Source organism: Neltuma alba, unplaced genomic scaffold (genome assembly GCF_004799145.2).
Source record: "Neltuma alba isolate B1F8T4 unplaced genomic scaffold, ASM479914v2 tig00012081_pilon, whole genome shotgun sequence".
Lineage (NCBI taxonomy): Eukaryota > Viridiplantae > Streptophyta > Magnoliopsida > Fabales > Fabaceae > Neltuma > Neltuma alba.
Genome location: NW_021636640.1, coordinates 398,148 through 466,626, shown reverse-complemented (window position 1 = coordinate 466,626; position 68,479 = coordinate 398,148). Strand labels below are relative to the sequence as shown.

General features: G+C 34.1%; 9 protein-coding genes across 20 annotated transcripts; 3 read left to right on the top strand and 6 right to left on the bottom strand.

Moving 5' to 3' along the window:
• Window positions 1-9,937: 9,937 nt before the first annotated feature.
• Window positions 9,938-13,441, bottom strand: LOC114721988 (zinc finger BED domain-containing protein RICESLEEPER 1-like). Of its 5 annotated transcripts, none has more exons than XM_028907895.1 (4): window positions 13,133-13,249; window positions 10,521-12,518; window positions 10,352-10,423; window positions 9,938-10,260 (listed from the first exon to the last, which is right to left on the bottom strand). In XM_028907895.1, the coding sequence occupies exons 1-3, from the start codon at window positions 13,164-13,166 to the stop codon at window positions 10,362-10,364; spliced, it is 2,094 nt and encodes a 697-aa protein (XP_028763728.1). In that variant the 5' UTR covers window positions 13,167-13,249; the 3' UTR covers window positions 9,938-10,260; window positions 10,352-10,361. The 5 variants fall into 5 exon arrangements, with proteins under 5 accessions (XP_028763728.1, XP_028763727.1, XP_028763730.1 ...); XM_028907894.1 differs by having other exon boundaries at window positions 9,938-10,210; XM_028907897.1 differs by lacking the exon at window positions 13,133-13,249 and adding an exon at window positions 13,326-13,441 and having other exon boundaries at window positions 9,938-10,423.
• Window positions 13,442-16,386: 2,945 nt separating this feature from the next.
• Window positions 16,387-19,393, top strand: LOC114721991 (NADH kinase-like). 2 transcript variants are annotated; one of them, XM_028907899.1, is made up of 5 exons: window positions 16,387-16,504; window positions 17,611-17,856; window positions 18,012-18,092; window positions 18,391-18,542; window positions 18,676-19,393. In XM_028907899.1, the coding sequence occupies exons 1-5, from the start codon at window positions 16,430-16,432 to the stop codon at window positions 19,046-19,048; spliced, it is 927 nt and encodes a 308-aa protein (XP_028763732.1). In that variant the 5' UTR covers window positions 16,387-16,429; the 3' UTR covers window positions 19,049-19,393. The 2 variants fall into 2 exon arrangements, with proteins under 2 accessions (XP_028763732.1, XP_028763733.1); XM_028907900.1 differs by lacking the exon at window positions 16,387-16,504 and adding an exon at window positions 17,471-17,534.
• Window positions 19,394-23,929: 4,536 nt separating this feature from the next.
• LOC114721992 (B-box zinc finger protein 22-like) lies at window positions 23,930-26,252 on the top strand. Its single transcript, XM_028907901.1, has 3 exons — window positions 23,930-24,112; window positions 24,925-25,353; window positions 25,568-26,252. Exons 1-3 carry the CDS (start codon window positions 23,930-23,932, stop codon window positions 25,862-25,864), a joined length of 909 nt encoding a protein of 302 aa, XP_028763734.1. The 3' UTR covers window positions 25,865-26,252.
• Window positions 26,253-31,161: 4,909 nt separating this feature from the next.
• On the bottom strand, window positions 31,162-35,976 carry LOC114721993 (protein VTE6, chloroplastic). Of its 4 annotated transcripts, none has more exons than XM_028907902.1 (5): window positions 35,514-35,976; window positions 35,113-35,366; window positions 34,472-34,595; window positions 32,202-32,306; window positions 31,162-31,554 (listed from the first exon to the last, which is right to left on the bottom strand). In XM_028907902.1, the coding sequence occupies exons 1-5, from the start codon at window positions 35,751-35,753 to the stop codon at window positions 31,462-31,464; spliced, it is 816 nt and encodes a 271-aa protein (XP_028763735.1). In that variant the 5' UTR covers window positions 35,754-35,976; the 3' UTR covers window positions 31,162-31,461. The 4 variants fall into 4 exon arrangements, with proteins under 4 accessions (XP_028763735.1, XP_028763736.1, XP_028763737.1 ...); XM_028907903.1 differs by having other exon boundaries at window positions 31,467-31,574; XM_028907904.1 differs by lacking the exons at window positions 31,162-31,554; window positions 32,202-32,306 and adding an exon at window positions 33,370-33,482.
• Window positions 35,977-36,737: 761 nt separating this feature from the next.
• LOC114721996 (50S ribosomal protein L13, chloroplastic-like) lies at window positions 36,738-39,142 on the top strand. The gene is made up of 4 exons (XM_028907906.1): window positions 36,738-37,018; window positions 37,632-37,817; window positions 38,290-38,460; window positions 38,958-39,142. The coding sequence occupies exons 1-4, from the start codon at window positions 36,773-36,775 to the stop codon at window positions 39,072-39,074; spliced, it is 720 nt and encodes a 239-aa protein (XP_028763739.1). The 5' UTR covers window positions 36,738-36,772; the 3' UTR covers window positions 39,075-39,142.
• Window positions 39,143-39,715: 573 nt separating this feature from the next.
• Window positions 39,716-41,523, bottom strand: LOC114721990 (protein trichome birefringence-like 42). Its single transcript, XM_028907898.1, has 5 exons — window positions 41,149-41,523; window positions 40,828-41,002; window positions 40,537-40,715; window positions 40,287-40,445; window positions 39,716-39,990 (listed from the first exon to the last, which is right to left on the bottom strand). Exons 1-5 carry the CDS (start codon window positions 41,430-41,432, stop codon window positions 39,723-39,725), a joined length of 1,065 nt encoding a protein of 354 aa, XP_028763731.1. The 5' UTR covers window positions 41,433-41,523; the 3' UTR covers window positions 39,716-39,722.
• A 1,329-nt stretch (window positions 41,524-42,852) lies between these two features.
• LOC114722110 (protein trichome birefringence-like 41) lies at window positions 42,853-46,388 on the bottom strand. Its single transcript, XM_028908044.1, has 5 exons — window positions 46,097-46,388; window positions 45,380-45,551; window positions 44,036-44,211; window positions 43,779-43,937; window positions 42,853-43,153 (listed from the first exon to the last, which is right to left on the bottom strand). Exons 1-5 carry the CDS (start codon window positions 46,354-46,356, stop codon window positions 42,859-42,861), a joined length of 1,062 nt encoding a protein of 353 aa, XP_028763877.1. The 5' UTR covers window positions 46,357-46,388; the 3' UTR covers window positions 42,853-42,858.
• Window positions 46,389-48,390: 2,002 nt separating this feature from the next.
• LOC114721983 (probable leucine-rich repeat receptor-like serine/threonine-protein kinase At3g14840) lies at window positions 48,391-61,539 on the bottom strand. 4 transcript variants are annotated; one of them, XM_028907887.1, is made up of 25 exons: window positions 61,470-61,539; window positions 61,197-61,332; window positions 60,093-60,164; window positions 59,930-59,998; window positions 59,761-59,832; window positions 59,603-59,674; window positions 59,442-59,513; window positions 59,286-59,357; window positions 59,129-59,200; window positions 58,960-59,031; window positions 58,783-58,857; window positions 57,942-58,013; window positions 57,436-57,501; window positions 56,091-56,156; window positions 55,959-55,994; window positions 54,584-54,618; window positions 51,843-52,237; window positions 51,469-51,661; window positions 51,226-51,366; window positions 50,818-50,930; window positions 50,484-50,694; window positions 50,150-50,387; window positions 49,775-49,925; window positions 49,119-49,457; window positions 48,391-48,819 (listed from the first exon to the last, which is right to left on the bottom strand). In XM_028907887.1, exons 1-24 carry the CDS (start codon window positions 61,534-61,536, stop codon window positions 49,119-49,121), a joined length of 2,907 nt encoding a protein of 968 aa, XP_028763720.1. In that variant the 5' UTR covers window positions 61,537-61,539; the 3' UTR covers window positions 48,391-48,819. The 4 variants fall into 4 exon arrangements, with proteins under 4 accessions (XP_028763720.1, XP_028763717.1, XP_028763718.1 ...); XM_028907884.1 differs by having other exon boundaries at window positions 51,226-51,661; XM_028907885.1 differs by having other exon boundaries at window positions 50,818-50,927; window positions 51,226-51,661.
• A 1,426-nt stretch (window positions 61,540-62,965) lies between these two features.
• On the bottom strand, window positions 62,966-68,230 carry LOC114722006 (probable leucine-rich repeat receptor-like serine/threonine-protein kinase At3g14840). The gene is made up of 13 exons (XM_028907915.1): window positions 68,130-68,230; window positions 67,555-67,617; window positions 66,833-66,898; window positions 66,717-66,752; window positions 66,247-66,287; window positions 65,650-66,026; window positions 65,128-65,323; window positions 64,885-65,031; window positions 64,531-64,649; window positions 64,231-64,441; window positions 63,879-64,113; window positions 63,612-63,750; window positions 62,966-63,419 (listed from the first exon to the last, which is right to left on the bottom strand). The coding sequence occupies exons 1-13, from the start codon at window positions 68,228-68,230 to the stop codon at window positions 63,063-63,065; spliced, it is 2,088 nt and encodes a 695-aa protein (XP_028763748.1). The 3' UTR covers window positions 62,966-63,062.
• Between the last annotated feature and the right edge of the window lie 249 nt (window positions 68,231-68,479).

Genomic DNA, 68,479 nt, shown 5'->3' with positions numbered 1-68,479 from the left:
TATATTTGTAACATTATTATTCTTGACGTGAGACCCCTCTCATGAGGGAGAGGACCACCAACGAAAGCTGCTGAAAAATAAGCATTTACAGAGGGACACTGCTCGTGATATCTAAATTCCACTATCCTCTTCATCACCTGACAATTAATATAAAATTGGATAAAGCTTTCATACATACTACTATTTGAAATGTGGACGAAAACGAATCGTACTTTTTTAATTTATCAATTAATATATAATGTACATTAAGAATGATCCAAATTTCATTATAATTCTCCTTTATATATATATATATTAAGAATGATCGAGAGAGGTCTTAGAATAACAAAGATAAGAGGGAGTATTTAATAATTTTACGGCCTGCTTTTCCTGGCAATGGGATTACTTTTTAGGGGGGAAATCTGTGTGTAGTGTGGTCGCACTTAAACCTTTCACAAGTGAAAAGGCCAATAGGCAACAATAAAGTGGAAGGCTTTGTGGAAAGGAAGACGACTGAGAAAGAAAGCAACAGAGCGCACTATTTTGTAATTTGTTAATTCTTTTAGCGGCCGAGAAACGGAGAATAAAAGCGCCAGCAAAAAGGATCCACACATCCAAAGTGAACAAAAGCACCAGCAGCAAAAGTTTTAGGTCAAGCCGTCTTCCCCAGCAGTTAATTTAATACTAATCTGAAAAACAAACATTTTTTTACATCACACTATTTTATACTACCTCTGTTATTTAATACTCTTCCGATCCTAAATATAAGACCCTTATATTAGTGTATATAAGAGTCTTATATTAGGATTGGAGGAATATTCTATTTAACTAATTTGATTACATTAAAAAATTTAGATAAGTTAGTTAGTTATAAGAAATATGACATGTTTTTCCTAAAACACCATAATCATCTTTCTTAATAGCATCTCTTTCTCTTCTATTTGATTATGGTTGAGAAAGATCTATAAAGATAATTTAGAAAAAATTAATAAATATAATAAATAGATTTTATATTTAGAACCAAAATCAATTCAATAATTAGGTTATATATTAAGGACCGGAAGAGTATAAGAGTTTGACATTCAACCTAAAATAAGTTAGTCTAAGACTTTAATATATTTTGTTTCTAATATTTATTTATTTTGTCCTCAAGTAATACATTTTTAATGGATATTCAAACACATCTGATTAATAAGGATATTTTAGAAAAAAACAATATTTATTTACTACAAAGGACTAACTTAATTAATTTTTTTAATTTTTTAAATTAATTAACTAAGTTTTATATTAAGAAGTGAAAGTAATAATAATGTTTCTATTAAAAAGAATACTTACATCAAATTTCTTATTATCGCGAACATGTATTGCATCGGAAGAAATGTGGCGCGAAACATTCTATTCTATTAGACGCTAAGACCAGGATGTGGGTACCTATATGGTTTTTCTGGGCGATTGTATTTTTCACCAAAATATATTTCTATTTCCTGCTCTACTTTATTTGCTGGGTGATTATATTTTTCACCATACAGTTTTTTTTAACAAAAAAAGATAATTAATATACTCTGTCAATAACATTATCTAATTTGCCTCATATGCCAAAAGTGCTGCTTTATAATTATTATACGAGTCTATTAATACCTGTATCTTTGATCCATAAACATAGACACCCGACGCTAAATAGTTAAATTAATTACTTATAAACAATGTATTGATTTTTTAAAATATTCATTTCCTTTAATTAAAAAAATTCTTAAGATATATCATCGTGCGGAAGAGGTAATTATATATCAATTTTAAAGAAATCACTTTTTGACATTTAGAATTGAAGGCAATATTGTACCACTAGGACCGGAGGTAGTATATAGTATAGGTCATATTGAGAAACTCCGTTGTTGATAATAATTTTGCAATGCGGGAGATATTTTATTACAGTAATATTTCCTTGAATTAAATAGACATTTTTTAATTAATAAATAATGACAGCTATGGGGGAAATATAGAGATATTTTCGTATTATCATAATTTTTTTTATTTTCCAGGTGATTATTTTTAACCTTACATAGTTCTTTTTTTGTGACGATATAGCTTTTTAAAAAAATAAATATAAGAGTTAACAAGAAATTATATTTAATCTAAATATTAGATTTTAATCTATCTTGTCTTTCAAATTTATAACTTTTTTAAAAATATTTTTATTAATTTTAAGAAGTTTCTATTAAAAGATAGTATTAAAGAGGATAGATTAGGAAAATAAATATACATTTAATTTGTATTCAGAATAATATACAATTTTATATATAAGTTTTGTCCGGATAAAGAAGAGTACGAGGATTATTACCCGTTGAAATGAAACGCCTCCGGTTTTTTTTTTTTTTTTTACTTTTTTAATTGCACTTATTGCGGTTGGGTAAGAGGGAATTGATGTTGAAAGCGACAATATGATAGGAAGATTCCGTTTCTCCATGTTGCATGCACGTACCGATCCTGTAATTAGATTCTGTGACGTAGCATGCAATCTGATGTGGAGATTTACCATATTCTCCCTATCTTTCCCCGTCTTTCTCCCATGTTCGTGCCATCTCTTCGTCTTTTCCCCCATGCCATGCCCGACCGCTCAATTTCCTACCTGATCCTATGCTCTACTTTCTCACTGTACTCTCTCACTTACTAGATCTCTCCTCGTATCTCCCCTTGCCTTGTCCTTCCATTTCTCTCTCTGTTTGTTTTTTCAAAGTTGTTTAAAAAAATTTAAGTAATTAAAAAAAAAAGTTATGCACTTACTTATAAATTATTCTCAATATATTTAATCAAAAACAAAATTTTTTTTAGCATTGTTAATTTTATCTTAAAGTTCAATAATTTTTAACCTTTACCTTTATTTAATATATACATTTTGCAGAAAAATAATAACTTACATAAATAAAGAGTAAAATAGTATACTTATATTAAAAATTTAATAATATAACTTATAAATAGAATAAAAAAACGTTTTCTTCTTACTTTATAAATAGAATTAGCACAGTTTTGCTCAAAATATGTGTGTGAATTATTTATTATTTATTTTCAATTCTGGCCTTTGTACAATAATTCGATGAGCAGAGGGTTTAAGGTTTGTGACTATCTAACTGGTGTTTGAAAAGATGAAAAAAAAAATTAGTTAATTAACTTAGCCAACTGTAAAGTTGGTCTCAAACTTCCTTAAAATCTAATAGGTGCTCTAGCTGTTTCTTAGGTTTGGCCAAAACTGTGCAATTATTCGCCTCTTTCTTCATATGTTGGCTCAATATTGGTTTTTTATCCGGAAAAATTTGTTTTTGCCCCGTTTTTGCAATCAATAATTGGAGTAGTACTACTATTAAATATTAGCTGGGCAATAATTATTTTAAAAAAGAAAAAACCATTTTAGAAGTACCACACTTTCTCTTGATTTTTAATCTGGTACCTATATGTTTTTTTCTCTTAATTAAATCTTGAATCTTGCTCTATTAAGGCCATTAACCTTTGCATAGATACTAAAAATACTAATAGAAAAAAGCTATGAGAGCCATTGTTGCTAAAAAAATAAAATTAAATGATTTAATTAAGAGAAAAATATGTGGGTATCAAATTAAAAATTAAGAAAAAGTATAAGTACCTCCAATATGTTTTTCCCTTCAGAAAATATAACTGCTCCATCAATTCCTAAATCTTACGAGGAGTATCTTGGAAAACATAAATTAAATTTTCACGTAAAGGTTTAATATTGCTTATATAATCTGCATCACTTTGATTTAATTACTTTGAAATTAGAATAATTTAAAATTAAAAGGAAATAACGTATAAAAGTTATACTGTAATTTTTCATTATTAATCCCTACTTCTATATCTATTTCTATTTTATCTTGAAGATAATTTTCTTTCCGGCAAACCATCCGTATTATCCTATCGATTAATTGAAATACAAGTTGAATTGGACATTGCGAGAGAGAGAGAGAGACACACACACACACATATGAGAATTTTTGCTTGAGTGAATTACTGGGCATTTGAAATTATATTGAAAGCTTCAAGTCATTTATCAATCAACCAAATTATCTATGATCTGTTTAATATAAGGCAGATAAAGATGAGGAAAGGAAAGAAAAAAAATTAATAAGTTTGATTTTAAAAAATTAAAAAATAAAAATTTGTAATTAATTTTTCTTATTTGTTGGCCAGAACATTCTTCTTGCTCTTTTAACATACATTTTTAATTAAATTTTTTTTAATTTTTTTAAAATAAAAAATATTAATTTTTTGGCCCTCCATTTTTCTTATGCGGAACAGAGAGTTACTTATACTCTTTCTCCTCACGCCCACTTCGACTGGTCTTTCTATGTAAAAAGAAAATGTATTAGATCAAATGGGCTGTGACGATGAGCTAATGCCAAGGCCCCATGACCCATGATATAAAATGATAATATACTACTAATTTCTCAAAATATAACTTAAAATAAGTTCAATTAAAAAATACTCCTCCGGTCCTTATTATAAGACCCAATTTGACTTTTTATTTGGTCCTAATTATAAGACCCAATCCATTTTCTCTCATATATTTATGTATTTTTTTCCAAGATAATCCTTCTAATAATGATAGTTTTAGCCAATATACTTAATTAGCAAGGATATTTTAGGAATAACAACACTTATTTATTATAAATAACCAACTTAACTTACTTTCTTAATTCCTCAAATAAGTCAATTGGGTCTTATAATTAGGACCGGAGGAGTAATAACTAACAAGAATTGAACTTGACATTAATTTTACTCTCCATAAATAATACCCTCTGTCCATTCATTTTAGTAACATGTTTGATCTGAAACAAAATGTTGACTACTTTAACTTAAGAAAAAGGTTCGACAATAATAATAATAATAACAACTGTTACACATCTGTGTCAATAGTGCGTTGAACATGGCACTTAAGGTTCTCAAGTGTTGTTGGCACTGAATGTTGTAGGGTGATTTTGTGGAATCTTGGTGGGGGAATCAAACATCGATTTGTGGAAACGTGAAGGGTAGGGTAAATCAGATTAGCCCTTGGAAGAAACTTAGAAAAGATGATTTGACCAAAGGCAAAAAGAAGGAGAAGAAGAAGAAAGAGAAGGCAATATCGAATTTGGTGTTTAATTACTAACTATTCAATACAAGGTGCGATAAACAGGAAATGGGGACAAGTTCAAACATGTTTGGTGGGAAAAAGCAAATTTAATGAAGCTGTTTGAAGGGAAAAGCATGATGAAATGTTTGGTGTGAAAGCGATACTCCTCAGCATACGGCATCATTAGCCAAGCATGAAAAGAATCACAAACTCCCAAAAAAAAAAATCAGAATTGAATCTCACTCACAGCATGATGTAGGCGCCAACCAACCAACCCTTTTTGCCTGCATCCAATATAATCCCACGTATTAGTGCATTGCTTCTCTGCCCAAATGCCACTCACTAGTCATCAATTTCAGCCACACCACACATATATACTCACCACTTTTTTTTTTTTTTTTTACCTTGGAGATTTAATTAATGCATTTATTATTAAAAGGACAGACTCATTTGATAGATTTAATTAATGCATTTATTATTAAAAGGACATACTCATTTAATTTGATACTTTCCCATTTGATAAAGGAAAATGGAAATATATGAGGTTTTTTTTCCTATGTAAGCATAAAAATTAAGTAGGGCCCAATAATATTTTAATAAAGATATTGAGGACAGGTGGCAGATTCTTTCTAACTAAGTTTCTTTGAATTTCTAACAACTCTTTTTATCGACAAGAACCATTACCATTAACATCAACTTGAATTTGTTGAAATAGAGATTACTTTGTTTTTGAAAATTAGAACTCGTGTGTTTCTTGAGAATTATGTCCCGTTAATAGCAAAAATTCTTTCTCTCAAGATACTAAGAACAAAAAGTATGTAGATCTCCTCTAAGTTAATTATGACATACCACTTTCAATTCTTAAACAATAAGATTAACTATATCACACACGCCAATAATAATAAAGATTATCTTCTCTAAGATACCATGTTGGGTAGGACAGATGACAAGTTCTCTCTAACTAAGTTTTTTTGAATTCCTAACAATTCACTTTAACGACAAGAATCATTACCACTAATGTCAACTTGAGTCTGTTGAATTAGAAACTATTTTGTCTTTGAAAATTAGATCTTACATGTTTTTCGGGAATCAGGTCCCGCGAACAGTAGAAACTATTTCTCTTGGGATACTGAGAGCACAAAAAGGTATATTCCTTCTAAGTCATAACATATCACTCTCAATTAAATTGCTACATATACATAAAAGGTTGGGATTCAAAACCAACCACTTTCTTAGATAATAATAACAACTTAAAATGAATTGAAATGCAATAGTAGATGTAGATCGGTTTGCATGCGTTTGAAAATTAGGAATTGCGTGTATCTTGGGAATTAGGCGTTGAATTGAGAGGATACTTTTTGGCTATTTGTTGGGATGGCAATTAATAATGAAGGTAATTAGGAGTGTCGTGTTGGTGCTGCCTCCAATGAAGGAAGCCGTGCTTGAAGTTCGGCCATCCCACCCCTACCAACTAGCCAACATTGTCCCTTCTTCACGTGCTTTTGTTTTCTTAATAATTAGCAATTCAAATCCTCTCTTTTCTCTTTTCTAATAATTCCATGCTCGTCCCCCACATTTTTATCCTTTATGCTGGAAGAAAAAAGAGAAAGCATATCCGGAATATGTTTTTTTTCAAATCAATTAATTAAAAAAATGTTAAATTTAGTTGATGTTCTTGATCTTATAAAAGTGTCATAATCACATTTCACGATGACCATTTATTAATAAATTGCTCAAAAATTCTCCATTGGAACATTTATCACCTAAACGTACATGAAATTTATTTAAGGACCCAAATGCAACATATCTTTTTTGGCCAAAAAAAAAATGCAACATTTCTTTAACGAGTGTAATTCTTCTTTTGTTGCTTTTAAGATAAGTTGTATTTGCTCAGTTCAAGTCTTTTTTAAACCAAAAAGAAAAACTTCTTAAAAGGAGGACTTTTTAACAATTTTTCCAATCAGTCTACATTTCCTTTTTTAATATATATAGAGGCTCGTTGTGTCTATTTCTCTTCAATTGTTGCTAGCAAAGAGAATATCTAAGTTGCCATTTTTAAATTTATTCTCTGCCATTCTTCTTCTTCTGGTATATGTCACTAATCTTTACTTTCTGCTTTACTTCGTGATATGGATCCGGATCTTATGGTTTCTCAGTTCACATTCCAGAATTTACCCATTCCTTTTTCTTTCTTCTACCAGCTTCTTCAAGCAGTTCACAAAGCAACAATATCTCATCTAGTCACTGTCACTGGATTTAAATGATAAACTAATAAAAAGCAAGTTTTGATTAGATATCAATTCATACTACACGCATACTTTTGAAGAATCTTTCTCAATACGCATAATGATAGCGATGATTTAGGAAAAAAATTATAAATTTAAAAAACAAAATAGACTGAGATATTATATTTAAAACTAAAACGAGAAAATAGTATTGGAGGCGGCTTTGAAATCATGGGAAAAGATTCTAGTTTGTTAGATGTGGATAAGGATTAAGGTTGAAAATATGAACGAAGGTGTTGATGAGTATGAAAAGAGGAGGTGGATAGAACAAGAGAAAAAGGTAAGAAAAATAAAAATAAATAAATAAATAAGTGAAAGGAATAAGAGTCAAATTCATAAAAGTCACACACATGGTTGTGGTTTGGAGATTGTCTTGGTTTAAATTCAAGGGCTCTCTAACTTTGGAGATCGATATGATTTCTATATGTTCAGAATTCCCTAGACAAATGGGGTCCCTATTATTATTATTCTTTCTTTCTTTCTTTTGTTTTCTTGGTGCATATAATGGATTTACGTTTTGATTACTACCAATTTCTGGTAATTTTATTTTTCAATCGTCTCTTCCTATTTTGATGTTTGGTAGCTCTCATTTCAATTTGGCGGTGCTTCCCAAAGTCAAGGGACATGTTGATTATAATCTTAATACAACCAAACGGTTTCTCTTTTTTATAAGTCACTTTTTTTTTGAATTAAAAAGATAGATATTAACGGTGTGAGATTATAATTAGGATCAAATTTGTAGATCATCTCTAGCTCATAAGAGATCATTTACGTCACTAGACTACAAATCTTTTTGCCCATCGGTCACTTCTTCTACTTAATTCAAATTAACTACTCCCTCTTATTATAAATATAAGACTTTTTCAACCAAATCTCGTGAATTGAGGGGGAAAAAATTGTTAACAACACTAATATTTTCAACATCCATATTCCTTTTACAAATATACGCCTGTTCAGTTTTATTGGAAAAAGTGAGATAATAGGAATTTCTTTGGTCCTATTTATAAAGCATTTCCAGCATGTTTTATACAGATCAAAGAAAACTTTGAACTTTATTAACTCTCATTTAAAATTTAATGACTTTTGAACTCTATCTCTATTTAATATACATTATACCTCATATAAATAAAGTCAACACAATAATAAATAAGAGATAAAATTGTACATCCATACAAAAAATTTCTCTTAGTACCCTATGTATATGACCAAAAAATACTTTCTCTCTCTGCTTTGTAAATAGGACCAGAGGAGTATAACCTATTTCCTTACCTATTTTCACATGAATAGGGCTATATTTGGTAATTTCTAATAAATATTGCATTGTAAGAAGAAAAATGAAAGACCGAAGGGAGTAATAAAATTAGCAGATCATATTAAAATTAACTCATCTTTTAAAAAATCGTTAATTAAATGTAAATATTATTGATCATCTTCATCATTACTTCTCTCCACCATAGTTGTTCAACAGTGTTCAATCCCACAAGCTATCACTTGTAATAATCCACCAAAAACAAAAAAGTTCAATCCGTCCTATGACTATAAGGGCCCTGCTCTGCTCATGGTCTGGTACATACTTGTGCCCATTATTTGTTGTCTTTAATATACCTTCACATGGTTCCAACGTCATGATGTTCTTTTTTTTTATTTTTCTTTGTTGGAACTTGAGAGAATCTTGAGGTATTCAGGACCGGATGAGAAAACCGTATTCCCATGAGGACATATACCTTTTTTCGGAAAAAAAAATGGAAGAGAAGGTTTTTTGGTTCATCGACTATTCATACCTTCAAATCTTCAGTGACTGGGAAGTCCATCGATTTTGACGAAAGATGGACGAAATCAAATAATGGAAACACAATATTGGAGATTTCACAAAAAGTATCATATGTTGATCTTGCTTATCGTTGTAAGTCTCGGTAAAAACCAATTTTGAATTAGCTTTTTAAAAGTAATTTTATAGAATATAAAATAAGTACTTGAGAAAGGGTTTTAAGTGCTTATGAGTGTTTCCAAACACCAAATCAATACTTGTCTTGGTTTCTTTTTTTTTTTTTTTGGGGTACTGGTTAGTATGGTTGGATTGATTTGGCGATGCCTTAGTCTTGACTGTTTATTTCTTAGCCTGGATTGAATTTGGTTAGTCTTGATGACTAGATGGCGTCCCATATTTCGTAGATTTGGGTCGGTGAATACCCTAAACGAACCCTCTCATAGCCGCTGGTGTTTTAAACCTTTAATCAACTTAACCCTGTTTCGGGACGGTTTTTTCGGTTTGGAAATATGGTTTTACCATTTATCCATAAAAGAACTTAATTGTTCCAGTTGGCTGAATGAACAAAGTTACACAAAAAATTTCAAGGGACATATCAGCCAGATAAGATAAAACATAATTGTACGAGAAGAGATGTTTTTTTTTGGGAAGGGGGAATGTGCATGGTTATTAAAAAAACAATTATTCACATGACCTGATTTTACATGATAAGCTAATAGAAAAACCCAAGTTCGTTCTATATATGCAGGTAAACCCGCCACCCTAGCGTGAGAAGATGTGTAAGAGGAACTGTGTAACAGAAATTTCCATATTTAAGGGCATGCAACCCTCTGTACAAACTCGAGAGTCGACCTCTTCTAGTCAGCAATTTAGAGAGAAAAGTTTCCTGTGAGTATCATTTACACAAGCATCGCTGTCCTAAGAATGTACATTGCCTCATGATAAGGTACTTGCAAGCTCGGTTTATTGACTACCTCTCAGCGACATTATGAACAGGATGAAGAAACAAAAAGGCTTACTTGAAAACCCACATGCAGCTTCTTTAAGACCTGACATTGTCTGTAAACCACAAGAGATGTCTTGTGAGCCACAACGACAGATCAATCAACCTTGCAACATGACTCATAATTCAGTTAAGTAAAATTTACAACTGCATGTGGATGGTTTTCTAGTATGAGATATCAATTACGGAATCATGACCTGGAAAATGTTAACTTGATTCAATGAGAAGGGGTAGAGGAACGGCAGAAGCACTTGCGGATGTGTTGACATCTGAGATTAGCAAAACAAAAGAATAAATCAGAAATAAGCAAAACATATGGGGATTCCTATAAGGAAAAATGAAAAGGAATAAAAAATGGGAACATACCTCCTGATTCATTCCGGAGCCAATCTTGAGTGCATATTAAAGCTTGTCGTACATCAGGGTTTAGTGAACTACGACTGGGATCTAGCATTCTCCCCCCAGCACTAAATGCCAATTCTGGAGCCACTGTTGACATGGGAGTCGCAAGAATGTCACGGGCCATCATTGACAAGATCGGGTATCTTGGCGTGTGAACTTTCCACCAATTCAATATGTTGAAATCAGAGTTACGAGGAAAGATTGGTTCCTCTAGATACTTGTCCAAGTCTGATGTAAGGCTCTGGCTCTGAGAAGTCTCATGAAGAAATTTGTCAAAACCTTTTAGTCTATCCCTAGTTTCATTATTTGTACTAGGTAAGCTGCTGCCTGGCAAAGCTGAGCCTTGATCAACCATCGTTGAACAGATAGAGTACGCATTGAAAAGTTCTTTGATCCCATCAGAAACTTCCTTGATACGATCCAAAGCAGTGCTGCCATAAATCTGGGAGTAGTAATATTCAACTAACTTCATTTTAAACCGGGGATCTAAAATAGCTGCTACTGCTAGAGCCAAACTGCACTTGCTCCAGTATTTATCAAATCTAGCTTTCATCTTTGAAGCGATGGAACTAAGAAAACTATCCGAACTTCTGCACCAGTCAATTAATTGGATATGTATGTCACAAATCTCAGGGAAGTAAATATTTGCAGTCGGGTTTTTGTTGCTTGAAATGATACCAGTGACTTCAACTAAAAGTTTCAAATAACCAGTGACAGAATTCGTCCATTGCCACTCTTCATCAGTAAGAGCTGATGAATAAGAGGGATCATGCTCTTGGAAGGGAGAAAATGCAGGCTTGTATTCCAGTGCATTTTCAAGCATGTGATATGTTGTGTTCCAAAGGCCAGGACAATCAAGAACTAAAGCCTTCTCAGAGTTAATTCCAGCATGCTGAGCAATCTCATTAAATTTTCCCTGTATATCTTGTGAACTTCTGATATATCTAATGCTTTCTCGGATCTTTTTTATTACTCCACGCAATGCGTCCATGGCATCATGAACAATGGAATTTAATACATGTGCTGCAGAGCGAATGTCAAGTAATTGACGAGTACTTAGAAAAGGCCTTTTCTCAGAAATTTGCTCTTTGATTCTCAAAGTGATGTCATCATCAATAGAACAGTCATCTAGCGTTATAGCAAACAGCTTACAGTCAATATCCCATTCATTAAGACATTTGATAATCACTTCTGGAAGCATGTCATCAGTATGAGAAGAATCAAGTGTGATAAAGTTCAGGATCTTCTTCTGTAATGTCCATTCCTCATCAATATAATGTGCAACTGAACACAAATATGAAGAATTTTCCATTGAAGACCACTGTTCAACAGACAAATTGATTCTTCCATGTAACTTGTTTATCAAGTCAAAAACTTTCTCTTTCTCTCTTCTGTAGATATCCATGCAGGAAATCTCTACACCACTATTGGACACAAATTCAAACATAGGTTGGAGGTTTTTCACAAAGACCTTGAACCCTATATGTTCAGCCATACCTAAGGGGTACCCATGCAATATAATCATGCGTGCAAGATCAAGTCGACTTCTCTCCTGATCAAACTTACTACTCCAGAAATTAGTGATTTCATCTTTCTTGTGTTCTTGTTCAAACTTGATGATTGCTGTTGGCTTCAGATACTCTTCTTTCCTCTGATCTTCATCAAAACTAATATTTGCGAGGCTGACGGTATTATCTTTTTTCCTTCTCTTTGCTGCAAGTAGTTGAGAAACATCGAAATTTGATCTTTTAAGACATCGCATCAAGTGATTTCTCAAATGAGTAGTACCACTGTTACTCGATCCACTAAGCTTCTTGTTACAATGCACACAAACGGCATAACAAATGTCAGCCTTCCTGACCCTTTCAAAGTGATTCCACACAACAGATGTCAGTCTCTTTGGTTTCTTAGAGCCTGAATCATTTGGTATTTCCATCACATAGGATTGCGACTGCCAAAAATCTGCTCATCATGTGGAAAATAAATTAACCTAAGAACTTGGAGTAAAATTGATAAAGCTCAATTATGAATCCAGCCAATAATACAAATAGAAAAAATCGTATTATCTCAAGAAATATAAAGCACCAAAGCATTGGAAGCAATGCAATGATATAAAACCATTGTCAGTTGTCGCCCACCCGTTAAAAATAAAAAGAGAGAGTGAAAAAGGAATGTTGAGAGGATAATAAATTTCACCAAATTGACTCAATAACACCCGTGCCTGGTCTCAACAATAAAAGCCTTCAGTACCAGGAAAATCGGGGAATGAGGGAATCTACAGAGCAGTCGGTTTGTCCCCATCACAGGAGCAATAAGTAACAGAAAACAGCCATAGCCAAATGTTCAGCAACCAACATAGAAATCTAGAAAAAAGGGCATATGCTTAAATTGGAGAAAAGACCAAACTAATATGAGGTTTATTTTGCATTGATATGGAACGCATCTCTTTCAGTAGCAAAAATTACAATCAGAAAGCAAACTGATCTAGAAGTTCTACAAACTAAGACAGACCCACGTCAAGATTTTGCAATTAGATACTTAGAACAAATTCACCCATCAAAGGATGAAATTTCCACCCATGAAGGAATCTGCAACTCCATAATCAAGCATGGGGGACACATCACTATCTAGTATACGACTAATCCATTTATCACTATGATTTTCTCAGAAAGCAATAATGTAACACAGAGTAAAAGCACGAAATGAAGGTGCTCAAGGTTACATTTTGAGGGAAAACAAAACAAAAACAGGAACTGAATGGCTTCTTACATAATACGAGCTTGTGGCGTTGGAAATTGCAGAGAGTCCGATCGGATGGTCCGGCAGAATTAGGGTTGGATTGTAAGGTATGAAAAGGAAGAAAACCCGATGCGGATAGGGGGGAATCTGGGTTAGATCCGATAGAGCTATGCGAGAACTGATTGGTGCACAAGGCTTATTGTGGGGAGGCCGGATTGCACGGGTGGGTCAACCCGGATGTAATTATGGGTTCCGGTTTGGGCGGATGGTTAGTTGGGTTGCGATAAGTAATGATGAATTGGACCCAGTAAAGTTGGGTCAAAAATATAACTGCCTCCCTCACTGACTCTTTTGTTTTGATTGCTTTCTTTCGGCTCCCATCTCATTATTATGTCTGATATATTTTTTTTGTGGAATAAATTTATTACTCTCCTCTAGTTTTAAATATAAAAAATAATTAAAAAATTGGTTTTGATTTTAAATATAAGATTTTAACTAATTTCATCTTTAATATTTATTATTTTTTAAAATTAATTTATATAATTTATAAACTAATATATAATATAATGTTACGTTGAGTTATTTTGAAAAGATTAAGTTATATTTGTTATAATTAATTAATTAATTTATATTTTTTTAAATTATGCAAATTAGTTAAGTAAGAGATCTGAGCAACAATTCTTTTCTTTGATACGACATTAATTAATAATATCAAAAATCAAATAATAAAATTTAACAAAACCATCACCGGGGATGGTTTTTTCTTTTTTTTTTACTGCATGAATATGCTATTGTTGGACTTTCAACGGATCTATAATATTCTTGCTGCTAATTTTCCACCGTTCGTATTCCCCTTCATAATTTGTCGTTATGGTTTTTTTTTTTCCTTTGACCATTTTTTTTTGCAAATAAAGCTGGAAAAATCATTAAAAAATGTGAAAATTACAAAAAAGATATTTTGTTAAAAAATTTGTTGTCATTTGCCATTTAATTATTGTCAAAACCTATATAAGTCTGGTAATAAGTTTTGATTTAAAATTTTATAATTTTCACGATCGGTTTTTTGTGATTTTCCCAACAAAAGTTTAAAACTTTGAAAGCTATTCTTCAATAATTTTAAGCATATAACCAGGGGCTAATGCGACGGCAAAAGAAAAGGAACACTATGGGCTAGCCGTTTGGAAGGGGAATAAAAAAATATTAGATCAGAAACTGGTATTCTAAGTGCCCGTTTGGATCAGCGATTGGAAAAGCAGCTTATAGAAAAAGCAGCTTATGGAAAAGTGAAGTTGGTAAAAGTTAAATTTGATAAGCTGAATTGTGTTTGGATTGGAGTTCAGAAAAATCAGTTTGTAAAAGTGAGATTGATAAAAGCTTGTTTGGATTATAGTTGAGTAAAAGTAAGTTTGGTTGAAAAATTACCAAAATGGGTATGAGTTTTAATAAATAATAAAACATGATAAAAAATTAATTTCAAATAATACAATAAAATTAAAATAAATTAATATGAAGAAATCAAATTTAATGAGTGGATTAAATTTTAAAATTTTAAAGAAATCATAAAAAATATTTTAAATATACAGTGAAACATGGAGAAAAAAAACAAAACTGAGATAATATAATAAAGAAGTGAAATTTAATGAGTGGGTTAAAATTGAAAACTTTAGAGAAATCATAAAAAATATTTTAAATGGAGAAAAAATATTTTAAAATATTTTAAATTAAAAAATATTTTTTTCCGGAACTTTGAGAAAAAATCATAAAAACTTTAGGGAGGCACGAAAGAAAGACTGGAAAAGGAGGAAGGTCACGGGCAGAGAAAAGGCAGAAAAAGAAACGAATAAAAAAATGGAGAGAGAACTGACAAAAAATATAACGGTTCAGAGAGCCTTGTGATCGGGCGTTGCAATTTCAAAAAGCTTCTCCACAGAGCTTAACAGATCGGGCGGTGCAATCTGATTTTTGGTGGATAAGCTGGATGGCCCAAACGCTGAACCAAACTGCCTTCAATATACAATCGGGCTTATTATAGCTTTTCATCAGCGTTTGGCCCATAAAACGCTCTCCCAAACAGGCTCTAAATAAAATTTGAGATGGGTGACATTATTTATGGTTTACAAATATAATAGTAGTATTACTTCTTATAAGTCATAAATTTTACATTAGTCTCTATTATATGTGGAGTTTCTATCCATGTCATTTTCCTTTGCCCGCAGTCATCTGTGTTATAAACGGGACCAAAGACATATATGTGGTTCAGCTGCGGAAAACTGGCCACATCAGGCACACAGCATATATTTATTTAGTATGGTCAGAGATGGAAAGAGGCCGCAAATTCCAATACTTTTATATTCATATCTTTTTTTTTTGGTAATATAAAAATTTGAATATATACTTAAAATAAAAAGGTTACATCTAATGGGAGGACTGGTTTATCACATTTCACAACCTAACAAATTAATATTCAAATTTTGATTGAAGAGTTATAACTTTATTTTATTTGTTCATAAAGAGCTAATAGTGAATTAAAATATTTAATTAAAAAAACCAAAATAAATTACGAGATACCAAATTTTATTATACTACCTCTGGTCCTAGAATTTTTTTTGGTTAATATAATTTTTGTTTTTTAAGCTTGTTTTTATTTTAGTTTTGGTTCTTTAAGTTTTAAATCATAGGTTTTGATTTTTAAGTTTTATTTAATTTAAAATATTAACCCGTATAATCTAATAAAAACTTGGACTACTTTATCTATTAAGAGATCAAAATCTATGATTTAAAACTTGATAGATGAAAATTAAAATGAAAAAAAATTTAAAAGATAAAAAATTATATTAATTTTTTTTTTCACCAAAAGTTCTAGATCTTATATTTAGAAAGTGTTTGGATGGCATAAAAAATGCTTTTAAAAAATATTTTTTCATAAATCGAGATAAATTCCTTTACATCTTTATATAAATCTGGGACAGGTAGTATTTTGTATAAATCATAAGGCAAATGAAAATGGTTTGCCGGCATCAACGAGCTGAGGCTGGCATGCCTAATCCCAGAATAAAAGCAGCAATTGGTTACGTCTTCCGCATTTCTCAACACCGTGCCGTTTGAGAGGGAAAGGCATAAAGCGAAAGAGAGAGATGGCGATGAGGAAATTATTGATTCTGCTAAAACCGTTCGATGTTTATGCTCCTCCCCACGGCGCCAGCCCCCAGGTAATGAATGTTCTTCCTTCTCTTCTGTTCCGAATTATTCACCAGTCTTTTGCTTTCTGACCCGCCTAGCACGCTGGGTTATTTTAGACCCAAGAGTGTTGTGTTGCGGTGTTTTCTAGGAGTTCATGGTTCTATGCTTGACTTGACATTTGCGGTGGGCACTCAAATTGCTTGATTAAATGTCTGGTTCGTATGTTAAACTGAAACGCTGAACTCCTATGCCTTTGTTGTTTGTTGGAAATAGGAGGCTTTCATTGCTTCTCCGTTAATATGAATCATGAGAATAAGAAACGGTTGGTCGTTATTTGTTCCCCCTTGATGACTCTAGTAAATCGACTCTTGTAGGAACCCCACATTGTAAGGTAAGGTTCGAGGGTTTTTAGGTAAATTCATTTGTTGAATTTTATGTTTTTTACTGTTTAGATCCCGTTGTTAGGTTCTTCTTTAGCGTTAATGCAATGAATTGGTCTGACTTGTAAATAAGATGTTCAAGTCATGATGCCAATGACAAAGCAAGTATCTTGGAACATTGTTTTATCGAAATTGATAAAATTAGATACTCAGAAACTTCTGAAAATAATACGCAAACACAAGGTCACTTTTCTTTTTTTTCTTTTTTTTTTTGGGTTAAAAAAAACTCAAGGGGAAAAGGCTTTGGCTTGATTTTTACCAAGAAGGCATTTCTGTATTTCCGTTCATTTGTTGTTTAGTATTGTAAATGACAAAAAACAACTGTCCTAGAAGTTCTCTATTTTAGCGGGCTAGTCTTCAAGATAAGTTTTTCTTGCCTCCTGACAAAGTATCAACATTTCCTGCTCTCATTCACGTTTCATAATGCCATCCTCTTACCTGGTAGGATTTCAATGGATAATGATTCTCAACCCCTGCAATGCAGACGTGATTGTCAATGATGTTCCTGTAAATTGAACACGTGAACCCTGTTTAACACTTATTCTATTTCTCTTGCTGCCTGGAGAGTGGATTCAATTTACGATTGAGTGTTTGCAAATTTTCTCATGTCCTTATGCAGGTTTATCTGCTATGTCTCCTATGTTACCGGTTGCTTATTACACTCTGGTCACTGTATTTTTATTGTGGAATTGCAGATTTTACATCACTTGGATAGCAGGCGTAAGGTGCACCTTGATACCATCAAATTCTGTCAGACAATTCTACAGAAGAAGCCTGTTGAATGGAAAGCTATAGAGCGTAATGATTTATCACAGCCCATCAATGATGTGGATCTGGTTGTCACAGTTGGTGGGGATGGAACACTTTTGCAAGCTAGCCATTTCATGGATGACAGGATTCCAATTCTTGGAGTGAATTCTGATCCAACAAGAAATGATGAGGTTCAAATTCCTTATGGTCTTGGTTGTTAGATTGATACATTTGTTTTAAACATTTTATTTGATTGTTTCTTGGAATATGCCAAATTCAATTTTCTATGGCACAGAAGAACCAACCTAACCGGAGGACTTTGCTACTCATATTTTATTTGCAATAGGTGGAGCGGTTCAGGAATGAGTTTGATGCTACAAGAAGCACTGGCCATCTTTGTGCCGCAACAGTTGAAAACTTTGAACAGGTAAGATGAGTTAACTGTTGGGTGGAGGAAATTCTAAACGACAATCATTATTCTTTCATTATTGTGATGCCTTAATTTTGTATCAGTAAGGAATATTGAACATCATTGCATCAAAGCATTAACTAAGTTCTTTCGTCGTTATTGTCAAAGACTATCTGTCCTCAGATATCCATCCTTCTTTTGGTCCTTGAACTACTGTAAATTTGATCTTTGTAGTGGCTTTCAACATCTCTTTCTATAACTAAGTTCTTTGTGAACCAACTACATGGCTGAGTTTGTGATGAGCATTTTCTTTCAGGTGTTAAACGGCATACTTGAGAGTCAAACTGTTCCTTCCAAGTTAAAAAGGATATCAATATCTGTTAACACGCGTCAGCTACCAACTTATGCTCTGAATGATATCTTAGTTGCAAATCCATGTCCTGCCGCACTTTCTGCGTTCTCCTTCAGGTAATTGCAACCTCAGAAGACCCACACTCTTTGGTTCATTTATTTTTCTCGAGTTTCATTTTTGAGAGAGGGGGGGTGTTTGGATAACAATGCAACGCAGAAAAGGTGGTTAATTAAGCCTAAAACTTCACAGGATCAGAAAGGATGATCAGCCCTGTTCACCACTAGCTATCTGCAGATCAAGTGGTTTGAGAGTTTCAACTGCTGCTGGTTCCACAGCTGCAATGCACTCAGCAGGTGGATTTCTGATGCCCATTTTATCGCAGGATCTCCAGTATATGGTAAGAGAGCCTATTTCACCTGGGCCACTCTTAAACCTTATGCGTGGGGTAATCAAACATGACCAAGCAATGGACATTACATGGTCTTGTAGAGAAGGCGTAATATATATTGATGGTTATCACGTCAAATATACCATTCAAGATGGGGATAAAATTGAGATTTCTTGCAGAGCGCCGATCTTGAAAGTTTTCTTGCCTAATCATTTATTAACCTCTGCTCTGTGATCTGTCTGTGACTTAATATTGCTTCTGGGATGCATTTGAACAAACTGGAGGGAAGTTTTGCATGCATATAGTCGTCAGAATGATACCCAATTTTGTCAGAGGATTTATGAAATGGAAGAGTTTGTTCACGAGCTGACATGACATTAAGTTTGTAATGCCTGATTCCTTTTGCAGGGGCTGAGCGTCTAGTCATGTACATAAACAACTTGACGATCATACACATTTTTTTTTTTTTGGTATGTACATACAAGTTCCGTTTGTAATCATTTCCGCAGCATGAAGTTGCGGTTTTCTTGATAACCATGACATTTTGCAAATGAAGTGTTAATATTTGTCCTTGCTCCATTTGGAGGTTCAGGAGTTTGGTTATCCCACTTATGTTAAGGTTGAGGCAAAAAGCATAAGCCTTCAAAGCAGAACATCTGCTTTTTACCCCCTTTTTTTTCTTTTCTTTGTTTTGGGTTTACAAGAGAGAAAATAACAAAACACAACAGACTAGATCTCATTGCCAATTTGCTATGAACATCGGGTATTTCGACGAGGTAGGTGAAAATTGGACCCCATATTTAACCCATTAGATGCTCCGAGTTTTGAAGCACAAAGCTTTATTTATTTATTTATGCTGTCTGAACCATAAAGCTTTAAGTGAAAGGAACAAGTAACTGATGTGTTATTAATGCTTTGTGTAGCAGAGTAATTATAGGTGTTGGCTGGAAAGAAGAGGAGAGTAATTACGGGAACGTATGCTTGAAACGATAGGACTGTTGATAAAGCTGTACAAAACCTTTGGGGCTTGGTTCTGGACTTTGATCTTTCTTTTGGGTGAACTTCTATTTACGTAAATGCACCATCTAAAGTCTTCACAGAAACTTGATGAGTAGAAAATAATTGCTATGTATTAATCAAAGTTTTTTTTAAGAAATAAATGATCTGATCTGACAAGTTAATAACAAAACGGGTTGGTGTTGGGTCTGTGACGACTAATTAAATTAGATTGTAGACATGGTATTTTTAAAATTTTTCTTGTGGAGTTTGAATCACAAGGGGTTTCATGACTAAAATTGTGGTCCATGACCCCTAGTGTGGTACTTTCATTAAATATAGTAGGTGGAAGAATCAAAATAGAAATTCCCAAGTTGGATCTGATACAACATATCTCTTTATAACGGCTCATCTATATCAGATTTACTCCAATTTTAATTGGTTTTAATAATTTTTTAAAGCATAAAGAATACGAAATAATCTTTTATTATCACCAATTGATAAAATACATAATATTTTACCTTAGAAAAATAATATTGTCTTCCAGATAAGATTTGGACCCGGTGTAAAAGAAATGTACATGGATATACAGTAATCTTTGATAATTATTTCAGTTGGGAATTGCAATATATAACAATAAAAATTCTCCATTCTTCCGATGTCATGGTTTTAAGCAAGTGCATCTATCAGTTACAGTTCTTGTGTTTCTAAGAATCGGCTGTTCACTGAGCACGAGAATTTGAAAGGAAAAAATGTTAATGTTGAAAAGAAATGAGAAGAAATTATTCACCTTTTAAAAATACACAGCATCTCCATCGCACTCATCACTCAAATTTAGATATTATACAGCATAAAAATATCTCCAGTCTTCATTCGAGGGTAGAAAATTGAATTTTCTTAATCAGCACATGAAAAACATCTCAATCCATGGGCACATCGAATTAGATCCCAGTCTTAACCCGCTATGGCATTTTTTTTTATTTAAAAAAAAGCAGCTCATGTGTGGATTTGTGTATGTGTTTATCTTTTTAGATAAATAAAGTAAGATAAAAAAAATAATACTCTTTCGGTTCTTAATATAGGATCTAATTATTAAGTTGATTTTGGTCCTAAATATAAGACCTATTTTTTATATTTATTTTTTTCTAAATTACCTTTATTGATACTCTCTCAAGCATAATTAAGTAAAAGAAGAATGGAGGAAATTAAGGAAGATAATTATGGTATTTTAGGAAAAACATGTCATATTTTTTATAATTAACTAATTTACCTAACTTTGTTAATTTAATCAAATTAGTTAAATATGTCTTATATTAAGGACTGGAGAAGTATGTTATTTTTAAATCTAATTAAATTAGGCCTTTAATTTGATCAACAAATAAGAATGATTATTACTTTTAATTTATCGAGATGCAGTATGAGATTATAAGTAGGATCAAATCTATAACATAACATCTGATCTTGCAAGGAAAAAACCTTCATGTCACTAAGTCATAAGTACAATATTAACCATGATACAAAGTGAGTTATATATGAATGATTACGCCAATCATCATCTTTTGTAGGACAAAACGACAGGACACAAGTTAATAGGTCATCGTGGTATTTTCTTTATCTTGAAAAGGAAAAAGGGAGGGGGGGGGGGCGAATAATGTGCATTTGTTTTATGAAACATGCGAGTGAAGGTATCGTGATCAGTGTGATGAAGCAAGTCGATGGAAAGTCAACATCTCCTCCCAACAAACTATTTATATCCATCGTCAACACCCACTTTAATTTGATGGGAATCCAAAAGAAAATAAGGACTGAATCAACTAATAAAGTGCATACAGCACATTGGTGAAAAAAGTGTAAAAATATCAGTGCAATTGTAATCCTCATCAGGCTCCATATAACGTACCAAGCCCAGAGTCTATGATTACATGACTCACTTCTGCTGACTGCTTCTGATTTTTAATGCAAGGGCTAGATTTACAAATATTAAGAAATCAATTAATGTGTATTTGTTTTCTTAAAATATTCTCTGTACACTATCAGAACGCTTTTAACATGTGCAATTAAAAAGAATACTTCTGAACAATAATTATAAATTTAAAAGATAAAATAGATTAGAACATAAACCTCTTGTCTAATTCTTATGTTTAAGATCAGACATGCTAGTTTCTTTTACAGTGTCCTTACTTCATATAGCTCACTAACCTACAAAATACTAATTTTGATTCTTAATATAAGAGTTATTTGACATTCAATTTGATTCTAAATATAAAACTTTAATCTACTTTGTCTTTTATATTTATCTATTTTTTTCCAAAGTAATCTTTGTAATCATTGCATATGTTAAAAATTTCATTAAATAATAGTTCTAGCTAATAATATATACGATTAGTAAGGGTATTTTAAGGAAAAAAATTATATTTATTATAAATAACTAATTTAACTAATTTTTTTAATTTATTTAATTTAGTTAACTAGCTTTATATTGTGAACAAGGAGTGAAACTGCCTCAGGAACTAATTATAAATACAAACAAGATCTTGTAAATAGGATGGGAGGTAGTACTATAACAAAGATCTCCTTTTTCAATCACTAATGCCATCGAGCATTGGCGCCTACGTGAAATGATGAGTCGAGTACTCGAGCTGGACATCTTGTGTAAATACCTAGAACGTAACGAACACACAGTTTTAAGCAATCTCTCACCTATGTACCATCATACTATAACAGAGATTAAAAAATATCGTACACATGATCAGGAAGATTCACACACACACACACATATATGTCTACATATGAGAAAGCCAAGTTTACGTACGTACGTGCCCTTCGCCCAAGATGCTTTGGTGATTCTTCGTATGTAGTTTCTTCTCGCTATTTTGGTTTATCTCCCTCCATCTGCGGCCTCTCGTTTTCTGTTACTTATCAAAATATATGCAAATTTTGTACTGTATGTGTTTTTAAATCTTGGTCCCTCTTGTATCTAAATAGTGAATGTTGGTCACGTCCCTGTTTTACCTTAGAAAACAGTCTTTCACATCTCTATGCGCCTGTTCTTCATGCTACAACCAAAAAAAGAAAGAATTTATCATGTATAATTGCTAATTCTATCTATCTAATGAAAGTATATGCTGTGAGTACGAACTGATGATACATAGGATTTGCAAAAAATAAAATCTCAATTTAATCCCGAAATTTTGACAGCAGTAGTTGTCGATTAAGGTATTCACTGCATGTCGTCCGTCCCCACCATTTCAAGCCTGTGCATGATACTTATCTATCCTTTTTTATTTTTTGATTGGTGAATGAGATTATGGATAGATGGTTTCAGAAATGCTTTTACGGATTACGAATATGTGATATTTTGCAAAATGCTTGAAACCACGGTTTGAGCCCAAACAATCCTATGTATCTTTTGAATTCAAAATTTATTGCCCGACACCAGGAATTTGATGGAATTCCCTTGCCGCAGGGCACCCCTTGCAAATATATTTGAGAGCAGGTCAGATTTTTGTTTTTATTGATATTAAATTTTCGTACAGAAGAGGCAGAGCACACATAATGTCACTTGTCCCCACCAATTTCAACCTACACAGAAATAATTGTCCATTTTCTGAATTCAAAAGTTCCCGACACCGGAGATTTCATGAAAATTCCTATACCACCGAGCAACCTTGCTTACTAATAATATTTGAGAACAAGTTAGATTTTTTGTTTTGTTGATGTTAGTATTTTATTTGCTTACAGAGGCAGAGCGCCACCACCACCATGTCCAGATGACCAAGCCAGCAAAGGCGGTCTCCTCTTCCACGACACTACCCGTTTCTTGCCACGTGGACATTCTCCTTCTTCCGCGCAAAAAATATCCTTCCCTTTTTCTTCCTCATCGCCCACTTCTTAAACCCTCTCTTTCTCTCCCATTTTATATTGCATCTTCTGGTTCTGATTGTAACTTGGCAAACTTGTAGAGTGTTATTTAAGACGTCAGAGATGATAAAGTTTGGAACTTTTTGAATTGGGTTTGGAGGGAAGGAGAGGGAGTTCTTGAAAGCCAACAACTTTTTGGTTTTTTTTTTTTTGGTTGTTTGTGGGACTCATCAGTAACACGAGAGAAAGGGCTCAAGGATGAAGATTCAGTGCAGTGTGTGTGAAGCTTCGGAGGCGAAGGTTTTGTGTTGCGCCGACGACGCGGCGCTGTGTTGGGAATGTGACGAGAAGGTCCATGCCGCTAACAAGCTTGCCGGCAAGCACGAGAGAGTACCTCTTTCTTCCTCTGCCTCTCACATGCCCAAATGTGATATTTGTCAGGTATCTTCCATCTTCTTTGAAACAGTTTTCGTTTATATTATATACAGTTCCCTGAAAGAAATATGTTTTGAGGTGGAATGTTGTGTTCCGATTGTGGAATCCGTTGATAGTTTGTAATATTGTATTGGTTTTTGAATCACCTTGCTGTACTATCCTTTGAAGAACACTTGGGGTAGGATCAAAAGACAGCATGGTGCATTGTGGGATCTTTGTAGTGTTATTTTCACTTATTCTGTTAAATTTGTATTCATTGTTATGTAAAACACTTAAACTAATGCTTACTAGTAGCTGTAGCTGTTTTGGAAGCTTTCTCGTATGCTTGTATCCAAATTTGATGTGCCAAATGCGATCCTTATGTCCCTACTTGAGGGGAAAAAAGCAATAAAAATGATTAAAATATTGAATAGAAATAAGAGCATAATAGACGCTGTATCCTCTTCTTTTTGTCATTTTATTTCCTGTTACTTTTAGTCCTTCTAGGTTTCAAACAAATGTGTTCTTTAATTTAAACCACTTTGTTTTTGTAATAGATAGAGCTATCTGAAGGAAAATCAATTATATAAAGGAATTTAGTGTATTAATTCCTCCACAACTGCTATCATGGTGCACGTTGCTGGCGCTAAGTCCTTTGAGAAAGACCATGCGGTAGGATCAGAAGACATCACGTTGTCAGTGTTCATTTATCTATAATTACTTCTTTTTCTCCTTCTAGCTCTTACATTTAATGTTGGCAAGCTTGATGTGATTGGCATTCCTAATTTTTTAATTATTAAGGTTCTAGTTGTGATGGTAGACTCTGCTACTCCTAGCAGGAATCCTTTGGCTATTTCTTCTGTCTAGAGGACAGGGCTTTATTCTGCAGAAAATGTGATGTGGCAATACACACAGCAAATTCCTATGTCTCTGCTCATCAGAGGTTTCTGCTGGCTGGTATAAGAGTTGGACTTGAAGCTACTGAGCCTGGTGCTTCCTCGTCTTCTGCCAAGTCACAGTCTGAGGAGAAGATGTCAGATACAAAATCCTCTTCTGCCTGTAGAAGGGTTTCCTCAGTACCTGAGTCATCTGAACACAACGAAGTTGTACCTTGCCAAGGGGGAGGAGATGGGCAGTTTCCACCTTCTAAGGTGTCTTATGGTGGTGGCTCAACTCCTGGAAACATATCAAATTGGTCCATGGATGAATTTTTTGGTTTAAATGAATTCAGTCAGAATTACAATTGCATGAACAATGAACCATCCAAGGTATGTTCATAGTTGTAAAATGAATCCTCTTGAACTGTTTCATTTATGCTACACCAGGTTCAAGAGTTATCTACTTCAGCAATTTCAGTTAAAATAGTTTTCCAATGAGCTTTGAGGGAATTTGGGGTTTAGGCCTTATTGTTTTAGCTCTACAGATGATAAAGTTACATGATTTTTTTCCTTTAACATCTTCTTTATTGATGAGTTTTTGCAGGCTGGCAGTGGTAAGCCTGGGGATTGTGATTCTCCTGGTTTTAAATCTGGCGAAGAGGAAATGGACGAGGACGACGACGATAATGACTGTTTGGGGCGATTTTCGGATTCATCTTGGATTGTTCCTCAGATTCCTTCCCCTCCTACAGCTTCAGGATTATATTGGCCTAAAGATACTCAATATACACCTGATAATGCTATGTTAGATCATGTTCCAGACTTGTGTTTTTCTGACTCACAACAATTCATTAGAGCTCAGAATCGTCGTATTTTATCAAGGCGACGGAGGCAACCATAAATCTCTCCACACCTCACTAAGTCACTATATGATAATAAACATGTCAGGCTTTATGATTTTTTCTTTCTTTCTTTCTTTTTTGGGTTGTCTGTGTAATGTGTAACCTGGTGATGTGAGCCTTTGAAGCATGATATGTCCTTCTTTTCAGGTATTCAAGTTGATTAGCTTCATGTTTGTTTTCAATTCATCGCTGTGTCATTTTTCTTATTGGAGCTATTCTAGCTCATCATTATCTTCATGAAGTTCATGGCTGTGCCAATTAAGATTGGTTTTGGGGCATTCTTACTTAAGTTCAAGAATCCATTATTGCAGATGCATAAGGATGGGGCTATGTCAGTGTATTTTTCACACCAAAACTCAGAAGGCATTAATATATTTGATTTGATTTCATGATTGTTTTCATGGCAAGCCTATTATCTCTCCTTTCTGTCTGAACTATGAAGCACAGTGCTTGCACCAAGAAGCCTAGTAAACTTCAATATTCATTTATTGGTTTAAATTTATAATACTACCTCTGGTTCTTTATGTAAAAGCTATTTAAGTAATTTGAGTAGATTAAAAAAATTAGTTAAGTTAGTGATCAGTAATAAATAGGTGGAGTTGTATTTTCTAAAATATCTTTACTAATCAAATGTATTAGCCAGAACTATCATTATTACCAGGACTATTGTGGAAAAAAAATGGATAAATATGATAAACAAAGTGAATTTGAGTAATATATTTAGGATAAAAATAAAAGTTAAACAAACTCTTATAGTAAAGACCAAAAGTAGTATATTAAATGAGGGTCTTCCATATAAGTAGACAACAGAAAGGGTTTTCACTTGGAAAAACAATTACATAATGATTGAGTTCGTCTAGTGAATGGAACTCAAGAAATTTGCAGAAGGCTCTGAGTAAAAGGAAAAAAGAGGAAAATTGATCATAAAAGCTTGTTTGATACAATGAGAATGAAAAAGCTTGCTCCCCTATATGTTTTTAAAGATTTCTATCAACCAAGAACAGAAATATAGTTTTCTCTCAAATATTTCATTTTATAAAACTTTTTTCCATGTAAATAACACAGCCTCAATATATAGGTTGAGAATTTCTTTGTTTTTGAAAGTAAACTTGAAAATATCTCAGAAAGATGAAATCTATGCCATATTCTATATCCGCCGACATTCAAAGTGCAGGTTCCTTTATCTGCTGTGTGCGTGTGTGTGTGTGTTTTTGGCCAAAGAAAACTCATTTCATAAAATAAAAATAAAAAGTAAAATAGGTGCTAGCCAGCTATATATAGCAGACCATTGACTTTTTGTTTCCGTGAAGCTAAATAATTCTTAAGAATAATTGGTATGAAAAGGGATGAGGAATAAGAATCTCATGTTGGCCAACAAATTTTCCTGTCAGAATGATGAGCAAGCCAATGTGTGATTTGATCACAGAATTTAAAAATCTAAGAAAAAGAATAAGATCCAAAGACGTTTGAATTTATTCGACTGCTACAAGAATTAGTCCTAAATCCGCCGACATTCCTAATTCAATTTCCTGCATCTGCATAAAATAAAATACGAAGTAAAATGGGTGCTAGTTACATCAAATAATCTTAGCCAACTTGTTGCTCACATGGAGCTAAAGTCTTAAGAAATATTGATATTAAAAGGATGAGGAATAAGAACCATGTCATCCAGATTCTTGACGATCAAAATGTCGAGCAAATCGGTGATATGATACAAATTTCATAAAAATCGAAGAAAATGAATAAGACTTGAAGCGTCTCTCTGAACAAACATGATCATCTAATTATATTTAAGCACCTCTAGACAAGACGTATATAGCAGAAGAAGTAACATGTCATGAGTTCCTCATCAAAGGATTGCCATGAAAGAGGAGCCTTATAAGGCTCCAGGATTCCTAAGTCCTGTTTGGTACGAAGCATTAGAAATGAGGGATAGGGATTAAGATTGAAAGCGTAAAACTATATTAAAAGGGTGTTTAGTATGAGTAATTATATGATATTTGAGATTAGACAGACCCATGTATATGGGATTGGAAAATACCATGAGGAGAGGTGGTATTCTCCAATCCTATCTATGTATGATTGCTTAATCCCATGTAATAAGAAATTATTCATGCTAAGTATCTTTTTAACATATGTTTTTAACTCCAATCCCAATCCTTATCTCCTATTTCTAATACTCCACACCAAACATAGCCCTAGCTAGTTCTCATAGTTAGTTTTCGAGATGAAGTTCTCCCAATGACTTTTATGTGTTCATTACAATAGTGTTTTCGTTGAGAGTCATTCAACCCAAGAAGGCCTGTACTTGAAAGAGACCTTATAAAGCCTTGGGTTTTTCAATTCTAACAGCCCCCTTTTGAGGTGTGATAGATGCTTCATAAGGTGCATTGTCATGAGTTCCATATTGAGATATTGTGTTCTCCAACTCTAACAGTCAGTTTTTAGGTGTGATTCTTTCAAGCATTTGTGTTAGGTTTACCTAATAGCATAAGACCACATGGGCTGTTCTCCTTAAAGTGGTAATATTTTTCAATCAGTCAACTTGCACGTAGAGGTAGGCATTCCATTAATTTCCAGTTCGGTTTTCCTTGATAACTGAATTAATTGAATAGAGTGTATTTTAAATACTGAATCGAAACCGATTAATCAAACTAACTGAAACCAAATTAACTGAAATATTTTAGTTTGGTTAACCAATTAACCGAAATATGTAAATGTGAGAAGTGATTTTAAATTAAAAAAATAATAAAAACACAATTACAACTATTAGTTAATAAATATTTCATCATTTAATGTAATTTATTGTAATAATATTTATCATAACCATATTTATTGAATATAAATATATTTAAAGAGCTCACATATAACCATATATATATTTATTATAATAATATTTATTAAATATAAATATATAATATATTTATTAGGGTTATTTTTGGTTTTAACTGAATTTTTTTACTAACCGAACCGAATACTGAAACTGAATTATTAAAAAATAAAAACCGAATATATAACTAAAAACCAAAATAATCGAACCGACAAATTAAAATTGAATTCGGTTCGATTTGATTTTCGGTTATGGTTTGGTTTGGCTCACCCTTACTTACGGGTTTGGCAACAAGACATCATTAAGGCTATATCTGAAGCCCCAACTTTTGGATACCATTTATTCTCATAATAAAAATACTGAATAATTGAGTGTCATACCCGAAATGTTACAATTGGTTTTACATCTTATCCCAATTTGTCCCAGATAATTTTGTGAAACTGCACATAATGTGTCCGGATGCATATCTTCAAACATCTATGGAACAGATTGCGTGTGTACACACGAACTTTGATGGTGCACTGTGATAGAAATAAATTTTTGCTGTACTATTAATTAGGATGGAACACTTTCATAATTCATGCGTCTATATCTACAGAGACAGTAAAATTTCTTGGATGCCATATGTAACTTCTTGACTTATCTAGGACATTGCGCTTCTATTTTCCTTCTTGATAAATGATAATGGTGCTTTAAACACCACGTATAACAGATTTTTTTTTTAATATATAAACACATATATGTATTAAATCGTGCTATTTTCTCAAGACATTACAAATAGAAAACCTCATTTCTCATATTTGCACAATAAAAAATGGTCTAGGCTAAAGATTAAAATCCAAATACAACCAACTTTTGTTTTGTTGTAGTCTTCGATTTAATATCTACTCATGCATTGCATAGAATTTAGGAAATGAGCCACCATAATAGATAACGCATGCACAAAAACTATGTATTTTTGACAAAAATCTATTTACTTTAACACACTGTAAAGTAACGACATTAATCAAATATTAGATTTTAGACACAAAGTTGGTGGATGCGGCCAACTTCTATTTTGCCAACACACAAAAAATGTGGTCGAAAATGGAACTATATGGGATAAACATTTAATGTTGTTGTCATGCATGCATGGTGAAATATCTGTCTTGTCTTCATGACCTGCGAATAGGCAATAGCAGAGGATATTGCTTTAGAACAAAGGCCTGGCCGGCAGCCATGAACAACACCCGTTACTTCACCCCCATCTGTCTCCTTCACAGTGATCAAACCCTACATGTCCTAACAGTTTCAAGTCTTTTGCTTTTCGTTCAGGAAAATTTTTCGTCTTCCAACATTAATATCCTCAACAGTAACGCTATTCACCACGAACTCCCCACATATTGTTTGTTTATTATTCTTATCCTTTCAACCAGTGGATGGGATTGGAACACGAAGGCCTGAACTGTTCATGGGGTTCTGGTGTCGTTTTCTGAGTTAAGCCGTGCGTTTGCGGGGAGACATGAACGATTGACTGGAGCAGCCATTGTTGGGGACATCATTTGTGATGGCTTTTTGGTAATAAGGTTTCGTGGCTACTTGTAATTCTGGGCCTTCCTTTGTGGGACAAAAAATCTCAGTCAAGAGGGTGCAGAAAAGTCAATTTCCAATAACAGATGGTGACACGGCATTTCTTCATGCATGGACAAGAGAGCTGTGCAAATTTTAGAATCTAAAGGACATTTTGTCAACTTGGTTAGATTCTTATTCCAAAACCACATCTTCTTCTACTCCCTCCTATCGTTAACACAAGTCCCACTTTATAGGGTAAATTACACTAAAAAGTGAGATTTATATTAAAAACTAGAGGAGTTTAGTAAAAGAATAAGAATTTTTAGCTGGATTATTTGTTTGCTAAGGCAATCATTTAAATGGGCTCTTTATTCTTTTGGAGGACCAAAGCACGCAAGTGATACTTTTCGGTGTGCTTTGAAGATTAGGGGTTACCGCCCAGAATAGAATACGAGAACAATGGGGCTAAATTGTAATTATAAAAACTTGCTTAATTAAAAAAAAATTGGATAAAAACAAAAATATGGTTTTAAAAATACTTTTATGATATACAAAATAAACATATAAATAAATGTCTCGATTTATAAAAAAATACTTCTGAAAAAGATTTTTAAAGTTACCCAAACTATCCTTCCTTGGCAATAGCTTTTGAAGAAATATTGAAGTAACGAGGAGACTAATCTATGGTGTCAAAATAAAATTTAAATTCTTGCTGGGTCTTGTAAAGTTTTTGAGTAATAAAATCTTCTCTTATTCAAAAATAAAATTTAAAAATAATGGCATCAAATCATAATTTTAGAAAGATACTAATCGGGTACTCCTCAGTGCAATGCTATAAGTTTAGCCCTCTGGGTATCTTGTATATGTAATCCAAACGGTACAACTACAAGATGATAGAAACGTCCCAACGGGTAATCACTGCGAAGGGGAATAAATATTGCTATAATATTACTATTAATTAATTGATGCGAGTATTAATCTTTTTCAATAAATTTTTGTATATTTGCACGGACGTTGAGGCTAGTTAAATAAGAAAAAAAAAATTGATAAGATGTATCAAATTAGAATCCTAAGCAATTTTTTCAGCCCAAGAAAACATTTTCAAATGACTTCCCACCACTTGAACTCCCTGGAGTATAAACCTTTAGACCAGCAATTAGCAAGATAACTATGCACACTGATGATTGAGCTCCGAGAAAATCTTAGCAGCACAATTCATGTACGCCAATTCTGGAGTGCTTGCTGCATCAACACTGCTATGACGCTGCCCATTGATATATTTATTATATTGACTGCATCGTTGTTAAGCTGCACAATAGGGATATGGATTATATACTAATCAGTCATAAATGAAGGAATCAAATCCTAATAGGTTAATGTGCAAATTTGTTTGAAAGTTTTTACTCAAGAGTGCTGGGCCCAAAAGTTCTTTCAGATGCAAATTTATCTTAGAAGTTTAAAATCGTAACAATATTACTTCCTACCGTTAAAAAACTAATGTTGATTATTAAAATAGTGACATTGAGTGTCAATATTTTTAATGGTAAAAAGTAATATTGTTACGATTTTAAATTTCTAAGACAAATTTGTAGCCAAAAAAAAAAAAAACTTCTAGGTGCCCAGTGTTCTAAGTGAAAATTTCCAAAACAAAATTGCACTTTAACCCAATCCTAACCCCCTTGAATTGAGTTAGATGCAATTTAGGCCACTTGTCATGTTTAGAGCCAGAAGAATAAGAAATCAAAAATATGTTTTGGGTATTAGAAGTATTCATAGGTAAATATGCATGCCATCTGAACTTGCCACATATCCCAAAATTTTTAAGACTCAATTTGCCCGTTCATCTATAGCCCTTTTGATTTCTTTGAATTCCACTAATTAATTTACGTCATGAATAGAATCAAGCATATTTAGACCATGCTGATATGAAAATTTCAGTGTTTTTATGAACCTACCCAATGAAATCCTTCCTTCTCTTGAAGAGCAGCACCTATGATGCTCTCGCCAACATTAGCAATTTGGGAAGCTAGCACACATATAATCGCTTCATGTGTATCAACCTGTTACGCAGAAACAAGAAATAAATCAGTATCACTTACTCAAGTTCTTTAGTTGTCACGTAACTGACTGTTTCACAGAAACAAGAAATAGAAAATTCAGTTGAGGGGATTTGAGCGGACGGAAAATGAAAAATTGTGAAAGCATGCAGGGGAAGGAAAAAGAAGTGGTTTAAATTTTTTAGAGAAAACAAGAATTATTTTGACAAAGGATACAAATCAAGAGCATTATAAATCCCAACAAGAAAACAAACATGAATACAAAACATAAATGGACAAAGAGAGACTGGGTCACATTGCTGCCCAGTCCCCCTGCATACCCAAAAGAGACGCTCCCTTTAAAAGGAGGGAAAATTTAATCAAACCCCACAACAAAGCAACAGGTCATACAGAATACTGGTCCATTTGATAGTGCCTGATATATAGTAATTCATCATCACTGAAGAAGTTGATTAGTGTATCTTATATGATACCAATCTCTGAGTATTAATTTGCACGCATCATGAGAGGAATTTTGTTTGTAAGTATGCCAATACAGAGAGGAATCTTTCACAGGAACAGACTAAAATTGGACCTAAAATTCAAATGATGGAATACTAAAATATCAACAAGAACATAATCTGCAATCACTAACAAAATAGGAAAATTCATAAACAATTTGGAAATTGGAAGCACTTAAACTTATTAGTCCTTGGTTTGTTCCTTTTCATTTGCTAAACTGATAGATCAGGATCAAACGTTAAAATGAACACGATGGCACGCACCCTCCCACAAAATTGTATCCTTTCTGTAGCTCCAATTAGCCAAGTATATATCTTCTCTACCTCCAACCAACTAAACACTATGTGATTCCCAGTGCTAAAGGCTACAATGTGTACAAATATCCTACTGATAAGAGAGGAGCATGAACACAACACCTCATGAGAAATGCATCTATTCCCGAAAAGCCCCAAATCCACAATGAAGGATCTTGCATGAATTAGAAATTTATATCCTCCTTTGCTCTCTGAAGATCTTCGATGAGGTGATGGGAAGTCTCAAGTCTCTCGGAGTTTTTTTTTTTTTTGGGCCACAAGCCTATGTCGTAGTTGAAGCAGACCACATGAGCACAGTTTAAAACAACCATTCTGGATGCCACGGTAAAAACTCCCCTTGTACACTCTTATAAGGTAAATAGCACTAAAAAAAGGGAGGTGAAGTAAAAATTCTATGAACAGCAATCACGTACTTAGTCTGTGTCCGAAATAGTTTATCTCTTTTACTTTCATATATCTAACCAAAAGTTGGTTAATGCCAGGTAATTTCCTTAAGCACGCACGCACCTGCTCACGTGCGCGCACAAACACATGACAGGCGTCTAACTTAAATGATTTTCAACCTCCGCATTCCTACCTAAAAAGCAGAGGCAAAATGATGGAAACTCACTACAGAGTGAGATGCTCAATGCATGCTGGTTTTGTTTCTTGCCTGTTAACCTTTTGAAGCGCAGAGGCAAGACTTGAAAGATGGTCGCAATGACACGGTTAACTCCAACGTGGGTGAAACAGAACAAAGAAACAATTTCGAGAACCCCCTTGACGTGGTGAGTTTTTCATCTGAATGGATTATGAAAGAAAATTTTCTGAAATGTTTTAACCTAAGAAATCCATATGCAGCAGTCATATCTAGCCATTGGGTCGTTGCAAGCCATCTCTTTGACATATATGTTCCGATTTTCATTACTCAAAAGGAAAACACAGGTTTAGATCCATCCAGGTTTATAGATGTCAAATACATTTCTGATGCCAACACTGATACATAATCCCATGCAAAATTATTTGTATTATTTTGTTCAGCTCCAAACCAAGAAAAAAAATCCAATTATCCTCAACTAAAATAGAAGGATGGCAAATCTATGGGCACACAAAGAAGTGGGTGATAGAGAGCTAAAGAATAACATAAGAATCATGCTTCCGGGTCAAAATTTGTGAAGGGGTGAACTGATCTCCGAAATCTGAATAAGGATGAATGTAACCACATGGCTTGAAGCCAACAGCATGACCCTCCAAGTAAAAATTTACTTTGATTTCTCTGTATACAGAATTACTCTGAAAATGTTTGTCTGTAGAATAAGAAACAACATTCACCTAACCATAATCACATGCAAGTGTCGGATATTAGTATAATACCTCGCCCATTAGATAACTGGTAAAAGCTAGAACCATGGATGCTAAAATTCCTGCAAAGGTTCCTTCAACACTCACAGCTCCTTCGGTTCCTCTTGGAACTATCTTGAAATTCGTAACTAGATACCTGTACATTAGTATGAAAAATGTTGGTGAAGGAGTTGCAAATAAAACGTAAGATAAAAGAAATACTATTTAGAAGAACATCGATCTTAAAATACCAGAGTTTTTAATCAGTATAAATTCAGACCGCTGATGATTGTGGTTGTCATGTTAAATAGACAACTAGCATATATCCTAGACAAGGCACCAAAATTCAAGGTAACAATAAGCTAATGAATATCAATCATCCATGTGTTTGCCAAAAAAAATATCACTCATACATGCACTACAAGAAAATACTAGAATTTCTACGTAGGTAGCAACTTGAATTATATTTCAACAGAGCTTTATTGAAAAGATAAGAGCGGGGAGGAGCTGTACATTCAAACGAAGCTGACAATCAAACGTAAGCCTCAAGAATAATGTACATTTTAAAACCTGAAAATGTAAAGCATCAAAGAAGACAGTGGGTTTCGTAAAATTCTAAATACATCAAAGACTCATCCTTTTGAAAATAGTTTAAGCCAAACTTCATTGCTTACGTTGTTTTGCCATATGCTTTCCCTATTTCACTTGAAACCGTGTCGTTCAACTTCGTACAAAAACTGGCAACAAATCCAAGTCGCCAAAGTTGAGAACATGTCTCTCCCCCAACTCCAAAAATGGAAAGAAAGGCACAAACACAACCAGCAACACTGGATCCAATAACGCTGCTAGGACCTCTTCTTCCTTTTCTTTTCTCAGCAACACCCTGGGACTCTTTCTGCGCCAACTTGACTTTTGTTGCAGCTGTACCCTAATAAAGCCTTAACATTTAACCCCAACAGACAAAATCTAAATCCCAGAAACCAAAAGGGAAAATAAAAAGACCCGCCCCCATAATCAGAGTCACATGATAGAACTTAATAAATAATAATCAATGAGACATGAATTTTCTTCTTACAATTATGAAATAGGTGGCGACAAGAAGGAACCCGGAAGGGCCAAAACCGCGCCAGGTGAGTGTTCCGAGTAGAAAAGCAGCGCCGATGCCAGATAGAGACAATCCAGTGACCAGTATCGGAGAACCCACAATAAAGATCAGGATATTGCTGAGAAGAGAGGATCCCCAAGTGGGAGGAGACGACTGGATCAGACTCATTACAGCACCTTGAACACTGTCAACATGGGAAGAACCCTGCATATTTGGGGGTCTAATTTAAGGTCTCAAAGGATTTGAGCGAAGACGAGGATTTATAAACAGGATTTTTGAGAAGAGGCCAGATGTGTTGGCAGTGAGAAGGAACGTCGGAGTTGCAGAGGAAAGGTACCGGAGAAGCAGGGAATGTGATGCCTAATTACCTAGTCGAGAAGGCCATAAATCACGCGGGAATGGTTTGTTTTTTTGGAGTCTTGTCTTTTTTCATCAGTAGATCTTCACTTTTCATTCCAAAATCGCCAGTGAAGAGATCGCATTGGCAGGAAGAACACTGTTTGTTTGTTTTTTTTTTTTTTTGACCTGTAGAGGAAGAACACTGTTGACTATTTTAAAAAATGGACATATGATTTAAAAAAATAAGAGAAAATGGCAGGTAAAAACCCCTGATATATAAAATTGTGATTTCGGATTTTTAATTTGAAAAATAGCAAATAAAAACCAAATTTCATATTACAAATATGAAATTTCGATGAAATGTCTGAAATACTCTTCAACCAAATTGTCATTTAGTCTACTGGAGTTGTTATTCGTCAAAGTGAATTTATCATTTCTCATAATCAATTTATCATTTGACATACCCTCAGTCAAGTTGTGATTTAAATATTTGGCCTACTGAAATTGTCAATCGTTAAAATAAACTTGTCATTTTTCATATTCAACTTATCACTTGACCGAAAAGTATTTTAGACATTTCACCAAGATTTTATATTTATAATATGAGATTAAGTTTTTATTTGTTATTTTTTAAATTAAAAATCTCAAATCACAATTTCACATACTAAGAGCATTTATTTACCATTTTTTCAAAAAATAAAAATAAAATCCTAAGTTTAGGCTCTTCCGGCTCAAAAAACACTGCAAATCAGGGCCCCCAAAAAATGACACCGGAAAGAAATATATATTAGTGTTAAAAATGGAAAAATTATCCAAATGTCCATTAAAAAAAATGTTATCCAGGGGAGAGTAGCAGTGATCGCCGCGAATGTGAGAGGGCTTAAGCAACTATGGCTCTGGTCTGTGGTTCTGCGTCAGTGACGTTCCCTTCAACTTCAGCCCCATTTTTTTCTTCTAACAGGAGCTCAAATGTTCAATCCCCGTTTCTTGGGTTCCAATTGGCATTATCGAAGTCTTCCGTTCGGTCCAGTGTTCCCGTCAATTCCAGGGGAGGTCTTCAGGTTCGGTGCCAGGATCTCTCCATTGTTCCTAAAGATGAACGCTTTATGTTCGAGGAAACCGAAGTTAATGGCCCGGTACAAACCCTGCTCTCTTTTCTCCTTCAACTTGTTTTCCAGTCCATGAACTTTATCGAAGTTCTTCCGCTACTCAGTTACTGGGAAATCGAAGTTCAAAACCAGCCAAGAAAGAAAAGAAAAGGAAAGCTTTGCTCTTTAATTCGATTGAAAGAACGGCTAGAAGTGCGAAGTTTTAAACTTTTGTGCTCATTAGCGCTCTCCTCTTTCCTTAATCCAGTTTTGCTAGGTTTTATGAGGCACCTACGACCATTGAGCTTAATAATTTGTTTAGATGCTTTAGAACATATCTGAGCAGGCATTTTTGGATCATAGTTCGAATAATACTCTAACTCTGTATTTTCTTCACATAATTATAATCTGTGTACTTTTCGCCGCCTTATCTTTTAATATCAGTTGCATGAAGTCGTTAACCGGTACGTTACTTCTACCTCCGATGTATTCGAATTTCTCACTTCAAATTAAATCCATTTGGTCTACAAATGCATCAGCATTTTCATATCGGCCTGTCGAAAATTTATCTTGACATCTAATTTACCATGCATTTTAATTTATAAATTGTTTAGATGCTTCATTGGAGAGTTATCGATCAACCATCAAAAACAAAATGCAGGACATTTGGAACAAGACCTGGTATCCAAAAGCTGCAGATCATGTGAATACAGATAAACCATGGTACATTGTTGATGCTACAGACAAAATTCTCGGGAGATTAGCATCAACAATTGCTATTTACATCAGAGGGAAAAATCTGGCAACCTATACTCCCAGTGTCGACATGGGCGCCTTTGTAATTGTGGTATGTATTTTTAAGTCTCTTTACACCGATATGATGTCACTGCCTGATGTGCAAACCAAGTCATTAACAGTGCATCATCTCTTTGCTTGTTATTTTTAAGGGAATAGGGTACCATTGTTTGGTGTTTGTGGTATGCAGACAATCTGGTTAAACAGCTGTGATGTCTCTACTTTGGAACTCTTCTCTCTAACATTAATGTATTATTATTTAGGAATACCTTTAGTCTTGAATCTGTGTCCTGATTGAGAAGGAAATCATCTCAGCCAATTTTCCTAACAATAAACCGGAGGCTTAGTCAAAATTCCTGATGATCTATGTCTTGACTGCCTGAGTCTCATGTTGAACTAATGGCTTTTTCCCCTCCTTTTCTATCTGATTGATGTATGTGGCCTATAATAGTGTTGTCTTATGTACAAGACGATATATGATTGCTATGGACTAAAAGTTTCCCCTGTATTTGTGGGTTCAAAAGGTGAATGCAGAAAAAATTGCTGTGTCTGGGAAAAAGAGGACCCAAAAGCTTTATAGGAGACATTCTGGACGACCTGGTGGTATGAAGGTGGAGACGTTTGCCCAACTACAGCAGAGGCTTCCGGAAAGGATTATTGAGCATGCTGTTCGTGGCATGCTTCCTAAAGGAAGGGTAAGCTGAGGTTGTTGTTTGACGAGGCAGTTGTATTGCGTTAAAGTGAATCAATATTGTTTTATCTTGTGATATTAACTTCATTTTAGCTGCAGACTTTGAATTTAGAACCACTTAAAAATTCTCACGCAGCAAAATAAGATGGAAATAGGATAAACTTGTTTATGAAAGTTCTGTATTGTGATGTTATCTCGACTTTAAACTTATTAATTAGCATTTCTATGAAAGATTCCTTCTCCTTTTAGATGCACGGGATAGTTCTGTAAATTATGAACTTTATATATGAAGTTTTATTTTGTCATTTAGCAAGACAAGTGTTCAGAATGACATCTCGCATATGTATATGATTAGTCCTTCCTGAAGTCATAACTGCAATATCCATACTAATGCTAGTAGTTACAATACAATTACATGAAGTGAGTAGTACATGTGTTTATATGATGCTGTGCCATTATCTCTATATTGAATCTACAATAATTAAGGATTGATATATGCAGCTGGGAAGACAACTATTCACCCACCTAAAGGTTTATAAGGGCCCAGACCATCCACACCAGGCCCAAAAGCCCATTGAGTTGCCGATAAGGGATAAAAGAATAGAAAAGCGGAGGTAGACTCAGCTGAGATGTACAGAGGATGAGATATGTCAAGTACCGGTGATATGGAATGACGTTTACATTACCTGTAGTGGTGTATAATTATTGTCTTGATTGTTTTATTTCAAGCTCAATGATCAAATTCTCGAGATAATATTTTGTTGTAGATTTCAGTTCATAGATATGTATTAGTTCTTTAATATGAATTCCAAGTTGCGGCTATGTTTTCCCCCCGAGTGAAAGAAAAGATGCGGATAAGCTACAATAAACGAAAGTAATGCTGTTAGTGATTTGATAGCGCTGAGCCCCCAGATCATTTTGGAATAGGGATCCAGACAAAGCACTCCAAGGTTAAAGAGGATAATGTAGTAATTGTTTTCACAAAAGATTCAGTCTTTAACAGAGGGTGTGAGAGTCACTGATAATTGCCTTATCATAATTTGAGATGTAATGTAATTAACCATTAAGAAGTATGGGTGCTTCCAGATCCAAGTTCTGGCAAGCGACAACAGTGTCAAGCATGCAAAATACTGGTTCATTTGTCAAAATTAGATGAGTTATCTGGCAGACTGGCACTCCCATGTGTCAATTATGGAAGTATGGTTTCCTGATTCGAAAACAGTAAGAGAATATCGCAAGCTTTAGAGACGACGATGTTATTAATAATTAGTTGCCAATCAAAACAGCATACAAGAGTTCATTCCAAGAATCAGGAGCACCGGCTAGACACCAGTGACTACAATCAACAAAGGAAGCGCCTCTGCCTGTGAAGATGGAGGGATGGCCATCAACCCTAAGCTGTGTGAGTTTAGTTATGTCAAGCAAATGAACTGGTATGCGCATGTTTCGCAGAGTGCTCTTCACTATGTCTACCCCGGGATACGGCGGCTCAGCCCCTTGCTCTGGTTGAGTTTTTCCCAGGCAGCCCTTCCCACTTCAAAATGTTCAAAAAACCGAAAGATCATTAAAACCCTCATAGTAAATAATACTCATTATATCAGATTTGGAATATGAGTATTAGAACTTTAGGATTTCTTATTTTGCAAGTTTGCGTCAGAATCATTCACGGGATTCGCAAAGAGTGACAATTAACAATGAAAATTTGTGTTGCATTGGGTTCTGCATATGGTTATCATTTCTCACTCTTTCTCTGAGATTTATAATCGAGATTAAGAGTCCAACTTATAGGAAATTACGTAAAACAATCTTAAAAATCCAAAAATTACTTACCTAACGTGGGAGGCAGCAACGCCTTGGAACAGAACTTTGGTTTTTGAAGGATCAATGTTAGAATCAACCCATTTAGCCCATGTGGTTAATGCTATCCTGTAAGCTTGCATGTGATCCATGTCTTTAATCAACTTAGTCCCCACTTGAAAATAATCCCACCTGGTCAACATTCATAAAATAAAGCCATTAGTCACCACCAACTTTACCTTCTCTAATAAATTATGCCACGTTGGAAGCTAAAAAGCCTTACGTTCGAGACGATCCTGTATGAGTCCACCAATGGTAGGTGTTGAAAATCAAAGTATCTATCCCTTTCCACTGGTCCCCAGAACTTATTGTATCCAGCTTCAGAATCCTTCCTTTTTCTTTATCTTTCACCAAATCCACTAGAAATCCATTCTTCAACCACGTAATCTCAGTTCCATATTCCTATAATCCCACAGAAAACAAAAGGGGATAAAGTTTTATAAAGTTAATCTGCAGACTTTGGGGGGGGGGGGGGGAAATAGTATCAGAGAGAGAGAGAGAGAGAGGAGTGAACCGGAAATAGGAATGTCAAGAGATTCTTAGGCTTCTTCATGAAGTTGTAATTTGTATCTGGGACTGAAGTGTGGAGCATGCAGGAAAGTGACTGCCACATGTTGTTGCTAATGGAGTCCCCCACGAACATTATCTTCTTCCCTCTGTTTCTCTCCAAGAATTTCTTCCCATTAAACCTGGACCACATTCAAAGTTCAAACTGAGAAGAAAGAAGAAAATCACCATCTTCAAGCACATTGCAATTTCAATCTAAAACAATCAAACCCAGAAACACACAGAATATGAAGACGAAGAATCTCAAAGAAGAAGAAGAAGAAGAAACCTAGGGAGGTCACAAGCAGAGGGCTTCCATCTGTAAGATAGAAAATCCTTATCAGGTCGGCCATTTTTGAGGCAATCAAAGCCCTGACCGACGATGAGGGAGCAATCCTTGGAAGCGCCATAGAGAGGGTATGAAGAATCAATGACCCAACTTCCTTCATACAAATTACACTTCTTCTGTTCTTCGTCTTGACGCCCAAATGCTCTGCCCTGTACCGCAACAAGATCCACAACACTCCATTGAAATGCCAATATTAGTAGTAGACGTCTCAACCTCTGCCCCATTCTTTGTCTTGAATCTGTCTTCAAATCTGGCTCTCTGACTCTCTCTGTGTTCGCCACTTGGGTACAAACTAGCTAGCCTCTTTGTGCTGAAATTTTGGCACTAAGTGCTCACTCCTTGCTGTCTCCAATTGCACATTCAACATATAAGCTCCTCTTTTTTTTTCTTTTTTCTTTTTTGGGTCTCAACTTTCAACGTCTGCCTTTTGGTTTCCCATCTCGGAAAATATGTATTTCATCCTTTCACCAATGGTTTCAAACATTTTTGCAATGCATGCGACTGAATAAATGAATTGAAAAAAAAAATACGGAAGTTAAAGAAAAATATGAAGCAGAATGGATGGCGTATAATTTCCAATCCAATCAAAATCTTTCAAAATTTCAGCTTTGTGCCCCTTACCTTAGAGTGACTTACGAGGTCCTCTGTCTTTTTAATACCCAAAATAAACAAGAACAAGAACACATACACACACACACCAAAAAAAAAAAAAGATATTAAAACAATAAATTTATAGTCTTTATTTTCCAAAATATGAATTTTTATATCATAAATATTCATGACAAAGTTTATTTTCCGAACCTATTGTTTTGCTTTATTATTATTATTATTATTATTATAAAAAGAGGAATGCATGGGGGTCACGTCAAATATGAATCTAACATAAATACGCTTTTTTGGGGCAATGGACATAAAAGGGTTATAAGATTTGCGTAAACAAGATACTTATCTTCCAAAGATGAGATTTTGAATGAAAGAAGCAATTACTTACAAATGAGAAGTGGGTCACATGAGGAGATTCTATCACATAAATAGGAAAAATAATATTTAATGAAAGAGTCCCATTAAACAAAAAACAAAGTTTATTGAGCCTATCACTGTTTGAGGTAGTGCACTGTTGTCAGCGTTGTTGGTACGTTCCGTTGCGTATTTAACCTAATATTTCTATTTCTAATTTACCCAACAAAAAATAATCCGTACATAATTTTATCTGATTTTTAATCAAGTTGTTGTTTTTTTTTAATTGGATCCTTACGCTCAATTATAGATATTAATTTTATACTGATTTATTAATTTATACGAAAAGTAACGTTAATAACTCATGGTGTTCTCACTCAATATAAATCTAAAGAGATAATTGCGACCATAATAATTTTTATTTTTTTAAAATAATTAATTTTATTTCACCATTTAATTTTAAAACCATCTTTTTTTTAATTTTGTATTTTGTGGCAATTACGTGTCTTTTAATGAGCATCCCCATTAGCTATAATTAACAAATTATAAGATATATAATTTTTATTTAAATGTAGTAAAATACCAATACAATGCACATAAGAAATCTAATTAAAGATTATGTAGTTCAAATAGAAACAATGATGGTAGTGGTACATTAATGTAAGAATCAAATTAGAATGATGAATAAAAATATCAAAGGATTAAATTGTAAAGTAATTGGTTCCAAGTGTCAGGAACACCAGGGAGACACCAATGGCTACAATCCAATCCTGTTGGGCCATTAAGCCCATACATTGAAGGATGTCCATCTTTCCGCAGCAATGAGAGCATCGTGATGTCAAGCAACGTCACTGGGCTCTTCATCTTTTCTAGCACACTCTTCAGCACCGCCACCGCCGGCGGCAGCCCTCCCGGATAGGTAGATCCGCTCACCGGGGTCTGCTGCCGGGCACAACTCTTGGCGCTCGGTTCATTCCATAGGGTACCACTAAAAGATACAGTGGAGAGATGAGTGAGTGGACAATTATCTACGAAAAGTTTAATCTTTTTAAATGGAATTACAAACAAGTCCTACAGAAAAGAAATAATTACTAAAAAGTCATAATAATAACTTCAACAGCCTATAATGATAAGTCTTATAATAAGAATAATAACCTCTGAGACTTGTTTTTTCAATTATTTTTCTTATTTGGGATGTCATTATAATTCTCATCTTTTTATCTTATAGTCTTGATTTAATTGTAATTCAATATCTAAAATTTAACTCGATGTAATTCAATTTTTATAGCTATGACTTGATTATAACTCAACCCTTCAATTATAATTTGGTGCAATTTACCATTTAAAATTAGTCCCCTGAGATTCATGAAAAATATAATCTTTTTCTTTTTTTTTTAAACATAGGGACCAATTTTTTTAAAATGATTAAACTATAGGGACCAGGTTATATCGAGGCAAAGTTTAGATACTGAATATATTATAACTGAGTTAAAACTATAAGTACTGAATTGTACGGATTTAGAAATTAAGTTAGAGTTGAATCAAAAGTATAGGTTAAACAAATACCCTGTATAAGAATGGGATAAGCAGGGAAATCAAAGAGAGATGATTACTTGTAATGAGAGGGTGAAATGCCTTGAAAGAAAACCTTGACATTTGAAGGATGAAGGTGAGCGTCCACCCAAGAAGCCCAAGTGGTGAGAGCTATTTGGAAAGCCTTCATTCTATCCATGTCTTTGTAAACCTCATTTCCTAATTGAATATAATCCCATCTGAAATTAATTTGAAGGAACAAAACCCTCATGAATAATTATTTTTAATTAAAAAAAAAAGAAGAAGAAGAAAGAGAGAAAAGATGAGATGTGGATACGGCTGAGAGGGGCCTCTGCGGTTCCACCAATGCCAAGTGTTGAAGATGAGAAGATCAACGCCAAGCCACAGCTTGCTGCCTTCAATGGAATCAAGCTTCAATACTCTGCCTCTCTGTTCCTTCACCACATCTACCAAATACACGTTCCGATCCAGCATCACTTTCACTCCATATTCCTGCATTCCCTTTCCCTCTCTTTCTTCAGAAAATCCAGAGTGAATTATTGTCTTTTAAAACTAGATTTATTACCGGAAATATTTCACTGATCTTATTATAGTTTTTTTTTATACACACTGATCTTATTATAGTTTTCCTCTAACAAATATAATTTTTTTAAAAAAAATTTAGGTGAGTGGGATGCATTGAAAGGAACTCAACGAGGTAGGGGGGTTTCAATGCTCAGGCAGCACTTATAAATATGCTTATAAATAGCTACCTACTAATAAAATTCTTAAATGCACAGTGAACTTTCAACCTACGCCTTTTATAAAATATGGTTCACACCGTTTTTAAATGAAATAATATCTATCGGGAAAAATATGTACTTTTTCTGCGAGAGAAAAGTTTTATTGAATATTATTTATCTTTTTCTGAAAAAAAATTACACAATTTGATGCATCCTAATTTGTTTTGTTAAGTATACTGTTTTTATATTGATAAAATATATATTGTAATATTTATTATATATTTTTATTTGATCAAGAGTATCCTTTTTGAAGTTTAAAACACAAAGGGTTTTCTAATGGCTTTATAGCCTAGTGATATATAAGTTCTTCTTATAAGTGAGAGGTCACGGGTTCAATCTCACTTTTAATTTCAGGATGTTAGTGTCTATCTTTTTAATTCAAAAAAAAAAAAGGAGTACAAAAGAATTTCATATCTCTCGGCAAATACTTTTCCTGTCATTTGAACTTGTGTTTATCTCCATATTATATTATATAACATGTATTTTGATGTTTTATGAAGGTGGTGGCCACAATTCACAACTCACAAGTGGGTAGAAAAGTACACGAGTTGACGACATTATTGAATTTTGTAGGTATGGGTTGGTAAGCCAACAAGGAAGGGCAGCCATTTTGCATGAGTAACTTGTGCACATGGGGGACACAGCACAAAAGCACCACTTTTTTGCCCCTCCCCACATTCATTTCCTCTTTTACTTGTACTCCCACCATAATAATAGCACCACTCACTTCCACATTCATCATTATTATATATGAATAAATAAGAGCAAGATAAATGAAGAGATAATATATAGCTGAGAGGTAATTAATTATGATTGAATAATAGAATCTGTTGGATATAAATATATGGAGAAAATGGAGGAAGTTAAGAGGAGGTTACCGTGAAAGTGAAGATGGACAGATCATCGATACGTGTCAATGTGTAATTGGAAGAAGGGATGGAAGAATGAAGCATGCAAGTGAGTGACTGCCATTGGTTTCTGCTCAGTGAATCTCCCACAAACATTATGCTCTTCCCTCTCATCCTCTCCAAGAAATCCACACCGTCAAATCTGATACAAGAAGAGGAGGAGTCAATGGGCATTAACTGAAAAGTGAAGGACAAAAAGAGGAAAGAAAAACAAGAGGCCTGACAAAGGACAAATAGTAATAATTGGACGGAAGCACGTTCTCCCATATCACACAGCGGCTAAGGGAATCCAGCTGCTGCATGTGAATATTTGTTTGCCAACCAGATAGCCCCTAAAATGTTACTACCTTTTTCATATCTCTTTAATTTTAATACCACCCTTTTTCCTTTCAAGTTATTTATTTATTTTAATTCCCATAAACTTATTAATGGTTCATTAATCATTATTACCTTCCAGGCTGGATTCGCAGTCCATACCAGAAAGCCAAGCTCACACCAGCCACTTTGATGAGCTAAGTAAAAGTGAAACAAATGATAACATTATTCAATTCAAGATGATGAAACACTTCGCATAACAGTTGTAATGAATGCTGAAACAGAGAATAATGTATTGAAGAAGAAAACAAATCTGGTTTGGGTTGGGAATGAAAATGGGAGAGATATCAGAAAAGAAAAGAGAGGGGAAACCTGAGAAAGGAGCAATGTTGAAGGGGCTGCCACCGGAAATGGGTGTAAAGTTGGTCGGGACGGCCATTGCGTTGGCAGGCGAACTCGTGCTCGATGAAGGGGCACATTTCGGGTCGGTAAAGCGGGTAGGATTGGTCCCAAACCCACGTACCCGTGAACAAGTCGCACTTGCTCTCCACCCCAAGCAAAAATTGGAGAACAATGGTGGACATGATCAACAGTTGCAGGCGACGACCGTTGCATTCCACCTCCATCCCCATTTCCGATCTGCTCTCTCCCCCTTTGAAGCAGCCTTCCTCCTCTTTATGGTAACGGTAATGGCCACCCCCAGAAGAAGAAAGAGTCCTTCAGGTCGGGCCCCAAATTATGCACAGTCACACCGACGCAAATGTGGCCAAATACAGTAGCGTTTTGCGGTAAATCATCCCTTTAAAAATATTTTATTACTTTGGCCCAAAAAGGAAAAAAAAATAACTAAAATAAAATAAAATTATTAATAATAATAATATTTTATTTAGTGTTAACAATACTGAAGAGATAAAAATTACTAAATTCCAAATCAGGTTTAATAACAACACTTTATTTAGTGTAAACAATACTAATCATATAAATAACAACAAATTTTTATTAACATTCTTTTAGTTTTTTTTTCATTTTTTCCAAAAAAATAACACTCTAAGAATGAATTATTTATGTTCATAAAAAAATAAATATTGATTGTAATTTATATGGGATTATTAAAAGGGTATTTGGATATTATCAAAAGTGTTTTTTAAAAAAAGTTTTCCATAATTGAGACAAATTTTTTGATATAAATTATTTTTAAAATTATGATTTGATTTTGTTTTTTACAATCTTTAAATGTTGAGTCAGAAAAAATATAGGTTTTTTTTTCACCTTCAGATTTCTGACTTTCATGAGAGATGTGATGAGAATCTGAGCTTTCAAAACTAAGCAACGATTTTGGGCTTTAATTTGCTGGTTAAATATTTGGCTCTGACCTCTGAGGACTTGGGGAGTTTCAATGGCAGAAGCTCTTGGTTGACTTGGTTGAGCATCAACGGCACAAAGAAGATGGGCTTTTGGATTCAGATTGTGAAAGATGCTGAAGGGCATTGTGGTCTGTTTAAAAATACATTTTCAAACTTCATTTCCACAATCAATTTCCATTTCTATTTTCATCGAAATCAATTTCAAATTACCAAACAAGCCCTTATGTAATTTTTCCACAATTGGGGTTTAAAATGGCTAGTCTTCATGGGCTTATGGGCTCAAAACTTAAATGGGCCTGTCATGTAGGGTTTAGAGCAAGCCTTTTAAGCCTTTATATCTTTTTTTTTTAAAAAAAATAATCCCTATTAACCAAATTAAAGTTTGAAAGTTAAATGACTAAATTACCCATATCAAAGTTTGAAATGACTTGTAAACAGTTTCTCAGTCGTGACTTACATTATACAAAACGAATATGTGAGAAATTTTTCTCGACTTACAAAAAATATGGTTACAAGTCATTAAAATTGTAGTTCAAAACTTAGGAAGAATTCAATCAATAAGTCATTATTTAAATCGTTTCCTATACTTACAATGAAATTAACATATCTAACCATCTTTGCAACTTTGGTAACACCATTTATAATTGTTTTTTAATCATTTTAGAAACTTATAAGGAATTCCATCAAGAGGTCGTTGTTTAACAACCCATTCTTTTGCATTATTTAAGCTGTCGCCTACACTTGTAATGATTTTTACAACACTTTTGACCATTTTCACACCTTGGTTAATACAATTTACTACACTTTTTTGGCAATTTCCAAACCCGGTAAGTCGACCAACAGGAATCATTATTTAAGACATTTCTTATACTTATAATGACATTAACAACAACTATAACCATTTTTACAAGGGAAAACCATATTGGAGGTACTTATACTTTTTTTCAATTTTCAATTTGGTACCTATGTGTTTTTTGTTCTTAACTAAATCTTTAATTTTGCTCTATTAACATCATTAATCCTTATGTAGAGACTAAAAATATCAATAGAACAAAGTTATAAAAGCTAATGTTGCTAAAAAGATAAAATTAAATGTTTAATTAAAGAGAAAAAAACACATAGGTACCAAATTAAAAATTGAGAGAAAGTATAAGTACCTTCAATATGGTTTTCCCTTTTTACAACTTTGAAAATGCCAACAACTAATTTTTTTTTACAATTTCCAAACTTGGCTAATTCAATAAGGGGATTTATTATTCAAGACATAAGTATTCACCTGTTGCATCAATTCCTTACCATTAGAAAACGACCTATTGCATGATTTCATTGAACATTGGATAGTAATATGATTAGCAACACTTTTAATGGGTTTAACAACTATACTGATGGCATTTACTAAAAACCAAAATGCTCATGATAGTAACTACATTGGGCACTATCATGGTTGGGGAAGAAGAATGTCTAGTCATGTATTCTCTCTCTGAAGAAGATAACCCACGGTTGCCACTTTGGTTCCCATGGTTTCCTTTGAATAAATCAGCAATAGAAGCAACAAAGTTGAGATCTCTCTTATTATTCGATTCAAGAGAAATAATCCACGATTTTTGCTGTTTGAAGAAGACGAGGACCGGTTGCTGCAGAATGGCATGCTCCCAAAGTTGACAGCGATCTCTCCTTTCTACCTTAAAACAGTCCGATAGTCTCTCCCAGCCTGAAGAAGATGATGGCGCCTTGCAAATCAACATGAAATAAAAAATTCTTTGCTCACGTCCTTGTAATCAGACTTTGATTGTGCATTAAAGGCGATGAGAGAGAAGATAGTGAGAGATTCATCTTTCTGCAACTTGAAGGGAGGGAGAGGAGACAAAGGGCATGGAGGTAATTTGCAAAATTTACAAATCTCAATTTTACAATCAAATACCTATTTGTGAAACTAGAATGACTAATTTAGAATTTGGAATTCAAATAGTATTTATAAGATATTTTTTCTTATTATTCCCTTTAAAATAAGGGGGCCACGTGTACAATACCTATTTCGTTTGAGAAAAAGATTTATATGTAGTATGAGACCGATGGCTTGACAAAATTACCGCCTGGGTTTCATCTTCATCAGCTTCTTCTTTCTTCGTCCAATCCAATTTCAAGTCGCCATCCATAATCTCACTCTCATCATCTGAGACTACCTCTCCAACAAAAGGCCTGCCTTCAAGAATGTTAAGCACTTTGGACATGATAGGCCGTAGTCTTGGAGAGTTTTCAGTGCATTGGAGAGCCACATCAATCACAACCATTATTTCCTCTCTGTTAAAGTCCTCACCCAACCTTGGATCCACCAGATCCATCAGATTACCTCCTTTCAAATGATGTGCCTGATAAACAAGAGTACATAAATGGCAGCCTTAGATGTCAAGGTCAAAGTTTAATTCAAGCACTAGTACTGTGCAGCAACAGCTCATGTCAATTTCATATCGTTATATTATTATCTGAAGTATATATCACACATACATACACAAAAAAGCCGAGCAAGATCGGCTCAATTATATCCAAAATTTAAGCTGTTATTCACCTAATGTGGACTCATTATTGATTACTCTCTTGTCATGCTAACCAAAACTAACAGCCGTGTTCAACAATATCTAGCAAGGTCTATTAACAAAAGTGTAATGGAGCATAAGATGAAGGTTACCCAATCGCGCAAATAAAAACATTCTTCCACTGACAGTTGAGTGGTATTGGTTTTGCCGCTGATGATTTCTAGAAGTACAATTCCAAAACTATAAACATCTGCTTTCTTGGTCAAATATCCATGCATTGCGTATTCAGGGGCCATATAACCACTACATGATGAAGATTTCATGTGTTATAGTAAATGTCAAGAGTTGATAATGCCAAAAGCAAATGCCATTGAATTAAATCTTTTCTTTATATTCTGTTACAATACAATTTTAATCAACATAAACATCATTTTCATAAAGGTGATGTCACCACCATGAGTCTGCTTTTGTTTCATCAATATGATAATAAATCGTCAAAAAATGTCAGTTAGAGTAAATTAACTAACCGAGTTCCAGCAATTTTGGTGCTAATGTGTGTGTTGTCCTCTTCATAAAGCTTGGCCAAACCAAAGTCAGAAATCTTGGGATTAAGATCTTTATCAAGTAGAACATTAGTGGCCTTAATGTCTCTATGAATAATTTTCAGTCTTGATTCTTCATGCAGAAAAGCCAAACCTTTGGCTATACCAATGCAAATATTTTTTCTTGTGGACCAATCCAGCTCTAGCCAGCAATTTTCTAGGCCTTCGTTTGCAAAGTAGCGGAGTTAAAGAAGATGAAAGCATGGAAAATGCCCATAATCGGTGAAATCATAGATCATGCATAAAAGCTAAATCTCACCAAATAAAGCACGGGCAAGGCTATTGTTTTCCATGTACTCATATATCAGAAGTAGTTGACTTTCCTCAACACAGCATCCATAAAGCTTAACAAGATGAGGGTTCTGCAAAGCAGAAATCATCCCTATCTCATTTAAGAACTCACGATTCCCTTGACGTGATCTAGAAGAGAGTTGCTTGACGGCTATCACGGTTCCATCTGACAAGAAGCCCTATATTTTTGATCAACAGTATAAGTGGTATCAGATTAGAAAAAGAACAACTTGAGAGATTATTGAGAAAATATGAAAATCACACAATAAATGAATAGAAAACATTTATTTCAAATGAGACACCTTGTAAACAGGACCAAAACCTCCTTCTCCAATCTTATTGCCATCGTCGAAGTTGTTTGTGGCTGCCATAATTTCCCGCAAGGTAAAGGAACCAGTTCGCATGTCCAAAGCTTCTAGTGGCAAGATAAACAGCTACGTAAATTGCATTTTATTCAATCTCATGCATATCATTTGATCCACAGTGACATAAAATAAATGAAATAACGGGATTAATCAAACATTGTATCCATTGCCATTTCAGATTTGAGCAAGGTAAAAATAAGCAGCTTATGCATGGGTACACATAACTTACACAGCCAAATTTATGTCGGCAGAGTAAAAGACATTCTGCTCAAATCTACTTGAGAGCCTCGGTTAAAAAATATATGGTAATTGTAATGACAAAAACAACAACAACTTTGCACATACTTTGATCAAGTGTACTTTTTTCCTTTGCAAAGTATATCCAGCAAAGCATAGCCAAGCCAATCATAATTGCCCCTACAACCACAATTGCAATAACAACTCCTAAAGGTAGACGACCTCGACTATGCGAGGGGATTGCAAAATCTGGTAACATAAACATCAAAGATGACGTATACCGTCTACAGAGTATATCACAGAATTTAGTGATTGACAAGAAAATATAATTTATTAAGCAATACGAGACACCTGCATCCACAGAAATTGCTGATATGAGAGGGCCATATACCGCTCTATCAGGAACACTGGCTGTCCCTTTCCCAGCCCAATATAAGCGAATCTCCAAATCGTTCTTGTTAACTACAACAGTGTGATTTCTTGTGATCGCCTTACCAGCTCCTGCTGCATCTGCAATATTGAAATCCTTCTGCACCAATTTTCCCTAATATTTCCATCCAATTACTACACGTTTCATATAACACTAGGATCTGAAAATGTTGTTGGACTTGTTTATAATGATGTCAATACAAATTGAATAGGTGAGATAACGAGGTTGATGAATTTCTTGAATTGACAAAAGACGTGAAGAATTATATTGGGTAGAAAAATCATGACTTCTATACCTGAATGTAAACATCAAATACTCGTCTTCCCAAGCGCCTGAAGCTTTTATCAGCAGTAAACATTATCTCAGCAAAATGAAGGTTTACTGTGTAGTTACCATTCTCCAGACAAAAACCATAGTAAGTCAGAGAAATGGGGGAGAGGCGTGCATTTGTGTAAAGTTCAGAATTCGGCATAAAGAGTAGTCCTGAATTATTATTATCATTATCCGCAATGTAAGATTTTGAGAGACGTTGATCATCATCAATGAAGTGACCAGTGTTACTGAATGCCCAGTTTGATCTTTCACTCACGAACAATTGAGATGCCTGTCCCTCGATAAGGTCTTCGTCGTATTTTTTCCCTCCAACATATACTTCCTTTCCACCACAATTTATGCGGAACGAATAGTAAGCTGAGAGATTTGCAGAAAGGATCTAGTAAGTTAGTAGCTTCCTAAATCTTTAAAGGTCCTTTTGGTACGAAAGAAAATGAAAATAGAAGGGACGAACAATTTTAATAAGCTCCGATTTAAAAAATTGAAGAAGTGAACTTAAAAGCTTTTAATTAGTTTTTATTAGTTTTCTGTATTACTTCTTCTCTTTATTAAAATTTTAAAACCCCACTTCTCCAATTTTTAAATAAAACTTATTGAAATTTTGTCCTCCCATCTATTCTCCTCATACCAAACAGTACATAAACGGTGCATGGACACCTCCAAGTATTGTCAAGTATTTTTTTAACCCTAAAATAATTTTTGGTGCATCTAACACCAAGAAAAAAATATATATTTCAAATGCTGGACTCAGTTGAAAAATACTCTTCCGGTTCTTAATATAAGACCTATTTAACTAATTTGATTAAATTAAAAAAGTTAGGTAAGTTAGTTAATTATAAAAAATATGACATGTTTTTCCTAAAAAACCATAATCATCTTCCTTAATATCGTCTCTCTTTCTTCTATTTGATTATGGTTGAGAGAATATACATAGAGGTAATTTAGAAAAAATTAATAAATATGAAAAATAGATCTTATGTTTAGGATCAAAATCAAATTAACAATTAGATCTTATATTAATAACCGGAGGAGTACTTTAGAGTGCTGGATGCACCGTATAAAATACTTCAGGATACTAGATATAGCTTAACCCATATTTAAATAATGGAAGTGTTATGGAACACATTTCATTCATAGTTGAAGTTTAAAAACTCACAAGAATACCTCATGAATTAAAATAAAAATATGAAAAAGAGAATTTTAATACCTCATTAATTTATGTTATTCTAAAAGTAGTAATTTACAATAGTAAATATGGTTAAGGTTGAGTTATTATCATGAAGAATATCAAAATCTAATGATCCTAAGGTATGATAATTTTTGCTTTGTCCTGCTCTATTTGTTGAATATTTGGATCAATTTGATGCAATGGATCTGGTTGAAGAGAGCTTTTGGAATGTTTTTTAACTATCCTTTATGTGGAAAAGTAATGGAAAGAAAGGAGGTTCACATAAGAATGAATTTGGCATGGTACGAGATTGTTCAACCAATTGTTATACTTCTATTTGAAAGTCTAATGTGGGCTCTTTGTGCTGATTATGAGGATGTTGAGTTAACAGAGATGAATATTGTTTTGAGTTTTTTCTCTCTTATTTCCCGGAAGAGAAGATCTTTTGCAAACTCTGGTCAAGTTGTTTCAAAGAAGCAGGATGATTTGAGATGGGTTCCACCTGGAGGAGGGGATTGTCTTCTTATTTCTTTGGTTATAAAAAAAGTGTTGTGTTTATTTGTTGGTGCTCCTAGGCAGAATGATGCAAGGTCTAGATTTCTTATGCTTCTTGTCCTGGAGGTCTTTTTTGGCTTTCAGCAACACTCTTCCTCTCTTGGTTCAAGGGAGTGGTTTAAAGCTGTCATTGTGGATGCAGCATTGGCGTCAAAGAAGTTGGACTCAATTGTTAAGCAAGTCTTTGGGACAACCACCTTCTACCGCCGTTCTTGTTTGTTGAAGTATTGGGATTTGGCTTGCATTGTTCAGCTGAAGAGTGTTCCTTTGTGCTTGTATTTTGTTCTGGTGTTTGTGTTTTGTTTCTATATTTTGTTGGTTTTTCATTCCAGTTATACTTTTTCTGGGTTGTACTTTGGTGTTTCGTAGACTTTGTTACTTTTAATCGATATGAATACAAATTTTTCTGGCAAAAAAAAAAAGTAATTATCATGAAGTATTTTTTTAAATGAGTTTAATATCTTAGAATATTTTGTGTTATAATTTTACCCTTAAAGTATTTTTCATGAGTAATTCTAATATTGCCATTTACTCTCTAAAGAGTCCATTAAATGAAGGTGTTATCCTAAAGTTTTTTTTTTCAATTTTTTGAATTATTTTTTATCACTCTTTTTTCATATTTTCAATATTTATTTGCCATAATTTTAGTACTTGTCTTTTGACATTATCAATAGTCAGTTTTTAAATTTTTCAGTGGCGATCTTAGATATTTCCTAGATTTTTATTTTCAACAAATACATCCAAGATTAATCTTTCACGTTTTCAATCATAATATTTAATTTAATTATGTTCATTACTTAAAGCATGACGTGTAAGTACTAGAAACATTTAAGACAGCTACTCTAAAAGGAATATAAGTATTGAAAACATTTAAGAAAAATTCAAAAGCTTTTTCCTCATCTTTTGCAATACATTTTAAGATAAACATTTTAAGAGCCATATCATCGAAAATACACCTGAACATTGATCCATTGACTTACCTTTAGGACACACTCTGGAGCATGGGATGAGTCCGCTGGAAAAACAATAAAATATGCAGAACAGGTCAGTATTTTAATCATTTAACATTTTATCTAGGATTAACAACTTCCCTCCCCCTCCATAGAGATTACTAAATAGACATTCCTCTCCTCTACCCAAAACCAAAACAAAAATTAAAAACCAAAAAATTAACCCCCCCCCCCAAAAAAGTAAACCAAATGGTACCACAAGGAGATTTATTTTCACAAAAATTACAATTTAATATTTTAAAATGACCACTATTATAAATTTAGTAAAATTTAAGAACCTTGAAATGTGTAAAGGTATTCATATATAATCTTGAAAAGAGTACTATTGAAATAAATAAAAAATTCACTAGTAAATAAAACATTCATATATAAAATCACACATAATTCAACAAAACATAGTTATTTAAGCATAAATATCATCACTGTTATTTTTTTTCAAATTTTTAACTTGAAATGATGTTATTTCAGGCTCTAAGAAGGGAGGACAAATATAAAATTCAACTCAATCAATTTGTTCAAAATTCTTAATCGGACCGGTTAAGAATTGAGAAACTTGGATTAAGTTTTAATACAGTGGAAAAGAGTAGGTTAAAATTCCCAAATAGTTAGAGGGCTTAATTGCTGGTTTTCAATTTGTAAACCTTAACAAGCTAAAGGCTATTTTTAAAAAATAAATTATATATAAATTCCAATTCAACATATCTCCGCCAAGCACAGGTTAGACAAGACTCAAGTAAAAGTTTTAGGAAAAGGGTTCTTTTTAGTAATTCATATTTTTATTAACAAAATTTATCCTTGAGGCTGCTTTCGTCAAAATAAGTTTAGTTGTGGGTACTTTCTGGTTTCAAAGGAAGACTTTGGTGAAGTCACCTCCTACGGAGGAGAGTAATTCACCCTATTATTTATAACGAATATCAATTTAGAAAAGGAAGCAAGCCAACACGAAGTTATACAAAGTAATTACTTAAAAAAAAAGAAAGAAAGAAAGAAGAAGAAGAAATTATACAAAGGAGCACTCTTCGCTTGGATCTCCTCAATAACATGCATGGGAATAATGTTTCACGAATCCAATCTTATGTTTCATTTTCTCTTCAAAACCATTACGGATCCCAAATCTAACATGATAAAAATCAAATCATGGCAGTTTGTATATTAGTTACTACATCAAATGGCTGTCTACATTTGATTTTATTGAAATTGGGAAGATATAAAGTATCATGAAATGGGTCCAAGACGTCCAAACAAATATATTCGTCCAAGCATAAATTATAAAACATAAAGCAGTGGACCCAAGAAAAGGATAATATATGATTGTAAAGCAAAGGAAATATAACTGAGAACTTACGACTTGTTTCCTCCCAAAGGATTTGCGAATAAATTCCTGATAAAATAAGAACTTCGGGGGCTGAGCAAGCTTTTCTCAAGATATATCAGAAAACAAGAAAGAAAATATTCACAACGGTTCAAGCATTCCTACACATTCTGTTGTGTACAAAGTGAAGGCTTCAAGTTGCTGATGCTGAAGTTGTTGTAAGAAAGGTCTCTGCACAAAAGATATGGAATGTCAATCACATATGCAGTAAATCTTTTAAAAGGTTACCTTTTGCCATGCTTCTAGATAGTTTTATTTTTCTTTTCTTTTGGTGACCTTTCTCTACCTAATTTGCTTGCATTCTCTGTCTAGTCCCCCCCCCCCCCCCCCACATCAAATGAATTTCTATAAGGAAAAGCCAAGTTGGCTTTCGCTAACTGTGAAGTAAGTTATCAGCAAACGGAAGCCCATTTCATACACCAAAATAATCTTTCTAAGGATCTCGTAAATAAACATAACAATAACAATAACATAAGACCTTCAAGAATATGAAGTTACCAAGGAAATCTTCAAAGCAGGGAACAATGATATACTAGTTGTCCACGCACGAAAATAATACTCCTCCGGTCTTTAATATAAGACTATTTAACTAATTTGATTAGATTAAGAAAGTTAGATAAGTTAGTTAATTATAATAAATATGATATGTTTTTCCTAAAACACCATAATCATCTTTCTTAATATCATTCCTCTCTCATTTACTTGGTTATAGTTAATAGAGTATATATAGGGATAATTTAGAAAAAATTGATAAATATGAGAAATAGGTCTTATATTTAGGATCAAAATTAACTTAACAATTAGGTCCTATATTAAGGACTGGAGGAGTATCATAGTTTTAATACTACTTCTGGTCCTTAAGATAAGATCTAGTTAAATAATTTGGAGAGATTAAAAAAATTAGTCTAATTAGTTATTTGTAATAAATAGGTATTGTCTTTCCTAAAATATCTCTGCTAATCATGTGTATTAGATAAGATTACTAAATGATAAAACCTTTAACACATGCAACTACTACAAGAATTAATTTTAAAAAATAAATAAATATGAAAGACAAAGTAAATTGAGATCTTATATTTAGCATCAAATTAAAAATCAAGTTCGCTCTTATATTAAGGACTGGAGGTAGTAGTTCTTACAACTTAAGGGGGCTGTTGCAACTTTCAAATTATCCAATTAAATAAGGGAGAAGGGATAATAGACATTAGTTTATTAAACTTCATTCACAAATAGAAGGTTCGTTGAAATTAAGGACACTTAAAAACAGAACACAGATCATAACCGGTGACAAAAGATGCAGCAGAAAAAAGATAGTAAGATACTAAAGAATACAAATGCACATCAAGCGAAAGGCAAACAAATAATACTAGTTTATTATCGTTTTCCAACAATAACGACTAAGCTCCTTTTGAAGAATGGCAAGAATTATATTTGAAGGAGAAGTACTCACACATTGTTTTCACTTCTTATTGACCAATCAGGCACTGGTCCACTTAGCATGTTTCCTGACAAATATCTAGAAGGAAGACAATATAGATTTCAATATAAAGAATACTTGCCATGGACATTTGAAATTAAAGTTGACAGAAACTGGAAGGGTAGCAGTGGATGCACGGTCCTGATCCGTTAAAAAGGGAAAATCATTGTATCATGTTACTCGGAAGGGAGAGAGTTAAAACAAAGATAGACCCTGATAAGGGAATTGGGATGCGTAAAAACTTAAAAAAGATGTCCCTAAATCTTATTCATCCTTTAGGACTAAGAAATTATCATTACAATCAACAATTGAGGCCAACTTAATTTGACCTGTGAATTCATACAAGCTAATCTGTGTGAAAAGCTTTTTTCTGCTTTCCTCTTCTCCCTTGGAGGTTCAGTCCTTCCAACAAATATTCCCAGCTCTCTCAGAAAGCTATTCTAGATGATTATTATACATATAATTGAAATTTGGCTTACAAGAATTTCACTTGTGATTGACGTGTGAAGCTGGATGGCATTTCTCCACTCAATTTGTTAAAGCTGAGGTCCCTGCAATAAGACCATAGTCTGAAATTCTGAATCTGTCAATTTGTTAAGAAAAACTTGACAAGGAAGTTGAAACTATTACAAATACTAGTTTTATATAAAAAGAATACTAGTTTGATATAAAAAGGACAATGAGCCTTCCAAGATTAGCTCAGGTCGGAGTGGGGTAAGATATAGTTAGTGTCAAGGACTCAAACTCTTCAATGTAACCAAAATGAAGGACAATGAAATTTTACATGACAAGGTACATGAAAACCAGAAACTCCACAGATATGATGACTTACGAGACACACATAGATATAACAATCTCTCTCTATGAATACAGTTGAATGTTTCATCTCAATTAATAAATGCTTTGAAAAGCCTTTAATGAAGAGAGATTGTTGTTACGTGTATTTATAAATGGAGGACGATGTCAGACTTACGTATAACTGAATAAAGAAAAGATAAGCTAGCATTATTCTCACTCCTCGAAACAAAACTGGACTAGTTATAAGGGTTTATCAACATTTAGAGTAATGCTCTGGATTTTCAATGAAACGAATTGTGTATAAAATACAATACGCATAAAACTAAAATGGAATTAACAATCATGCATGGAAGCATAAGCAATTTATACGATGTAGCTTTGTTTGTGCATTGGATGCTTCGTTAAAGAAAAGTTAAACTCATATAGCAATCAGAATGCGTTATAAGGAATTTCTAAAAATTTAAGAGCCATAGAAAAATTGTAAAAGAAAATTCCAACATGAAAGTGGACTCCTGGACTTACAACACAAGCAAATAAGACATGCTCTCGGTAAAGTCAAGTCGAAGAGATCCAACAATGTTGCAGCTCCTCAATATGCTGAGACAAGAGGCCAACAACTCAGGCGCTAGCATATTCTATGCAGTCATGTGGTTAATGCTACAACTAAAACAACAACAGAACCAACAGCATATGGCTCACATTGTTTCCAACTTTGTCATATTATCAAGTTGTGGAAAATTTGAATCGGGTCCATTTAAATTGCTAATTCTCCTGCAGAAAAATTTTAAGCATGACCAAATACAACTGATGTGGGAAGGGATGGGTTTCGTGTAAAATTGAAACTCTCCGCATGATAAACCATACTTACAGATCAACTAAGTTTACTAAAAGAGAAAGTCCAGCAGGAATAGGCCCGCTCAAGCCACTCGCCACAATTGCTCTGTTACAAAATTCTGGCTTAAACAAATGTAAATGCATAATTTGACAATCAAAAGAACAGAAAACCGTAGAGTAAAAAGGCCCACAGCATGCGGAGAGTCTTCCAGTTCCCAATGAAATCGGGTATCTTTCCGGAGAATTTGTTGTCACTGATTCGACTGCATCACATTGGAGAAAAGACAACATTTACTATTAATTTCCGAGTTACAATAGTAGTAGTACTTTTAAATGCCACAGCTTACAAGTGAGTCAAGTTGGTTAGCCCAGCGAATGTTGCAGGTATTTGCCCAGTAAAATTGTTTGAAGCAAGATGCCTAGCGTAACCAAAAATAGTAATATAACCAAATAAAGAAACAAAATTTAAATCAACATGCATGTGTGTAAACTTGAATGTATCCCTTACAGTCTTTGAAGCCGAGGTAGTTTCCCAAGCTCAGTAGGAAGATTTCCCGAAAATTGATTGAAACCAATGTTTCTATGCATTTAAGTTTAAAATCTCTAAATAATCATCAGATTTGAAACGGGATAGGTTGCCAAAGAAACAAGTGAACAGAAACTCACAAAATCTCGAGAGTGGAAATGTTTGCCAGCTCTGCTGGGATTGAACCCGTTAAACGGTTGGCGAGGAGGATGCTGCCATAACATATGATTATAATGAAGCTACGTTACATCCATGATTCAAGTGTCATGCTATGAATTAAATATTGGCTTCAAATGACACACAGAGTACATTTTAACAAGTTTCATAGAGCCCCATTCTGGAGGGATTATGCCGCTGAGGTAATTGCGTGTAAGGTCCCTGTAGAGAGGAACAACCGTTAGAGAAGAGAAGCGAACCAGATTAAAAATTCGTCGTGAGCTGATAATCAACAATGTTGAACGGAATTCCCTACAGGTCTTGAAGGTACGGCAACCTAACTAGCTCCGGCGGTAGAGTTCCTTGAAGACTCCCTTCTCGTAGATTGCTGCATGTTCAATTAAATTTTGATAAGTTTATAGGCTAGCTTGCTGAACAAGGTAATTTAAAATTTTGGGTTAAGGTGCATTTTCACCTGAAATTTTTTTTTTAGGTACCTAAAATATTTTGTAGTGAGGGAAAGAGGGAGAGGGAAGGCGAGGAGGAAGCCATCAATCAGGTTGGCTCAGATGGAGAGAGAAGGGAGAAAACTTCCGTTTTCTTCTTGTTAGCTAAGCGGCAAGATTGGTCCATTTTGATTATCATGTCAGTGAAGTTGCACTCGTGCTAAATATTGTTAAAAAAAAAAAAAAGGTCCAGAGGGCTCCTGCGGAATATTTAATTGAGTTTTTTTTTTTTGAATGAATTATTTAATTGAATTTAACCAAGACGCGTTTCCTTTCCGGGGTCCAATTTGATTTACATTTAAATTTAAATTAATAGATACTCATAATATGGTAGTGCTAAATTCGTTAAGGGTATGTTTTGGTTAATGAGAGGAAGGGAAAGAGAAGGAGAGGGATTTTAATAGAACGAAGGGGAAGGAAGGAGAATGGAAAGATTTTAATATTATCTTGTTTGGATTTATAAAAAAAAGGAGGAGGGAAGGAAAAAATATTTTAATATGGATAATTTTGTTCTTATTTTATTTAAGATATAGATATAATAGTCACCACATGACAAAATATGAACATAATAGTCATAACATGATAAAATATAGACATAACGGTTATAACATGATAAAATATAGACATAACGGTTATAACATGACAAAATATTACCTTTCCCTTCCAAATCATTCCAATTTTAAAGAGGAAGTTGGGGAGAAAAACTCCTAAAATTTATGTATTGTCACCAAACACACCTAAGAAATACGATACTCGATAGGGGTTTTGAACCTCTGCAGCAGCTGCCAGCAACGAGTTACGAGGTAAGAGAAGGACTGAGGAGGCGGGGTGAGTGGGCCCCACCTAGCAATCATTTTCTCTCGCCGCCGCAGCCTGCGGCAGCCGCAGAGAGGCTAGAAGTGCAGGTTACATACATGCTAATGATGTGGCCGCCGGTATTTCCCACCGAACAGTCGACGTTCCATCCACTGAGTCCTCTGCTGCATGGATCGCCGCTGAAGTTCCAGTCCTTCTTCCCCAGCGTCCTCCCTATGTCTCTCAAAGCTTCCACTATACGCGCGCGCGCGCGCGCACACACCGGGGGGGGGGGGTTAAATAATCTCTCTCACGATGCGACGACGGTGAAAATATGGTTTGCAGAACGAGCTGAAAAGCAAAGAGGGAGTAAAAGCGCGATATGTGAGTACCTTCTTCTGGAACAAGAGAGCCTAAAGCCATCCTTGCGAAGAAAAATGGCAGCAGAATGAGGTTCATGGCCATGCTTGTCCGAAATTGCGTATCTGGAGAATGCAGAAAAAGCCAAGCTTCTAAAGATTAATATGATTTTTAAGTGGAAATCACGCGTCTTTGAATATACAACAAGACTCTGCATTTGTCTTCGTCTTTCGCCCTCCATCACGCCATCCATTCACTGCCCTTGGCTTGCTGGCGCGTCTTGCGGGGAGTGGGCATTGACCCGAAAGGGCAAGGAAAATGAAAATGACACTAGAAGGCCATGGGAATTTAAATTTTAAAAAAAAAATCCTTGCACAGTGATCAATTTCTAGATTAATAATAAATATTAGAACTTAGTTGTAAAAATTAAAAGATCAATCACAAAATAGTTTTAAATTTTGTGTAAATTATTCGAGCAAATTGTAAATCCCAGAAGTTTAATGATGTGAGTTAAAAGTTACCTGCAAATAAATTGTAAATTATAAGAAAATTTGTAAATCTTAAAATCTTATTAAAAAGTAAAGTTTATAATCACGAATTAGGTAAAAGTATCCACTTGGTATTTTAGTTTTTTAGTTTTGCTTCCTTAGCTTTTAATAACTATATTTTTAGCCTTTTAATTTTAAAATCATTAGTATTAACAGATAATTGTGTTTGTAACGATCACATAATTGTTTTGAAAATTAAATTTAATATTTTAGAATTTAAAAATATTTTATCAACATTAAATATCTTAATATTATTATTTTTTTGTTAAAAATTTTAACATTAAATAACTAAAAATATTTTTTTAATATCATTATTATGTATTTTTACCAATTTTGCTTCTAATTAATTTTCTGTTCTCTTTCATCATTTTTTTAATACCATATTCGATCTCTTATATGTTCACTTATTAAATAAAGACTTATTCAGAAACATAAGGTTGAACTTTCAAGTAATATATGAAAAAAGAAAAAAGATAATGCAATTAAATAGAAATAAAATTAGTAAAAATATATTTAATGTTCAAATAACTCTAAACTGAATCTTATAAAAAAAATGAATTCAAAAATTTGAATCTTATAAAAAGATAAGAAGAAGTATAAGTTTCAATATTAAAAAAATTCACAAATTAAGAATGTATCATAATCTATATATTATGTGAGAATGACCCTCTTCCATTTCCTTTATATTTTTGGCAAATGATATTATTATTTGTGTAGAGAAATATAGTCTTCACATTCAATGATTTTTAATATGAAATCAAGCACGTGAAAGCATAGCGTAAAACATTAAAAACATGTGCTTAGGATGCTGATTGAAGGATTATAATGGCACATTAGAATTAATTAAAAATTATCAAGTCAGGTTTTAACATGATGTGGTTGCATCCCTGCCAATTTCTACGGTGGTTGAAAATACAGTATTTTACTGGAACCAACTTGCAAAATGCTAGTTTTTCAGCGACCCAAGGGCAAGAAGGATCCTTTAAAGACCAAGAATTACATAGTCAAATTAGTACTTGTACTGCAACACATAATGCTACAAGGAGAATCATTCAAAGACGAAAAATTACATATATGCTAATTTCTTTTCATCCAGTAAGAGGAATCCAAGTGAACAGGATAGAGATCTGTAACTGATGTAGGTGAATCAATAGATGATGACCCGACTGATATGCTATTTTCCCCTATATTTTGGTAATACTTCCGCCTCTTCATCTCATCCAATGCCTCACTTCCATCTGAAACCACCTCCCGAACTGTTCGTTCTTCAAGCATGCTTACCACTGAGGACATGTTGGGCCTAAGTGATGCAGTCACATTTGTGCATAGAAAAGCTACATTGATCATCACCATAGCCTCTGCTTTTATAAACTTCGATTTCAACCTTGGATCAACTATCTCCATTAGATTGTAGTTTTCCTTTAAGAAATGTGCCTAGGGAAAAAAAAATTATGAAGTTGGTTTATCCTTGAAGACAAATAAACAGTTTCCATACAGAGAAATGGTGTGTATAGAAATTTGATATGGAAGCAGTCTGTTCATGTATTCTTAAGCAAAGAGGATATTAAACATAATCTCAAGGAAAATATAGCTGGCATGAATGCAAAATATCCTATGAATATTTACCCACTCAAGAAGATGGATGCTATGGTTCATGTTGTTGCTCTTCCCACTAACAAGCTCCAATGCAACAATACCAAAACTATAGACATCTGCTTTGTCACTTAGATGGCCATGCATTGCATATTCAGGAGCCATATATCCACTGAAATTGAAAACACAGCCGATCACATTGATTTTAGAAATTCCAGTTGTCAATTTCTTAGCAGCCAACTCAAAATGTGTAAAAATATTTATCAACGAAACTAGAAGAAAATAAGCATAGAAGCTCACTATGTCCCAGCTATTCTAGTGCTGACATGGGTATTGTCCTCCTCATAAAGTTTGGCCAAACCAAAATCAGATATCTTTGGATTGAGATCTTTATCAAGCAGCACATTGGTGGCTTTAATGTCTCTATGAACGATCTTCAATCTTGACTCTTCATGTAGGAAAGCCAAACCTCTAGCAATACCAATGCAAATCTTGTATCTTGTCGGCCAGTCTAAATGTAATTGACCTTCTTGGCCTTCATTTATGGAAATGACAGTCATAATAATTACAGTCAAATACACATGTTACTATAATCATATTGGAGATTGTTTCAAACACAACAACCTAAGTTGAACAAATAGGTAATAATTACCAAACAAGGCACGAGCAAGACTATTGTTATCCATGTATTCATATACCAGCAACAATTGATCTCTCTCGACACAACAGCCATAAAGTTTGACAAGACAAGGATGTTGCATAGCAGAAATCATGCCTATCTCATTTATAAACTCCCGATTTCCTTGCTTTGATTTAGACGAAAGTTGCTTAACTGCTATTATAGTACCATCTGACAGAAAGCCCTGCATTTTGAGGAATGATGCATGTAAAGCTCTGAAGTCAGCAGATAATGTTTAGCAAGCAATAAAAGGTTGTGTCCTGGGAGAAATACCTTGTAGACAGGACCAAATCCTCCTTCTCCAATCTTATTGGCAACGTCAAAGTTGTTTGTTGCTGCTTTAATTTGCCTTAAAGTAAATATTCCAGTTTGCAGATCTAAACTCCTTAGCTCTGTCAGTATAAGCAAACAAAAAAAAGCTGTTATGCTCTTTTATCAGAGTTAACAAGATTCTAAACTAACACCAGAAATCAGATGACTAAATATCTAAATACAGTTTATAAACTTACATGAAAGCTACATGCATGCAATATACATATTTGTCCATGAGAGTTCCTGAGTGATTCGGAGAAATAATTGGTAATCATGATAATTGAGAACAACATTGATTAGCTTTATGCTTATTACCTCTTGCCATTGAATTTTTGGGTGCTAGACTGCCTCTCCGCCATAGTATACTGAAAACCAGGATTACAATCATTGCTCCAGCAACCACAATGCCAGCCACTGTCCCTCCAGATATGCTACTTCCATTTTCCAATGGGGGTTTAAAGTCTGCTAGATTTATAAGCCAGAGAGTTTCAAATAATTAGATGGAAACATCGCTATGATGGCAGTAACATGTAATGCCTGCAAAGAAGTTCAACACACCAGGATCCACAGATATGGCAGATATGAGCGGACCATATAGTGATTTGTATGGTATAGCAGTTGTCCCTTTCCCAGCCCAATATAGGCGGATCTCCAATGAATTCCTAGTCACAACACCAGTGAATTCTTTGACGACTGCCTTACCAACTCCTCCTGCTTCTTCTGCAATATTGAAATCCTTCAGCACCAGCTTTCCCTGTAAAATATCATTTCAAGCCCAATTTGTTCCTGTGACTAGAAGTTTAAAATTATTGTATGGTACTATGATGTGAATTTCATCACAGTTAATTATTCATGAGATAAAGTGCCAAGCTTTTGAGTGATGACAATTCTGGAAATATTGTATCATTGTCAAGAATACTATGAACATGACAAAACATAATTTTATCAGAACCTATCCTAAATGCCCTAAATCTGGCTCGATAATGTTCCCAAGGAACCCAGTTTCCACTTGGCCAAAGGCCTTTGTTCTGTATCAAACATTTACTTGACAAAATGAAGAGAAAATAAATAGACGTGCACCTGAATATAGACGTCAAAGACGCGCCTTCCGAGGCTGCTATATGTTTTATCGGCTGTGAACATTATCTCAGCAAAATGGAGCTTTATTGTGTAGTTTCCGTTTCCCATGCAAAATGCAAAATAACTCAGAGAGAGCGGAGAAACACGTGCACTCATGTATAATTCAGCATTGGTTATAGAGAGTGCTGATGCATTCCGCACGGTGTAGTAATCTACGCGTTCTTTATCCATGAAGTAACCAGTACTGCTCATTATCCAATTTGTGTCACTCCGGTGAAATCTTGCTGATCCTGATCCATCTGAATCTTCTTCAAATATTGTACTTTCGTTTACTGTTAATTGCTGGCCACCACAGTTTATATGTAGAGAGTACCATGCTGGGATAAGACGAAAAACATCAGAAAACACTATTATCTCAAGGAATCAAGCTCGGCAGGGAACTCGCAAGAATAAAACTCTTGATGTACTAGTGTAGCCGTCTTGGAAAATACTTTTCTCTTCTTCCTTATAAGATGGGAGGAAGGTGGAGAACGGTTCTAACTGTAAAATAATATCGATATGTCAAGGCTACAGGAAATACATGACACGTCAACTTACTTTTAGGACAGCGAAAGCCGCTCAAACATGGAACTGCTCCCCTGAGAGAAAATCACACGGGCTGAATAAGCCATATATTCACCAAATATATGCTCAAGCAAATATATATCAGGGAAAACGACACCTGAGTACCCAAAAATAATAAAATTGAGCTCCCAGAGGTTTATAAGAATAGATTGCCACTATTGCTTCCCAAGATTATTATTCAAGCTTTCTAGCATTGCAGCCTAATCTTTCTGATATTACAAGAGTGTTTTTGGACATGTTACCATCTTTAGGTGAAAGCATCCTTGAAACATCAGAAACGCTAGGTTGTTTTGGCAGTACTGGCGGTAGCTTATTCTTATGATCCTTTTGGGGTGATTTTGGTTTTTAAGACCTTGGGAATAAATTTCGTAAACTTAGGATTTGGATTGTTAGGTGTCATTTTCCCAAATTACTAAATCAAGTGCATGTAACATACGACTTACGAGTCATTCCCTGTCAAAGTGCTTGAAAACAGGTTCCTAAGTCATAGAAGAGATGATCACGGTCAGATGGCTTCTTTCGAATACAAATAAATTCATAGAAATTCAAGGATTCTTACACATTGCCCGTTTTACATGTTGGCTGCCCTGGGTTTCCGACGCTGAAGTTGTTGTAGGAAAGATCTCTATGTACAATGTATAAAACGTAATTCAGAATCTAGTCTCTGAAACACATGCTGGATCACAAGTAAAATATTAAAATTAATATACAAAAGCATCTTTCCTATCTAGTCTAATTGATAAATTTACAGTTAAGCTTCTTAATAAGAGTATTTTGAAAACAATTTCCTTGGTGTTAAAGTAGGTGAAGGTGAAGTGCTAGTCTCCTACTGAAGCATTCAACAAATAGGTACACAAGTATATTCAAAACATAATAATGAGAAAGATATTTCAAAATGAGAAGGCAGCCTTCGTCACCCCACATGAATAAAGTGAACCCCAGGCCTTCTGCTAGACACTATCCACGTAGGAACCATGTAACGAGGCAGAAGAGGCAGAATCAAGACTATTCAATCGAATATAGTTTTATAAAATTCATTTTCTCAGATGAAAAAGCTCAGAGTAGAACTTGATGGAATACCCTGGTTCTTGGGAAGAATCACGTGGATTTATTATGGGATAATAGGCCAATGGGTTGAGCAGAGCATAGATTTATTATGGGCTAATGAGTTAACAGGATCGTTGACCCATTTTCTGTGGCCTGTTCATCACTCACATTATGTGCAAAATTTGAACTAATTAATTCAAGCAATCATGTAAGTATCATTGGAAGTAAACTTACACAAAGCCAGAACGATCTACCCACTCAGGCACTGGTCCAGAGAGAAGGTTTCCAGTTAAATATCTAACAAGTAAAAACGATCAACTGTTAGAGGTAAAAGTAAAACTAAAATTGAGCATTCACTGAACAACATAAACTTTTGGATTGAAGCAATCCTTGACAAAGGGAAATGAAGAGATGAAACTCATTAATCATTGATGCAACAACATTGTTAATAATATGGGAATTCTTAATCCACCCCCATTTTTTGGACCTATAATTCCATTTATCGGTAATGTTTTTTATTCAAATTATAGATGACAAAAATCAATCACATGAGCTACTATAACCCAAAATCCTACTTTTAGCATAAAGCTCATCTTCTCTGTTCTTATCGTCCCTGATATTTTTCCTAAATAACCAAAAAAGAAAGGAAACAAAGGCATAAACCTCTGACATTGAGAACAATAAGATAATTTAAATAAAGAATTAGAGATTTGCAGTAGTTCCAAGAGTAAATACCCTGTTAGTGTAAGGATTAATCAGTCGAAGGGAAAATAAATGAAGAGAAAGTGAAAAACTATGAAGCCTCACACTGTGTGCCAAAATTCACAATAGCAAAGCAAGTGTTTACTCTCATTGACTTGTAGTTCATGTGAATGGGAGATGCCGAGGGAGTATTATCGTCACGTGTCATTCTGTCTTAATTTTTTTTCCCCTAAGTATATAAATCCTCGAAGATAATCATTTTTGAGACGACGTTGGATACTAAATTAGGCACCTCTTCCAGCAAGGGTTTAAATCATGGTTCACCACATGTTTCTTTTATTAGACCCAATCCCCATTGGCTATTTTGTCTCAAATTAATGTTAAGACTTTACTAATGGGGGTTGGTGTAGTAAAAGAGGCTAGTTTATCATAATACAGCAAATTAAGGTTTAAATTT

Bases quoted from the DNA above. Each gene is read 5' to 3' on its own strand.
- LOC114721988 (XM_028907893.1), bottom strand. From the start codon at position 13,166: ATGCTTGATTATGGAGTTGCAGATTCCTTCATGG. The intron at 12,519-13,132 runs GTGGAAATTTCA...CATGATGAGCAG, and splicing joins AGTTGCAGATTCCTTCATGG to ATTTTTGGCAGTCGCAATCC. The intron at 10,424-10,520 runs GTATGTTCCCAT...TGCTAATCTCAG, and splicing joins GCTCCGGAATGAATCAGGAG to ATGTCAACACATCCGCAAGT.
- LOC114721991 (XM_028907899.1), top strand. From the start codon at position 16,430: ATGGCGATGAGGAAATTATTGATTCTGCTAAAACCGTTCGATGTTTAT. The intron at 18,093-18,390 runs GTAAGATGAGTT...ATTTTCTTTCAG, and splicing joins CAGTTGAAAACTTTGAACAG to GTGTTAAACGGCATACTTGA. The intron at 18,543-18,675 runs GTAATTGCAACC...AAAACTTCACAG, and splicing joins CTTTCTGCGTTCTCCTTCAG to GATCAGAAAGGATGATCAGC.
- LOC114721992 (XM_028907901.1), top strand. From the start codon at position 23,930: ATGAAGATTCAGTGCAGTGTGTGTGAAGCTTCGGAGGCGAAGGTTTTG. The intron at 24,113-24,924 runs GTATCTTCCATC...TACTCCTAGCAG, and splicing joins CCAAATGTGATATTTGTCAG to GAATCCTTTGGCTATTTCTT. The intron at 25,354-25,567 runs GTATGTTCATAG...GAGTTTTTGCAG, and splicing joins TGAACAATGAACCATCCAAG to GCTGGCAGTGGTAAGCCTGG.
- LOC114721993 (XM_028907902.1), bottom strand. From the start codon at position 35,753: ATGCAGGGTTCTTCCCATGTTGACAGTGTTCAAGGTGCTGTAATGAGT. The intron at 35,367-35,513 runs GTAAGAAGAAAA...AGGCTTTATTAG, and splicing joins TCGCCACCTATTTCATAATT to GGTACAGCTGCAACAAAAGT. The intron at 31,555-32,201 runs GTAGGTTCATAA...CCTATTGTGCAG, and splicing joins AGAAGGAAGGATTTCATTGG to CTTAACAACGATGCAGTCAA.
- LOC114721996 (XM_028907906.1), top strand. From the start codon at position 36,773: ATGGCTCTGGTCTGTGGTTCTGCGTCAGTGACGTTCCCTTCAACTTCA. The intron at 37,818-38,289 runs GTATGTATTTTT...TGGGTTCAAAAG, and splicing joins TGGGCGCCTTTGTAATTGTG to GTGAATGCAGAAAAAATTGC. The intron at 38,461-38,957 runs GTAAGCTGAGGT...TGATATATGCAG, and splicing joins GCATGCTTCCTAAAGGAAGG to CTGGGAAGACAACTATTCAC.
- LOC114721990 (XM_028907898.1), bottom strand. From the start codon at position 41,432: ATGGGGCAGAGGTTGAGACGTCTACTACTAATATTGGCATTTCAATGG. The intron at 41,003-41,148 runs GTTTCTTCTTCT...AATGTGGTCCAG, and splicing joins TCTGCTTGTGACCTCCCTAG to GTTTAATGGGAAGAAATTCT. The intron at 40,716-40,827 runs GTTCACTCCTCT...GTGGGATTATAG, and splicing joins TCTTGACATTCCTATTTCCG to GAATATGGAACTGAGATTAC.
- LOC114722110 (XM_028908044.1), bottom strand. From the start codon at position 46,356: ATGGGGATGGAGGTGGAATGCAACGGTCGTCGCCTGCAACTGTTGATC. The intron at 45,552-46,096 runs GTTTCCCCTCTC...TTCTTGTATCAG, and splicing joins CAACATTGCTCCTTTCTCAG to ATTTGACGGTGTGGATTTCT. The intron at 43,154-43,778 runs GTAATCATCTCT...TGTATCTTTTAG, and splicing joins ATTTCACCCTCTCATTACAA to TGGTACCCTATGGAATGAAC.
- LOC114721983 (XM_028907884.1), bottom strand. From the start codon at position 61,536: ATGAACCTCATTCTGCTGCCATTTTTCTTCGCAAGGATGGCTTTAGGC. The intron at 54,619-55,958 runs GTAAGTTCTCAG...TTGTTTTTCCAG, and splicing joins CCTTTGGGAGGAAACAAGTC to CGGACTCATCCCATGCTCCA. The intron at 49,458-49,774 runs GTAACCTTCATC...CTTGTTTATCAG, and splicing joins GTTTTTATTTGCGCGATTGG to GCACATCATTTGAAAGGAGG.
- LOC114722006 (XM_028907915.1), bottom strand. From the start codon at position 68,230: ATGACACGTGACGATAATACTCCCTCGGCATCTCCCATTCACATGAAC. The intron at 66,899-67,554 runs GTAAGTTTACTT...CATTGTACATAG, and splicing joins GTAGATCGTTCTGGCTTTGT to AGATCTTTCCTACAACAACT. The intron at 65,324-65,649 runs GTGCACGTCTAT...GATATTTTACAG, and splicing joins TCTTTGACGTCTATATTCAG to GGAAAGCTGGTGCTGAAGGA.